The 70,971-nt window shown below is 41.1% G+C and overlaps 4 protein-coding genes across 4 annotated transcripts; 3 read left to right on the top strand and 1 right to left on the bottom strand.

The window, feature by feature from the left end:
• Positions 1-1,143: 1,143 nt before the first annotated feature.
• Positions 1,144-8,837, top strand: LOC139404557 (cytidine monophosphate-N-acetylneuraminic acid hydroxylase-like). The gene is made up of 9 exons (XM_071147257.1): positions 1,144-1,209; positions 1,310-1,391; positions 2,286-2,423; positions 2,712-2,847; positions 2,994-3,134; positions 3,571-3,745; positions 4,642-4,758; positions 8,348-8,463; positions 8,696-8,837. Exons 1-9 carry the CDS (start codon positions 1,144-1,146, stop codon positions 8,835-8,837), a joined length of 1,113 nt encoding a protein of 370 aa, XP_071003358.1.
• Positions 8,838-30,226: 21,389 nt separating this feature from the next.
• LOC139404556 (cytidine monophosphate-N-acetylneuraminic acid hydroxylase-like) lies at positions 30,227-46,864 on the top strand. Its single transcript, XM_071147256.1, has 14 exons — positions 30,227-30,432; positions 30,666-30,757; positions 33,333-33,442; positions 34,265-34,455; positions 35,440-35,520; positions 37,540-37,606; positions 37,707-37,788; positions 38,696-38,833; positions 39,122-39,257; positions 39,404-39,544; positions 40,040-40,214; positions 41,137-41,253; positions 46,350-46,465; positions 46,699-46,864. Exons 1-14 carry the CDS (start codon positions 30,227-30,229, stop codon positions 46,862-46,864), a joined length of 1,818 nt encoding a protein of 605 aa, XP_071003357.1.
• Positions 46,865-48,852: 1,988 nt separating this feature from the next.
• LOC139404554 (GLIPR1-like protein 1) lies at positions 48,853-57,250 on the top strand. Its single transcript, XM_071147254.1, has 6 exons — positions 48,853-49,067; positions 49,799-50,053; positions 50,476-50,594; positions 56,658-56,752; positions 56,946-56,972; positions 57,082-57,250. Exons 1-6 carry the CDS (start codon positions 48,876-48,878, stop codon positions 57,234-57,236), a joined length of 843 nt encoding a protein of 280 aa, XP_071003355.1. The 5' UTR covers positions 48,853-48,875; the 3' UTR covers positions 57,237-57,250.
• A 1,338-nt stretch (positions 57,251-58,588) lies between these two features.
• Positions 58,589-69,553, bottom strand: LOC139404551 (KRR1 small subunit processome component homolog). Its single transcript, XM_071147250.1, has 10 exons — positions 69,478-69,553; positions 69,001-69,176; positions 66,095-66,229; positions 65,812-65,937; positions 64,829-64,912; positions 63,645-63,701; positions 62,515-62,685; positions 60,163-60,240; positions 59,688-59,784; positions 58,589-58,792 (listed from the first exon to the last, which is right to left on the bottom strand). Exons 1-10 carry the CDS (start codon positions 69,551-69,553, stop codon positions 58,650-58,652), a joined length of 1,143 nt encoding a protein of 380 aa, XP_071003351.1. The 3' UTR covers positions 58,589-58,649.
• Between the last annotated feature and the right edge of the window lie 1,418 nt (positions 69,554-70,971).

Below are 70,971 nucleotides of genomic sequence, written 5' to 3'. Positions count from 1 at the left end.
ATGGGGGTGGCAGCATCATGTTGTGGGGGGGGTGAGAGGGTGCTTTGCTGCAGGAGGGACTGGTGCACTTTACAAAATAGATGGCAGCATGAGAAGGGAAATTATTTTGAAGCGGCATCTCAAGACATCAGTCAGGATGTTAAAGCTTGGTAGCAAATCGGTCTACCAAATGGACAATGACCCCAAGCATACTTCCAATGTTGTGGCAAAATGGCTTAAGGACAACAAAGTCAAGTTATTGGAGTGGCCATCACAAAGCCCTGACCTCAATCCTATAGAAAATGTGTGGGCAAAACTGAAAAAGTGTGTGCGAGCAAGGAGGCCTACAAACCTGACTCAGTTACACCAGCTCTGTCAGGAGGAATGGACCAAAATTCACCCAACTTATTGTGGGAAGCTTGTGGAAGGCTACCCGAAATGTTTGACCCTGTCACACCCTGACCATAGAGAGCCATCGGGGTTCTCTATGGTGTAATAGGTCACAGCATGACTAGGGGGGTTTTCTAGTTATTATAGTTCTATGTTGGTGTGTGAGTATGGTTCCCAATTGGAGGCAGCTGAATATCGTTGCCTCTAATTGGGGATCATACTTAGTGTGTCCCTTTTCCCACCTGCGTTGGGGGATATTGTTTTGTGTTTGAGTGCCATTGTGAGCTACACATTTCACGTTCGTTATATCTTTGTTTTTTTTTTGGAAGTTTCACTATTAATAAAATGTGGAACTCTACTCACGCTGCGCCTTGGTCCACTTATTTAGACCACGATCGTGACAGACCCAAGTTATTAAACAATTTGAAGGCAGTGCTACCAAATACACTCAATTAGTATGTAAACTTCTGACCCACTGGGAATGTGACGAAAGAAATAAAAGCTGAAATAAATCATTCTCTCTACTATTATTCTGACATTTCACATTATTAAAATAAAGTGGTGATCCTAACTGACCTAAAACAGGGAATTTTTACTGGGATTAAATGTCAGGAATTGTGGAAAAACTGAGTTTAAATGTATTTGGCTAAGGTGTATGTAAACTTCCAACTTCAACTGTACATGTTAATCATTAACATGGTTTTACAACCATAAAACAAATGAGTGTGTCACCTTTCTGGGTTTATGCTGTCCTCATTTGAATCATGTTACAGGATGCTGGAGAAAAGGCAGGTGCAGCTGACAAATATCAACGTCGTTCCCTTTGGCATTTGGCAAAACGTAAGCATAAACAGCTCACTTTGCATGAACAGTTTATACGATAAAGGAACCTCTGTCAAAAGGCTCTTCTTTAATGCCCTTCTCCTGTTGTCTCCGTCAGATTGATGAGCACCTCAGATTCATGATTCTGAAGGATGAAGTGCACCCTGAATTGGACACCTGTATCATTGTTGAATATAAAGGTAGTCATCATGTCCTTTGTAAGAGCACGTGGTGCTAGCTTCTCCAGAGCCCTGGGTTCAATTCCTGCAGTCACAGGAAGTCACTTCATAAAAGGGTCTGCTAAGTGGTATATACACCGAGTGTATGAAACATTAGGAACACCTTCCTAATATTGAATTGCACCCCCCTTTGCCATCAGAACAACCTCAATTGGACTCTATTGGCATGGACTCTACAAGGTATTGAAAGTGTTCCACAGGGATGCTGGCCCATGTTGACTCCAAAGCTTCCCACAGTTGTGTCAAGTTAGATGGATTTCTTTTGGGTGGTGAACCATTCTTGATACTGTTGAGCATGAAAAACCCAGCAGCGCTGCAGTTCTTGACACACTCAAACCGGTGTGCCTGGTACCTACTACCATACCCCCTTCAAAGGCACTGAAATATTTTGTCTTGCCCATTTACCCTCTGAATGACACGCATACACAACCCATGTCTCAAGGGTTAAACATCCTTCTTTAACCTGCCTCCTCCCCTTCATCTACACTGATTGGAGTGGATTTAAATAAGTGATCATACCCTTCAACTGGATTCACCTGGTCAGTCTATTTCACGGAAAGAGCATGTGTTCCTAATGTTTTGTCCAGTCAGTGTACAAGTGCAGGTCACACATTCTGACTTTCATCCCACTTTATCCACCAACAGATTATACATCCATATAAAGATGGGCTCCATCAGGATAATTAAGACTCATTATTTTATTGAACATGCACATCCTGTCTGATTCAGGTCCTTGTCAGTTCAGTAGTAAAAGTATATGTCAGCGCCACCTGGTAGAAATACGATGCACCTTAAAGCCTTATCTCAACCTTATCTCATTTGACGGGTGCATCTGATCCTGGTTCTCCCACCCAGGTCATATGATCCTCAACACGGTGGACTGCACCAGGCCAAACTACGGCCGACTGCCCCACAATGTAGACCTAATGATGAGCGACTTTGCTGGAGGGGCGTCTGGCTTCCCCATGACCTTCAGTGGAGGAAAATACACAGGTGAGGTGGACAGGTATACAGCATCCAAATGTATAGCCGGACAAATAACAGAGAAATGAATTGCTCCCTTGGGTTTTCCCGGCTATTGACTGCAGATGGAGTGAATCTCAATTGTATTTCCTCTCTCCTTATCTCCTCCTCAAAGCACATCGGAGCAGATATGAGGTTACTTCCCTCAGATGTTCTCCTCCAATGCATTTTGAGGAGGAGGCAAGGGGAGAGGAAGCGAGGAATCAAGGAAACACAACTGAGATTCACTCATTGTCTAGTGTCGATTTCACCCTGCAGAGAGCTGGAAAGCTGATTTCGTCAAGAATGAAAGGAAGAAGCTCATGAACTACAAGGCCCAGCTGGTAAAATCCTTGCAGCCCAAGATCTACTGCCCGTTTGCCGGTTACTTTGTCGAAGCACATCCCTCAGACAGGTATTACAAAACGTTTACTCTTTTGTGTACAAATTCCGTTCTAGGTTGAGGTTAGGTTTTGACCCCTCTTATTGCTTCAATTTCAGTCACTCAATATAACTTGCATCCCAATTTGACATTGACAACTGACATAAGTTAACTGACAGGTACATTAAGGAAACTAACACGAAAAACAAAGCGGAGGAGCTCAATGCCCTGATCAAGAAGAGCGCTCCAGGCATAACAACATGGACACCCAAGCCAGGCGCTGTGCTCGATCTGGCACTGGCTCTGATGAGCCCCAGCCGGTAGGATTGCTCATCAATCAGCAAATCGTGTGTGTGTCCATGTCTGTCATATCAGTCCATACTCCATAGAAATGCCAACAATCATCAATAATCACAAATCACATTTTGGTGTTCGATGTTTCCCTCTGTTGTCAATAACATTATTACCTCACTTCCCTACATCGTTAACCACTATTACATCCCTTCCCTACATTGTCTACCATTATTACATCACTTTCCTACATTGTCTACCATTATTACCTCACTTCCTTACATTGTCTGCCATTATTATCTCACTTCCCTACATTGTCAGCCATTATTATCTCACTTCCCTACATTGTCTGCCATTATGTTCTCTTTCTACATTCTGTTTTTCCTACATCATTGAATTCCTTTTTAATGTTGTAACCGAGGTAAAATGCACTTTAAATCATCTATGATTTGACTATAACCACAGGAAAGCCATCACCGACCCTCCATCCGGGACAAACATCTATAAGGACAGTTGGGACTTTGATTTGTACGTGGATGAACTGAACAGGGCCATCACCGCTGAGATATTTAAACATAAATGCTGGATCCAATTTTATTACATCTGGGCAGGGTTTAAAAACTACAATCTAGTTGTCCGGGTAAATATTGCAGTCCATATAAAAGTCCTCACAGCTCTTAGTGCTCTACTGCACATCTACAAGCTGACTCCTGGGGTGGATTCATTAGTCGCAGACTGTTGCAAAACGTTTTTTCAACAGAAACCGATTACTGTTTACTCTTGGAACCAAACGGAAGCCTGAATTTGTCCAATAGAAACTTGTTTTCATTGCAAAATGTTTTTCGTTTGGATTAAACTTTTTTTGCAACAGTCTGCAATTTAGGAATACACTCCTGGTAACTCCTGACTCGCATTCAGTAGGCAGTAAAACATGCAAGGACATTTTTAAATATTATTGGACAATCTCAATTTTAAAACGTTTCTAGGTTTTGTACCGACTGAACGCGACCCCTTCCATTCACTTCCTCTCTCTGCAGATTTCTGGAATGTTTAAAACATGTACGTACTCTCTCACGGACACAGACTAAGCCTATTCCTGAATAAAAAAATATATAAAAGCTCAATGGAGAATCTCTATCGAATTTTTGGGGGGGTTCCAGGACTAGGCTTAATTTATGTCCAGGAAACTGCCCTTGGAACAGCTGATTTTGGCTGCTTGGATTGCCAGATGGGCAGGCTTGACACTTTAGGAACTATGACCCTTGGTTCCATTGTGCCAGGCATGTTCAATCAATTTGAAAAATAAAAATACATTTTTAACCCAAATCTAGTGGGTTCCAATTCTATTTTCCATTCTTCTCATTCTTTTTCTACTTTTAAGATTCTGGTAATTCTTTAGATTCTGTGTATTGATTCTGGTTATTCTGGTTATTCATATTCTTATCTGATATTTATCATAACTGCAGGTCAGTGAATAACGCAAATTGTTTGAATTCCAACTAAACATAGCCTAACTGTTTGTAATATGTATTTAAGGTCATAGAGACAGATGAGGACTTCGTTCCGATAGACAATGGCTACAACTATCTGGTGGACTTCATGGATCTGTCCTTCCCTACTCAGAGGCCCACTAGAGAGCACCCTTATGAGGAGGTGAGCATGGCTACAACACCTGCTCACCTATATACTATTAAGTACACTGCACTCAACTTGAGAAGAACCAAAACAAACATTGTGGAGCAGGAACATAGCATGTTACAAATCTGTCATAACGGTGGCAGGTAGCCTAACAGTTAAGAGCACTGGGCCAGTTATCGAAAGGTTGCTGGTTCAAATCCCTGAGCTTACTATGTGAAACATATTTTGATGTTCCCTTGAGCAAGGCACTTACAGTGCATTCGGAAAGTATTCAGACCCCTTTACTTTTCCACATCTTGTTATATTACAGCCTTATTCTAAAATGGATTAAATAAAATAAATCCTCATCAGTCTACACAATACCCCATTTTGAAAAAGCAAAAAGAGGTTTTTAGAATTATTTTTGCAAATGTCAAGAAATTATAAAATACCTTTTTTACATAAATATTCAGACCATTTGCTATGAGACTCGAAATTAAGCTCAGGTGCATCATCCTGTTTCCATTCATCATCCTTGAGATGTTTGTCCAACTTGACTGGAGTCCACCGGTTGTAAATTCAATTGATTGGACATGATTTGGAAAGGCACAGAACTGTCTATATAATGTCCCACAGTTGACAGTGCATGTCAAACCAAAACCAAGCCATGAGGTCGAAGGAATTGCCCATAGAGTTCCGAGACAGGATTTTGTCGAGGCACAGATCTGGAGAAGGGTATCAAAAATGATCTGCACCATTGAAGTTCTCCTAGAACACAGTGGCCTCCCTCATTCTTAAATGGAAGACATTTGGATCCACCTAGACTCTTCCTAGAGCTGGCCGGTGGGCTAAACTGAGGATTTGGGGGAGAAGGGCCTTGGTCAGGGAGGTGACCAAGAACCCGATGGTCACTCTGACAGAACTCCAGAGTTCCTCTGTGGAGATGGTTGTCCTTCTGGAAGGTTCTCCCATCTCGGCAGCACTCCACAAATCAGGCCTTTATTGTAAAGTGGCCAGACAGAAGCCACTCCTCAGTAAAACGCACATGCCAAAAGGCACCTAAAGGACAAACAGGATTCTCTGGTCTGATGAAACCAAGATTGAACTCTTTGGCCTGAATGCCAAGCGTCACATCTGGAGAGAACCTGGCTTTGGGACAAGTCTCTGAATGTCCTTGAGTGGCCCAGCCAGAGCCCGGACTTGAACCCGATCTCTGGAGAGACCTGAAAACAGCTGTGCAGCTTCGCTCCCCATCCAACCTGACAGAGCTTGAGAGGATCTGCAGAAAAGAATGGGAGAAACTCCCCCCCCCCCCAAATACAGGTGTGCCAAGCTTGTCGTATCATGTCCAAGAAGAATCAAGGCTGTAATCGCTGCCAAAGGTGTTTCAATAAAGTAAAGGGTCTGAATACTTATGTAAATGTGATATATATATATTTCAAATGCATTACATTTACAAACATTTCTAAAGCTGTTTTTGCTTTGTCATTATGGGGTATTGTGTGTAGATGAGTTTAAAAAAAAATCTATATTAGAATAAGGCTGTAACGTAACAAAATGTGGAAAATGTCAATGGGTTTGAATACTTTCCAAATGCGCTGTAACCCTAATTGCTACTGTAAGTCGCTCTGGATAAGAGTGTCTGGTAAAATTGTCGCGGACGTCGTTGTGGAAATGACTGGACCAAGGTGCAGTGTGGTAAATGTCGCCAACAAAACAAACAAAGAAACGACCATGAAGCTTACTAGGGCTATAGTGCCACTAACAAAGATGACTACCTACAACATACAAAGGAAAAAAGGCTTTCTAAGTATGATTCCCAATCAGACAACAATAGACAGCTGTCCCTGATTGAGAACCATACCCGGCCAAAACAAAGAAATAAAAACAGAATGCCCACCCTGACCTAACCAAATAGAGAAATAAAACGTCTCTCTAAGGTCAGGGCGTGACAAATTGTAAATAAGAATAAACGTTTCCCTTTATTCATGTCATTCTCATGAGGTGAACGCTGTTCACAGATACAAAGAGATGGCAGGCTGCTATGCATAAATTCAGGGGTTTGAATGTGTTGTTGGCAGATGCAAATCTGATGCAAAGCTGTTTTCAGTTTAAGATAATTGTTTGCTGGATTAAATGCAGTGCTTGATAAGTACAGTGCCTTCAGTATTGGTTTGGGGATGCTTTGCTGGCTCGGGACCTGGACAACTTGCCTTAATAGAAGGAAGAATGAATTCTGCTCTTTATCAGAGAATTCTACAGTAGAAAGTCAGGACATCCGTCTGTGAGCTGAAGCTGAAGTGCAGCTGGGTCATACAGCAAGACAATGATACAAAACACACAATCAAGTCTACATGAAAATGGCTAAAAAGCAACAAATTTGAAGTTTTGACCTAATCCCAATTGAAATGTTGCAGCAGGACATGAAACGAGCAGTTCATGCTTGAAAACCCACACATGTTTCTGAGTTAACTTCTCTAGGATAGGGGGGCAGCATTTGGAATTTTGGATGAAAAGCATGCCCAAATTCAACTGCCTGCTACTCATCCCCAGAAGATAAGATATGCATATCATTAGATTTGGATAGAAAACTCTGAAGTTTCTAAAACTGTTTGAATCATGTCTGTGAGTATAACAGAACTTATGTAGCAGGCGAAACCCCGAGGACAAACCATTCAGATTTTCTTATTTTTTGAGGTCAATCTTCTCAATGAGGTTTCATTGCAACTTATTATGTGACTTGTTAAGCACAGTTTTACTCCTGAACTTATTTAGGCTTGCAATAACAAAGGGGTTGAATACTTATTGATTAATTCTTTTTAATTCATTTGTAAGCATTTCTAAAAACATAATTCCACTTTGACATTATGGGGTATTGTGTGTAGATCAGTGACACAAAAGCTAAATGTAATCCATTTGTAATTCAGGCTGTAACAACAAAATGTGGGAAAAGTCCAGGGGTGTGAATACTTTCTGAAGGCACTTTACACTGCACTCCATTTATGAGAAGGATCAATACAACAAAAAACTGCTTCTAGGGGTCAAACATTACGGGGCAGAAACATACCATGTTACAAATCTGTCTTCCGGAGAGGAAGAATAACATTTCCCTGGACTCATGTCTTTCTCATAAGAGGTGAATGCTGTATGAGGCACAGACACACAGAGATGGCAGGCTACTATGCATCATTTCAAATGTGTTGTAGGTGGCAGATGCAAAGCTGTTTTCAGTTGAAGATCATTGTTGCTGGCTCAGTTCTCACTCAAGTGTAAGGCAGGATTACCGAACAGGCACGCAGGGCAAAATGTGTAGAATAGCATGAGATGAGCTATAAAACGGCACATTTATCTTTGCCCCATGGCAAAATGTGTAGAATAGCAGGAAATTAGATTTAACATGGCAAAACAAACTATAAAACAGCACATTTTTGTCTTTGCTCCATGGAGAAAAGTGTAGAATTTCAGGAAGTTAGTTGGTGGTAAATGCGGCAGCCTTGCCCTGCTTAAATGCCAACATGCTTTTAAACAAACCGCCATTTATCTCCAAGTCGATCGTTTGTTTTCCATTTCATGTAACTTGATTGGACTGAGAGATAGACGGTGTACTACTTTCTCTTCTGTAAAGATCAAGAACAGGATCGGAGTCATGAGGCACGTGGTGAAGAATGGCCTTCTTTGGGACGACCTGTATATCGGCTTCCAGAACCGTCTGAGCAGAGAGCCAGACGTCTACCACCACCGGTAAGTCCTCGTCTCCTCACCTTCCCTCCTTTGCTTTCTTCCTCCCTTACCAGACATCTACCACCACCGATAAGCCCTCGTCTCCTCACCTTCCCTCCTTTGCTTCCTTCCTCCCTTACCAGACCCAGGCATCTACCACTACCAGTCTATTGCATTGCTGTATACTAGAGCAACGATTCTCAACTGGTGTGTCGGGACCCTAATATTGTACCTGTCTTGGTTATTTGTCCAGGTTCTGGAACCACTTCCAGACAGAGTTGCCAGTCACTGGGCCGGACTGGGACTTGTTCCTGCAGCAGGTGCCATCATACCAGAGGTCTGCTGAACCCCAGGGAATCCAAACAGAAAGTGGCTCTGCTTCTACATTGTCTTAGAAAAAGCAGGCTACACTGTCTCATGAGAACCAAGCTTTGCCTGTATATATTAATGAATAGTAATGAATAAGAGCTGCTCTCCCTGTCACTGTAGGCACCACCAACCTCGCTGTGCAACTGAAACAGGAAAAAAGGGACGTGGCTGACAAGATTTAATTTCTAAATTGGTTCAAATAATAGCTTCATTTAGGGTTCATTTTCTAATTCGTTTTTTCATGTAATGGTGAAATCAATTAACATAGCATCTATTGTTGCTTGGCAGGTCTGTATGTAGGGGACTAGTAACAAAAAGTAGGAAAATATATGCACTCACTACTATGTCGCTCTGGTAAGAGCATCTGCTAAATTACTAACATGTAGAATATGAATAAACTATCATTGATTATTATGTGTATTATTGATTATATGATTTTGGACGTGTGCTGACAATGCATTTGTTACTCGTCCAATATCTATTCATTGAACACAATTTTGTGTTTTTTTTTCCCATAAAAAAATAAAATAGGTTAGGGTTAAGGGTTTGGTTAATGTTAGGTGATTGGTTTTTGAGCTTTAACTATTAATCATTAGTTATAAGAGACATGAGGGATGCCATAATGAAGCTTTGGAAGGGCTGAGTGCAGGGGAAACGGTCACGTGGCAGTACTGATAAGGGGAGGAACCGTTTAAGGCCCATTTCACTAGCAATAATGATGTCATGTTTAGCGATAAAGAGGAGACTCCACCCAAAATGGGGCATGAATCATGATACGAATCGTGTTCGAAAATAAAAATGACAAGTTCCCTGGGGTCCTAGTCATTGGGTAAATATACAAATGTATTTTGTTCAGTCTGCATATAGAAGGAAAAATATATATTTAAAACCATTTTAAGGATCTGCCTAAAATGACATACCCAGATCTATCTGCCTGTAACTCAGGATATGCATATTCTTGGTACCATTTGAAAGGAAATACTTTGAAGTTTGTATAAATGTGAAAGGAATGTAGGAGAATATAACACAATAGATCTGGTAAAAGATAATACGAAGAAAAAAACAAGTGTTCTTTTGTACCATCTTTGAAATGCAAGAGAAAGGTCATGTGTTATTCCAGCCCAGCTGCAATTTCGAGCAGTGCATGTGCAAAGTTTTAGACTGATCCAATGAACCAGAAAACATAAGTGTTATACATAGGTTTAAAGGTTACCTTCTTGTTAATCCAACCACGGTGTCAGATGTCAAAAAAGCTTTACGGCGAAAGCATAATTATATCTGATTATACCTGCGCTCTCGGGATTGCGCATGAAAAAGCTCTGTGACACTTTAGGGTCCACTAGTTCAGACTGGTCTTACTCCCTCATTTTTCAGAATACAAGCCTGAAACCATTTCTAAAGACTGACATCTAGTGGAAGGCATAGGAACTGCAATTTGAGTCCTAAGTCAATGGATACTGTAATGACATTGAATAGAAAACTACAATAATAAAGAGAATCCTACATCCTGTATCCTCAGGTTTTCACCTGCCAAATCATTTCTGTTATACTCACAGACATTATTCCAACAGTTTTGGAAACTTTGGAGTGTTTTCTATCCAAATCTACTCTAATTATATGCATATCCTAGCTTCTGGGCCTGAGTAGCAGGCAGTTTACTTTGGGCACGCTTTTCATCCGGAGGTGAAAATAATGCCCCCTACCCTAGAGAAGTTAGCTCAACCCAACCCATCTGCATGTCTACAGTGGAATCTAGTCCCTCTATCTTTAGCTCTGCTTCCTCTGTCATGGTGTCTTTAAGCTCACCCATTACCCAGCTGGACAGACCTCACTTCACGTGAGAACTGTGAACCCAAGGAGAGACATGACGATCTTTATCGCTTCAGGTGCTGTAAGGAGTACTGTGTGTGGACCAGACCAACGCTGTTCCACACCCCGCCTGGTGTATCTTGATGTACACTCAATCTCCAGAATTCAGCCTGTGCCTTCGATTATCTCCCACTCCTCATGTACCGCTTCCACCTGGGAATATACACACTGAGCCGTTATCTCTCTTCACGCTCACTCCACACGCGCTTTCTCAGGACTGCTCTCGCACTCTTGCCGCCCCTGACCAGGTTAATGTCTCTGACTCAGATAGGAGTGTTAAAAGTCACTGTCGCATTGAACGCCTTTGTTGCTCTTTCTTCAGCTGGTTAGGGAGGGTTTTGAGGTTCACACACACTGTTTGTGGTCAAATTATTCACCCCGTGCATTAAGACACCATCTGACATCACCTTCCATGATAACTGTTACAGTTGAAACCACTTCCTAATTCAGTTCGTACTCCTGTATTTTACTGGCGACCTCAGAAGAGTTACCAGTTCAGGAAGTTTGCACCCTAACCCATCGGGAAATCTCACACTCCAGTAGACCCAATCTGATGAAATTTGTATCAAAACAAAGACAAAAATAAATCAGAAATACACATATCACAATCCATTTGGAGTAACTATCATCCCTTCTTAATTAACCATAGTTGGATTGGGTTAGCTGCTGAATTGGTTAATGCATTATATAAAAGGATAGATGTTGGGGTAATGTAATGCGAAACAACATTGTGGAGGCATTAATGCCTTAATGCACAGTGCTGAGTTACCTCGAGGATGTAGCATACGCACTTGCCTATCAGGTGACTTGCCTATCAGGTGACGTGCCTACCAGGTGACTTGCCTATCAGGTGACAATGGAGAAGATGGGTAACAAAGTGAAAATAATCTTAAAGCACGTGGTCAAAACACAATCGTTTTAATGCTACACGTGTAAAGTAAGCAGTTGCAGGCACTAAATTAATGCGTTCATGTGTTAAGTTAATGTCTTCACGAGCTAATGTTAACGCCTATACGCGTCAAATAAGTGTGTTTGCAGGCGGTCCAACGTGCTAAATAAACGGCTGCAAGCGGTCCTGCACACGTCAAATTAACGCCTACAGATGCTAAATATACACCTACACACGCTAACTTACCGCGTTCTTTAATATGCTAATTTTACTAGCCAACTTCACTAGCTCCTCCTTTCAACCAGATTTCACAGTTTGAAGGAACTTCCTTTTCCACTCCAAGCAGAGTATGAACCTTCACAAGATAATGGTTTTGTCTTTGAAAATGGTTGTTTCTTAATCATAAAGTTTATCAGCTAGTTTACAGTGGAATGATATGTTTCTCATCACTGGCTATAAAATTCAGCTAACATTAATCTAGCACCAGGATCAGCATAAACATAGTCAGATGCTGGCTAGCTAATCGAGCTAATGTCGGTGGCCTTGAATCCCGACCATATCATATAGTTAGCATCAAACTCTGCCCAGCCATACTGCTAGCCGCAGTGAAGGGCGCCATCTTGTGTTTTATTAAAAGCCCTGCTAAAAAAAACATGTAATTTATGACAGCCACGGAAACACATTGGACTATGTTAACGTCAAGGTAAATGACATACTAGCAAGATTATTGCTTGAATGCAGGGCCATACAGTTCAAGTCGGAAGTTCACATACACTTAGGTTGGAGTCATTATAACTTGTTTTTCAACCACTCCACAGATTTCTTGTTAACAAACTATAGTTTTGGCAAGTCTGTTAGGACATCTACTAATTTTTCCAACAATTGTTTTTTTGTTTCAAATATTTTTTATTAAACACACACAAGAATGGTGTATAGGTAGGTATACAAGACAGGTATACAATTCTTATCTAAACATAAAAGAGCATACAGGAACAACAAGACCCAGAGTTCTGGGTGCAGAACAAATAATACAAAACACGACATACAAAACAAGGACACGTAGAAAGAAAGAGGAAAGATGTCCCCCCTTATTCCCCCAAACCCCCCCCCCCCCCCCCCCCCCAACTGCTCGGGTGGCAGGGCCAGCACATGCTGCCCAGAGGTAGATTAAAATATTACAATTGAGAGTGCGTTAATAAGTACAAATTCACAGCGCCGACTCGTCCAAGTAGGAGAGGAAAGGCTGCCAGATTTGATCAAATGTTGATAGTTTATTGTTCAGAATATATCTAATTCTTTCTAAGTGTACAGTGTTTGCCAATTCACTGAGCCATAATTTGGTAGAGGGCGCTTCCCTCCTCTTCCAGAACAACAAGATTAGTTTTTTTGCCGAGATGAGACCGTACGAGATTAGTTGTTTTTGGGGGTTGGTTAATCCGTTTAGGGACTCAGATACTCCCAGGATTATCAGAAGCGGGTCTGGATCTATTAAAGTCTCCAAAACTTCAGAGAGGATCCCAAAAATTCCACTCCAATAACCATGCAAGCTAGAGCATAGGGCAAAGCAGTGGAGTAGTGTACCCTGCGTAGCCTGACATTTATCACATGTAGGGGATGTGTCAGGAAATATCCTATGCAGTTTAGTTTTGGAATAGTGTAATCTGTGTAAAACCTTGAATTGTATGAGACGATGTCTTGAATTAATGGAGCATGTGTGGATATACTCCAAGCTCTCTTCCCAGTCTGCCAACAAAGATGTCAGTCCCTAGTTCTTCCTCCCATTTTGCCTTGATGGCATCAGTGGAAGGTGTGCTAACAGATTGAAAAGCATCATATAGACGCGATATCAGTTTATCGGAGGTGGGGCATATTTTTATGCATCCGTCAAACATGGAAGGTTTGGCATTCCCAAATGTTGGGAGGTGTTTCCTAACGTAGTCTCTAATTTGTAGGTATCTGAAAAAATTACTTCTGGGAAGGTTATAAGTTTCCCTCAGCAACTCAAAGGAAGCAAAGGTCCCTTCTATGTATAAATCCCCTATGGTACTTATCCCCAACTCTCCCCATCGCTCAAAGGTGTTATCAAGGTTAGAAGGGGCAAAGGAGGGATTCCTGGCGACAGGGAGCATGAATGACATTGGTCTAAGCTCAAAGTGGATTTTAATTTGCTTCCAGATTCGGACTGTGCTATGTATAATAGGATTGTTACAATAAAGTGACATCTCCAGATTGACAGGCGACAAAATCACAGCGCCAATAGAGAAGGGGTGACACTCCTCACGCTCCATACTAAGCCAGCTGGATGCCGGAAGTACGTCATCCAGCAGAAACGTAACAATGCGGAGGTTAGCGGCCCAGTAATAAAATATTAAATTTGGGAGAGACAATCCTCCTTCCATCTTGGATTTACAGAGGTGTTTTTTATCTATCCTGTGTGTTTTATAATCCCAGATGAAAGGATTGATAATTGAGTCCAGTTGTTTATGAAAGGATTTAGGTATGAATACTGGGATGTTCTGATATAGGTAGAGCAGTTGTGGGAGGAAGACCATTTTAATGGCATTAATTCTTCCGAGGAGAGAAATTGGGAGATTTCTCCAAAATAGTATGTTTGCTTTGAGTTTTTGTATCAGAGAGGGGACATTCTCTTTAAATAGTAAGGAGTATTGTTTGGTAACTACAATTCCTAGGTAGGTAATTTTTTCTGAAGATAACTTAAATGGGAGATGTTCTAGCCAAGAGGCATTTTGCGACCATATGGGCATTAATTCACTCTTGTTCCAATTTATTCTGTATCCCGAGAAGGTACCAAACAAATTGATCACATCAAGAATAGCTGGGATACTAGCCTGGGGTTCTGTTACATAGAGGAGGATGTCATCTGCATATAGGGAGATCTTATTTAGAGTATCTTTAGTATTATAGCCGTGTATTGCTGCATGAGATCTAATCGTCTGAGCGAGCGGTTCGATAATTAGGGCGAAGAGCATAGGCGACAGCGCACAACCCTGCCTTGTCCCCCTGTTGAGGTTAAATCGGGGCGACAATGATTGGTTAGTGAGTATTCTGGCACATGGGTTCCTATATAAAAGCTGGATCCAATTTATGAACCTATCTCCAATATTAAATTTCTGTAGGACCTCGAATAGATAGGGCCACTCAACTTGGTCAAAGGCCTTTTCGGCGTCAAGAGATATGACGGCAAGGTCCACGTTGGGTAACCTCTGAGAATACATAATATTGAAGAGGCGCCTGAGATTGAAGAATGAGTTTCTGTTAGGGATAAAGCCGGTCTGATCCGAATGGACCAATTTGCCAATTAAAGTGCTAAGCCTGTTAGCCAGAGTTTTTGCTAAAATCTTTTGGTCTGTATTAAGGAGAGATATTGGTCTGTATGACCCTACCTCTTCTGGATCTTTACCCTTCTTATGTATAACTGTAATGAACGCTTCGTCCAAAGTAAAAGGGAGAGCTCCATCCTCATTGGCCTGAACCAACATTTTGTGCAGATAGGGAGAGAGCATGTTGCTGAATGTTTTATAGAATTCACCAGGGTATCCATCTGGGCCCGGGGTCTTGCCACTCTTTAGAGATTTAATTGTTTCTCGAATTTCATCAAGAGATATTTCCTTATTCAGGAAGTTAGAATCTTCCTGGTTCAGGGCAGGAAGATTACAGTCCTCCAAAAATGTTTGCATAATTAAGGGGTTAGGATCCGCTTTAGATGTATATAGAGTCTCATAAAACTGCCGGAATCTGTCATTGATGTCTTTGGGGGAAGAGAGTAATTCCCCAGATGCAGATTTAACCCTGTGAATCATTCGGTCACTCACATTTTTTCGAAGTTGTCTGGCGAGTAATTTGTGTGGTTTGTCACCAAACTCAAAATATTTTTGCTTGGCATAGAGAAAAGATTTAGCAATTTTAGCTGAGAGAATCTGATTATATTCAAATTTTAAAGAGGTAATTTTTTTATGTTTCTCCATAGATGGGTGGCTAGCATTCTCCCTATCCAGTAAGTGAATTTGTCCCTCCAGTTCTTCCAGTTTTCCTCTGTTTTGCCTACTCCTGGCAGCCTGAAAGGAGATGATACAGCCTCTCAGATAAGCCTTCAGTGTTTCCCACAATAATGCTGGGGAGGTCTCTGTGTTGTCGTTGGTATCAAAGAAAAATTTAATTTGGTCTTTAAGATATTCACAGAATGTTGGTTCTGTGAGGAGCTGAGGATTCAACCTCCAGACCCTCTCGTTTGGTACAATGTCACCCAATCTCAGGGAGAAGGTGAGTGGACTGTGGTCCGAGATTATAATATCATGATACCTCACATTACAGGTATAGGGGAGTAGTCTAGCATCCAACAAAAAGTAGTGAATTCGAGTGTAAACCTTGTGAACATGAGAGTAAAAGGAGTATTCCCTACCCGTAGGGTTAGCGATCCTCCATATATCAAATAAGTTTGAATTTTTTATGTAGGTATTCAAGAATTCGCTTGAATAGGAGGTAGGGGTTCGCCGGGTAGAGGATCTATCCAAATATTGGTCTAGCACACAGTTAAGGTCCCCTCCAATGACCAGGTTAGTATGGGAGATATCTGGAATCAGGGCAAGGACTCTTTTGAAAAAAGAGGGGTTGTCAATGTTTGGCCCATAGATATTTAGTAGAGTTACTGAGGTAGAGTGGATTTCTCCTATTGCGATCACATACCGACCCTCTTTATCCGCAATAGTGGTTTTATGTAGAAAGGGAATTCCTTTCCGTACCAGAATTGCTGTGCCTCTCGTTTTGGCAGAGAAGTTAGAGTGATACACTTGCCCCACCCACCTACACTTAAGTCTGCTATGAGAGTTATTCTTCAGATGGGTTTCTTGCAAAAATATAATATCAGACGAGAGTGCTTTCAAGTGGGCTAGGACCTTGCCCCTCTTAATTGGTTCGTTTAAACCCTTGACATTCCAGGAAGTGAATGTAAGCCCCGCCCTCCTCTTGTTTGTAGTTCCTATGGTGGCCTGCATACCATGTAACTTGATAAAAAGGTAAGAAAGCGCACCAAACCATCACGATCAGCATATGTAGCACCTACACCCGAGCAGTATCCAACCCACCCCTCCCCCCCTGCAAGCACCTTTACTTCCCACCCTGTTCCCCTAATTTCCCCAACACTTACCCCCACTATCAACCCACATTTAACAGCCATGTACAAACAGGAGAGAAAAAAAAGGATAAATAAAAATAATAAACACATTGTCTGGCCGATGCCAAAAAAGCACGGCGCGACCTCGAACAAGAGGTAAAACAAAAATAAAATCCCAACTATACGTTCATCTCTCACTATCCTAGAACTTCTACTAACATATGAACTGAGGAGGCTCCCGCGAGTTAAGTGTTCAGTTAACATCTACTAAACCTAAACAGAATAAGTTGCAACTTAAACATATTGCGCATTTAAGCGTCATCCTGGGTCAATCCCAGAGATAAGCAAGATATAGCCTCAAGATTATATTGCTAAGCACTGCCGGTCAAAAAATAAACCATCCGCAACCGACATAGTCAGCCGTACCTTTACATACTGTGGGTCAGGAGATCGGAACAAGGATTTGTTAAATTAAACGTTCCCCCCATAAAAAACATATTTAAATAAAAATATATACATTATATATATACACACATACATACACACACACATACACATACATATATATATATACATACATACATACATACATACATACATACATACATACATACATACATACATACATACATAAACACATACATATACACACATACATAAACACATACATAAACACATACATACATACATACACATATATACACATACATACACACATACATACACACACATACATACATACATACATACATATAGATACACATATATACATACACACATACAGACACACACACACACACACACACACACACACACATATACATACATATACATGTATGTATACATACCCACACAAAAAAATCATATATAAAAAATATATATTTAAAGAATATGTATATACATCCATATGCACATATACACATACAAACATTCATACCCCAGAATAACAATCTACACTGATTTAAAATATACACATACATAATATTAAAATGCTAAGAGAAAATAGTAATAAAGTACAAATAGTAATTATATGTACGCACACCTACACAGACATAAGCACTACAGAGGGCTGGTGGGACTCTAGTCGGGAGAGAGGCCCACGGCCAGACAAAGGCAGAACGGCACAAAACATCAACCTGCTAACCAGGTGTCTGCCCCCTCCCAACCATCACCCCCAGTCCCCTGCAAGCAATAAATAAATGGTATGGTAGTAAGAATAATGTAAGGATTGTAACATAAATAACGAAACAAAACAAAAGTGGGGGAATATAAGTATATCCGTCCGAAGGTGTCAGTGATCAAACCTGGAAGTAAAAAATATGCATCGCTGAGCACAGCCGGGATGAAAGTGAATGTAACGTTAATTGAGAGCTCTGACCGCCATCCATTGGTCTGCTCAGCGTCTTACATGTTCGCTAGCCCTTGTTGAGCCCGTTTAATATGTTTTCACCCAATATGGTATAGTAAGGATTCGAGTCCATGAGCAGACCCTAACACGCAATAACAAGGCACTCTAACCTGTACGGGGGATTGGTGTATATCCCCGGATAAACTTCTCTGCGTCCAAAACCGAGGAGAGCCAAATCTTCTCACCGGAAGGCGGGGTAATTCTTAGTCTTGCAGGGAAGAGTAAGGCTGGGCGAAGATGGAGTTTGTAGAGTTTGGTCATGACATCTCTGTAGTCGGCGCGATGCTTTGCCACATCGGGTGCATAATCCTCATAGACACGGAATGGATGCCCTTTATGTGACAGGTTGCCCCTCATTCGAGCTTCACGCAGGATAAGATCCTTGGTCTTGAAACTGTGACAACAGATGATTACTGGGCGAGGACGTTTGCCCGGTCCAGGCACTGGGACCAGGGAGCGATGTGCGCGGTCCAGCTGGGGATCCGAATCCAAAACATCCGATCCCATTGCATCCTTCAATAGCTTGGCGAAGAAGTCGGTGGGGCGAGAGCCCGCCTCTACCAGACCAACAACGCGAAGGTTATTACGTCTGGATCGGCCCTCCAGGTCCACGACTTTCACAGAAAGCCTCTGCACAGTATCCTGCAATGACGTGCATAGCTTCTCTAACTCGTCGATCCTACCAGCGTTGAATTCTGAAGCTTTCTCAAGGTCCACAATACTCTGGCCATGCGAAGCGACCGTTCGAATGATGCTCTCGATTTAGGTGTCCAGTTCAGCAATAGTGGCCTTAAGATCCTCAGCTATAGCAACACGTAGCTCCCCCAAAGCCCAGGTAAGTTCTGTAAGTGTCACGTTGTTGCATGTGCCTCTCGCCATGTCTGTCTCGTTGTTTAGTGGGGAGTAGGCCTCCGCTGTGGATTTATTGTCTTTTGGTCGCTTATTACTCGGCATTTTCATATAAAAAGTTACAATCTTGTATTAGAAAGAAACGTTTGTTGTAAAAAGTACCATAAAGTAGGTTAAATTAGATTATTTCGCAAAAAAGTTGCAGGAGCCTCTCACAGCCGTTCACTCCAACATGCTAGCTCCGCCCCTCCAACAATTGTTTACACACACATTATGTCACTTATAAATTCACTGTATCACAATTCCAGTGGGTCAGAAGATCACGTACACTAAGTTGACTGTGTCTTTAAACAGCTCGGAAAATTCCAGAAAATGATATCATGGCTTTAGAAGCTTCTGATAGGCTAATTGACATCATTTGAGTCAATTGGAGGTGTACCTGTGGATGTGTCTCAAGGCCTACCTTCAAACTCAGTGCCACTTTGCTTGACATTATGGGAAAATCAAAAGAAATCAGCCAGGACCTCAGAAAAGAAATTGTAGACCTCCACAAGTCTGGTTTATCATTAGGAGCAATTTCCAAATGCCTGAAGGTACCACATCCATCTGTACAAACAATACTACGCAAGTATAAACACCATGGGACCACGCAGCCATCATACTGCTCAGGAAGGAGACACGTTCTGTCTCCTAGAGATAAACATAGTTTGGTGTGAAAAGTGCAAATCAATCCCAAAACAACAGCAAAGGACCTTGTGAAGATTGAAGATGCTGGAGGAAACAGGTACAAAAGTATCTATATCCACAGTAAAACGAGTCCTATATCAACATAACCTGAATGGCCGCTCAGCAAGGAAGAAGCCACTGCTTCAAAACTGCCATAAAAAGCCAGACTATGGTTTGCAACTGCACATGGTGACAAAGATCGTACTTTTTGGAGAAACGTCCTCTGGTCTGATTAAACAAAAATAGAACTGTTTGGCCATAATGACCATTGTTATGTTTGGAGGGATAAGGGGGAGGCTTGCAAGCCGAAGAACACCATCCCAACCGTGAAGCACGGGGGTGACAGCATCATGTGGTGGGGGTGCTTTGCTGCAGGAGGGACTGGTGCACTTCACAAAATAGATGGCATCATGGGGAAGGGAAATTCTGTGGATATATTGACACAACATCTCAAGACATCAGTCAGGAAGTTAAAAACCTCTCTAGGCTAGGGGGCAGTATTTGGCGTCCGGATGAAAAGCGTGCCCAAAGTAAACTGCCTGCTACTCAGGCCCATTAGCTAGGATTTGGATAGAAAACACTCTGACGTTTCTAAAACAGTTTGAATGATGTCTGAGAGTATAACAGAACTTATTTGGCAGGCGAAGCCCCGAGGACAAACCATCCAGGAAATGTTTTGTTGTTGAGTTGACAGTGTTTTCAAATGGGGTTTCTATGTGGATCTAGATTTCTAAGGCACTTGCCTGCAGTTCCTATCGCTTCCACTGGATGTCAACAGTCTTTAGAAATTGGTTGATGTTTTTCCTTTGTGTAATGAAGAAGTAGGGTTGTTCAGAACGAGGGTCGAGTCTAATGTACTGTTGTGGTTGAGGCATGCGTCCTGAAAGCTCGCTCCACTTTGTTTTCGTCCGGTATTGAACACAGTTTATCCCGTCTTAAATTGTATTGATTATTTACGTTAAAAAAATACCTAAAGTTGTATTAGGAAAGTTGTTTAAAATATTTGGACAAAGATTACAGGTAATTTATTAGATATTTTGTAGTCATGTTGCGCAAGTTGGAACCTGTGTTTTTCTGGATCAAACGTGCCAAATAAATGGACATTTTGGGCATATAACGACAGAATCAAAAGGATCGTTTGTGATGATTAAGGGACATATTGGAGTGCCAACAGAAGAAGATCTTCAAAGGTAAGGCATGAATTATACCGTTATTTCTGAGTTTTGTGTCGCACCTGGTGGGATGAAATATGATTGTCTGTGTTTGTTTGATGGGGTGCTGTCCTCAGAAAATAGCATGGTTTGCTTTTGCCGGAAAAGCCTTTTTGAAATCTGACATGGTGGCTGGATTAACAAGAACTAAAGCTTTAATTTGGTGTATTGCAGTTGTAATTGTATGAAAGTTAAATATTTCTAATAATTTATTTTGAATTTGGCGCTCTGCCATGTCACCGGATGTTGTCAAATCAATCCCGTTAACAGGATTTGATCCATAAGAAGTCAACAGTTTCAGCAAACCCTTTCTTTCAGGACTTGACAGATAAAAACAATGTAGAGTTGAAGATGATATTTGGTATGGTCAGTGATATCCGGAATTCTTGGGATGTCCCTAACCTAAACCCTAAACATAACCCCTAACCTTAACCTTTCTGAAGCAGGCATTCAAAAGCGACCCACCTCGACAACATCCGGTGAAATTGCAGAGCGCAAAATTAAAATGACAGAAATAGAAATATTTAACATTCATGAAAATATATATATATATAAGTGTCTTATATCAAAATAAAACTTAACTTCTTGTTAATCCTGGCAACGTTTTTCAACCAGGCAGGTGTGCCATGAAAGTCAGAAATAGCGATATAATAAAAGCCTTACCTTTGAAGATCTACTTCTGTTGGCACTCCAAAAGGTCCCAGCTACATCACAAATGGTCCTATTGTTTGATAAAGTCCTTCTTTATAATCCCAAAAACTCAGTTTAGCTGGTGCGCTTCATTCAATAATCCATCGGTTTCCCTCCTTCAAAATGCATACAAAATGAATCCCAAACGCTACCAATAAACTTCTCCAAACAAGTCAAACAACGTTTATAATCAAACCTCATTAGGCTGAACTCCCATCATACCACAAAATCCTGTAGAATAACGTCTTCCTGTGTTTGCGGAAGTGTATCAAGTTAGGATAAAACTATAGGTTGTTTTAGGTAAAACGTAGTGTGTGTATGAGCGAAGTGTATCAGAGTAGGCTAAGACTGCAGTTCTATAAGGGATAACTAGTGTGTGTGTGTGTTACTGGTCAAGGGGAAGGATTGCGCAAGCCTCTCTGTGACAGTTAATTGAGTATAATTTGAGAAGGAGGGTGCGTCTAGCGCTCACTGGGAAGAGGGAATCAAATCAATAGGTGTTGATTAAAAGGAACTATGTAAAGATAAGAGATTGACAAAAAAAATACAGTTTTATATCTTTATGTTTGAAGCCTGAAATGTGGCAAAAGTTCGCAAAGTTCAAGGGGGCCGAAATACTTTCGCAAGGCACTGTATATGTGATCAACAGATGCATATCTGTATCCCCAGTCATGTGAAATCCATAGATTAGGGCCTAATGAATTCATTTGAAATGACTGATTTCCTAGTATGAACTGTTACTCAGTAAGATCTCTGAAATTGTTGCCTGCATGCATTTCTATTTTTGTTCAGTATACATGATATTATCTTCAATAGTCCTCTTCCTCGAAGACAGTGAAATGTAGCCCTAGATACCACCACCTACACTCATTAAAAACACACTGCCCCATTGCACTACTTTGATCCTATCTGTAGGGGCACCATGCAAACGGTCTGGGAGGACGGGACGCCACCCCTCAACACACCCTGGAACTCTTCTGAAGTCACATTTCGTACAGCCAAATACATCTCTGCAGCTGCCAGCACAACATCTATTTTCTGTGATTTACGTTTCAATTCTGTGGTACAGTTGATAACCATTGATATGAACACTAAGACAACCTTACTGAAGCATAAATAATTTGTCGGCCTATCCCTCTGTGCTGGCACAAATCTACTACTCACTGGAATCCTCTCAGGATCCCTCACTCTTGATCCATCCTCTTCTACTTTCTTCAATGCCTCAGCATACAATACCTTCTGCACTACTCTGACTCTAGCCACCTCAACCTGCCACTCTCGCACCGGACACCTCCGATCCCCAGCAGTTAACACTGCCCCCCTACAGTTAACACACAACTTTATCCACCGAAACTACACAATCCTCTATCCTATGCCATCCTGCACACGTCCCACATCTTGGAATCTCCTTCCTACACACTGCTACGACATGACCATAAACGTTGCAAGATTAACAGCTCTTATTGTGTGACTTTCTGGACTGTGTCGTTTAATGCGGAATCTTCAGTTACTGTAGTTGAGTTAGTGAATGTTACTGCCACCTATTGACCTGGAGTGCAACCACACACATACATGCACACACAAAGCTAGTATCCACTTCTTTGTTAACCATAGTCCTAGATCGCACATTCTTTAATTATGATATCTTACAACATTTTAACAGGATGATTTAATCATTTTGAATTTTGCCCAAATACAAGTCCAGTCAGGATGTTCCCCTGCACTACTTGGCCAACTCACAATAACAGTAAATACAAGAGATTCTGAAAGCTGCTACTTGGAAGGATTAAACTACAGAAAGGAACTTGAATGTAACCTGACTCTTTATCATCGAACCCACGGGCCCTTCGGAGAAGGTGATAGATAATCAGGGCTACAGACTGGTGACAGACATCTCTGGAATAGGTTGCTTGCATACATCTTTTTGATATCATTTATTCTCTTTCAACTATAACCATGCTGAAATGTGCAGACTGACTCAACTTAGATTGCTTCTACACAGATTTTTGCTACCATTCATATTTTATACACCATAACGCTTGTTGTATCCCCATTCATTTCAAAGATGGAATGCAGGCTTCAACATTCTTACCAGAAATCGTTGCCACAGTACTTACAGGTTGTTGAAACTAAAACATTTTGAGAGCTTAAAACACATTCTATGGCTTATAATGTTATAGTACTCACTCTAGCTTACAATAAATACTACTCCACTATAACCCGTTATAACTCCACACCTACAAACCACCCCAAAACAACTCAATTTAACTAACCCATAGCCAATGACAACCCTATTAATGCCACTACTACTTTTAATTCACAACCTTCAATACTTCACTGTGTCAGGCACTGCTTCATGACACCAACCAGTCATGTGGAAAACATAAAATAGCTTGAGGCAAGTCACAAAACCTATCCCATGAGCACACACACAACCCTAGGTCAAAACACCTGTTCCATGAGCATATCACACACACACACAGCTAGTACTAATGCATAACTAACACCCCTATTGACCTTTTTGTCTTCATCTATTTCCTTATACTTTGTGTCACAGTAATTATAAACAGGTTATTTAATTATTGAACAAAATGTTTCTCTTAAAATACTTGGTGTTAAAAGATGCTCTTGTTTCTGTTCATTTAAAAAAAAACAAAGAACATGTTTGTTCACTTTCTGGATTTCTAAATAATTTGTTACACAAACAATGATGTCACTTTTGTATAGTAATAAATTCAGATTCAGAAAACCTTAATGTCCCCAGAGAGGCAATTTATTTTGCAGCAGTCATAAAAATCTATCACATTTAAAACATTTTTTTTTAAATAGCAAAGGATATTTACAAGCAATTAGGCAGGGTAAGTGCAGTTTCATAGCGCAAGTGCAATTTGTCCAATATTTTATTAAGTTGCAGAATTGCATTTAGAATAAAATAGTACTTGGCCTTGTTTTTTTTAACTTTAGGTAGCCTGTACCTGTGTCCAGAGGGAAGGAGCTGGTATTCGGAGTGGACTGGATGGGAAGAGTCATCCGCTATTTTATTGGCCTTCTGGAGGGCTCTGCCCAGGTAGAGAGATGACAGATTATCACGATCGTCGTGAGAAGCGGACCAAAGCGCAGCGTGGTGTGAATGCATCATTTTAATGGATGACGAAAACACACCGTAAACAATAAATGACCACCGACCGTGACGCTATAATACGAACTGTGCTGACACAAGCAACTAACATAGACAATCACCCACAATGACAAAACAGGCTACCTAAATATGGTTCCCAATCAGAGACAACGACTAACACCTGCCTCTGATTGAGAACCATATCAGGCCAAACACAGAAACAGACAAACTAGACATACAACATAGAATGCCCACTCAGATCACACCCTGACCAAACAAAACCTATAACATACAAACTATGGTCAGGGCGTGACACAGATGTTGCTGTTGCTGCCCCATGATTTTCCCACAAGTCCTGACTATCTTTCAGAACCTATTTTTCTGTGCAACATTGATATTCCCAAACCAGCAGGTCAAGTAGTAGGACAGAATGCTCTCAATGAATGCTTTATAAAAGAGAACCATGATGGTTAGATCAACATTAGAAAATTACAATTTCCATAGGAAATACAGTCTCTGTTGGCCTTTCTTCAAAATAACGTCAGTACACTGATCCCAGGACAGCTTGTTGTCAGTGACTAGCCCAAGGTATTTGTACTCCTCCACTATTTCAATGGGCTCACATTTGTCAGCGAGGGTGTGTGAATAGTCGTGTTCCTTCAAAAGTCAATCACCAAGTCCTTTGTTTTTTTATGTATTTAATTTTAGATGGGATGACTCACACCAAACATTAAAATCATTCAGAGCCGGTTCGTGCTCTGTCTTATCCCTTTCAAGTAGACCGGCCAAAGTGTCGTCAGCATATTTGATCAGGTGGCGCCCTGGGAACCGGCTCCGTCAGCTGTCTGTGTACAGTATGAATAGTACTGGTGAAAGAACACTGCCCTGGGGGGTTCCAACTGAAGTAGTGCACACCTCAGAGAGTGTGTTGCCAACTCCTACCTGCTGAGACCTATCATTTAGGAATTTGGTCTGAATAGACCAAATCTGAATAGCATAGCATCAAATCTGATGTCTCCTCTCAGTCTGTCTGCGAGAAACCAATGGATTGATTGTGTTAAATGCTGAGGAGAAATCTGTGAACATGATACGCACATGGGTTTCACTGCCCTCCAAATGCACGTACACCAGATGAAAGAGCTAGAGGTTGGCATCCTCTGTTCCTCTCTCTGACCAGCATGCAAATTGGAGGGTGTCAAGAAGGTGTCTGGTGGTGTTGATGATGTATGCCTTAATCTTTTCAAGAGATTTAATCAAGAGAGAGGTAAGAGGTCTGGAGTCATTACTAAGGTCTGTAGTCATTTGATGCAGATGGATGAGAGGTTTTTGAGATAGGTCTAACAATAGATTATGTTAGCAGGCCTGGGCTCTTTCATGTTCCAGTGCTTTTGAACACTGGTATGACTTCCTCATTGATGACAAGGGCGCTCTCGGTTGCCATGACATCCTCCTTCACACAGGCAGGGGGAGCGGGGCCGCCCCCCGCTTCAAAGCGGGTGAAGAACTTGTTGAGTTCATTGGCTGTAGAGAGTCACACCCTCTCATCCGGGTGGGATCGATATGTTGCCTCCCTTTGAAGGGGGCATTTGCCATATTCTTAATGCCCATCCTAGCAGTCTCCCTGTGACATTATCTGTTGCACCTTATCCTTGTACTGGAGAGACTCCCTGTGACATTATCTGTTGCACCTTGTCCTTGTACTGGAGAGTCTCCCTGTGACATTATCTGTTGCACCTTGTCCTTGTACTGGAGAGTCTCCCTGTGACATTATCTGTTGCACCTTGTCCTTGTACTGGAGAGTCTCCCTGTGACATTATCTGTTGCACCTTGTCCTTGTACTGGAGAGTCTCCCTTGTCCTTGTACTGGAGAGTCTCCCTGTTGCACCTTGTCCTTGTACAGGCATCTCACCTTTTTAATCTCTTTCTTCGTCTCTCTCTGTACCTCTTTTCTTGCGGTGGATTTCCTGAGGCAAACACTTATTTCTTGTTAAGCAACAACAATTAGTTCACTGCTCAATGCAAATGCACAAAGAAAGACTCATCTGGGTCTAAACTTCAAATTCCAAAGTATCAAGTCAACATAACAGTCTGTACAAGGTAATGCTCTTTATTTATGCTTCTCTCTTAATATTTACTATGTTGTGACTATTAAGAAATGTACATTGTTTAAAGGTGACAGACAAAAGTTGTTTAACAGATAAATACATTATAATATTGAATTTCATTTATTTCGCTACAAACATATACAGTGTTATATATATATCTTCCTGAAGAAAACACAAAGTGTCACATTCTGACCTTTATTCCTTTGTTTTGTCTTTATTTTAGTATGGTCAGGGCGTAAGTTGGGGTGGGCAGTCTATGTTCGTTTTTCTATATTTTCTATTTCTGTGTTTGGCCTGATATGGTTCTCAATCAGAGGCAGCTGTCTATCGTTGTTCCTGATTGAGAACCATATTTAGGTAGCCTGTGTTCTATTGTGTTTTGTGGGTGGTTATTTTCTGTGTATTCCACACGGAACTGTTTCGGTTTGTTATTGCGTTGTATTATTTTTGTATTTGCTTGTTCAGTTGTTGATTATCTGAGTAAGTTCTGCACCCCACCTAAGGGCACAGCTGATTTTATACATGTGATCACTCCCTAGTGGTATGATCAAGTGAGTCAATGTATGTATGCATCAATAAGCTGAGGTTACCTTATAAGGCAACCTAGTACAGTAGCTTCTGAATTTCTTAGAATTGTCCTCTGTCACACAAGATCAAAATGTCAAAACCAGACAGTGGTTACTTTTTATCTAGTTTCGGTGACTCAGACCAACCTGCAAACCCACTCACAACAGCCAGGGCTTAACCACAAAGACTAATATAGATCGCTTGTGCAACGTATTGTGGCAGAGTTTTTAGACCCATATCAACAGTATATTATTATAAGGCCTGCAGCAAAACATATGACTCTTAAGGTCCCCTTAATAATGGGGAGGGTCTTTGGGACACAACGTCCTCATTGATGACAAGCGCGCTCTCGGTTGACATGACATCCTCCTTCACACAGGCAGGGGGAGCGGGGCCGCCCCCTGCTTCAAAGCGGGTGAAGAACTTGTTTAGTTAATTGGCTGTAGAGAGGCACACCCTCATCTGGGCAGGGATAAAAATACGTTGCCTCACTTTGAAGGGGGCATTTGCCATATTCTTAAAGCTCATCCAGGCAGAGTCTCCCTGTGACATTATCTGTTGCACCTTATCCTTGTACTGGAGTCTACTGGAGTCTCCCTGTAACATTATCTGTTGCACCTTATCCTTGTACAGGCATCTCACCTTTTTTATCCATTTTTTTCACCTCTGTACCTTTTTTTCTCTCGAGTGGATTTCCTGGGGCAAACACTTGCTTCTTCTTGTTAATAAGCACCAACAATTAGTTCACTGCTCAATGCAAATGCACAAAGAAAGACTCATCTGGGTCTAAACTTCAAATTCCAAAGTATCAAGTCAACATAACAGTCTGTACAAGGTAATGCTCTTTATTTATGCTTCTCTCTTAATATTTACTATGTTGTGACTATTAAGAAATGTACATTGTTTAAAGGTGACAGACAAAAGTTGTTTAACAGATAAATACATTATAATATTGAATTTCATTTATTTCGCTACAAACATATACAGTGTTATATATATATATACAGTACATTGTATTCCCAGAGGAGAGCACTTAATAGCATTAAAACATTTAGCTAATTTATATATTTTGCTCATGGTAATTGACATAAATTAAGCTCTGTGAACTCTGTGAAACTGTTAATTGAATTTTAAGTTCACAAGTTAACTTTGGATGAATTTCAGTCATATGAGCTGAAATTTTTAAAAAAACAATGAATTGAGGGTGATTGCTCTTACAACCAAAAAAACAGTCTTCTAATCAGACCATGTTCAAATTTGGGGTATTTCAATCACTTTCAAAGACATTTCGAAGAAAGTATTTACTTGAAAATACAAATAGTTGAATATTGGAATGTATTTGGAAATACACTTGGAAACACATTTTTCTGCATTTGAAAATATTGAAATGTAAAAATATTGAAATACTCTATGCATTTGAACCCACTTTCTGTTTGTTCCTTGGGTATTTGGCAGAATGTGTTGGGATACAATATTTGAAAATAGTTCAGAGCCTACTATTTGTAGGAAATGTTAAGAGGTAGCGGATTTTGACCACATAATACTCATATTCACACAAGATCAGAATTTCAAATATAAATACTCATGTATTTGTACCCAGGTCTGCTCCTGGTAATTCCATACATTTCAATGTAATATTTAGTTCCCGAAGTGTCACAGTACTCTATGAGGAACTGACATTTGTTTGAATTTAGATATTAATCATTTGAACTAACCATGAACATGTAAATATAATGGTATAATGTTTAATTCTTTGAATCTGTGCTATTGTCTAAAATGTAGGTTCAGGTCTCTCGCTCTTTCTCTCTCTCTCTATCATATTTTAAACAACTTGTAGAAAATACACTTTATGACACTGTCATAAAGAATTATGACCATCCTGTGTCACTTTACTTGGACTAAGAAAATACACTTTGACACTCAAGAAGCATTATGACCATCATAATCACATAAGCCAGATAGGCCAATCACATACATGCCCTTATACCAGTCATCTGTCAAAAAGAGGGTGTCTTGTCCTGCTTCTGCTCTTGCATTCATCCCAGTCATCAGAAACAGAGCATTGGGGTAAGTTCATGTCTGACATCATTTTGTGCGCAATTACAATGATAATTTAATATGCTAAATAAAAAATGTAAAATACTGTTGATACTATGGTGTAATGGAATCTTTTGCCTTGTGTGGTCAGTTTTGTGGGTTTTGAAACTCGTATGTGTCATAACCACCCATAAAATATCATAATATATGTCACAACAGGTCTAAACATATGTAACAATATTATGAGCATATTATGACAGGTTATGACACGTTGTCAGCTGCTATGACATGGTTATGACCGTGTCATAATGTGTTATGACACTAAGTGTGAAGTAAAGTGTTATATCCATATATTTCCCCTTTCTGTAATACACGATTTCCAGTGTTTTGTTTGTGATACTCGAGTTGATGGTCACTAGCCTCGACGCGGTATGTTATGGATTAAACTCACATCTGTTGATAGTGTTTGATGCCAGACTGGAGATACAAGGACCGAGGACACACTGATTATTATTGTATTGTCTGAACACTGTGATTCTGTAGCAATGTCACTTACTTGTTTGGACTTCCCACTTGCCTCTGGGACTGATGTTTACAGAACAGTTGTCTGCTGATTAGGATATAAGGCCAGTTAGACATTTTCTCTGGTTCTGTGCTTGAAGTATCTCCCTGTTGCAACTTGTAATAAACTGAATAGATTGTTTTATTGCCTTTATTGATGACTTCTGTTCGGTTCCCCTGTAAATTCTTCTTACGAGTACCATCCACTTATACTCCTCTACTTTTCTCATCAGCACTTCAATTCCACCACTCAAATGACAGCCCAGTCTTCAAAGACAGTGCTGTCCCTGGACTCTGAGGCGGTGTTCTCACTCAAAGATGGCATCAACTTTAAGAAGAGCCCAGATGATGGCAAGTGCTACATCATATACAAAGAAAATGGAGAGCTGAAGGCCTGCAAGAACCAATGCAAACACCAAGGAGGCCTGTTCATCAAAGACATAGAGGACTTAGATGGAAGGTAAGTAGACTTAAAAGGGAAGTTCAGGACTCTACAACTAAAGATAGTTGGAGTTAGTAGCGGCTGTTTAGAGAATACCGAACCTTGGATTACAGTTTCTCCTGGCCCATAGACTACTTTCAGGCTGAGGAACCATTTAATATCAAGTGGTAAAATCCTGAACTTCTTCTTTAATACCGAGGCTTAGATAAAACACATCTATTCCATGGGACTGAAAGGTTTTTCTGATGCAGGACGGTCCGATGTACAAAACACTACTGGAAGCTGAACGTCTCAACTATGCAGTATGTGAACCCTCCTGACAGCTTCACACAGGATGAGCTGGGTAAGTTGAGCTGCCATTTTCTCAACCTGAAAGGTTATTGAATGGCATTTTAAGTCTATTTGCCATTTTGGGTCATATGAAACGGTATGTCTAATCTTTTGTGTTCTCTGACAACTTGTGTATATTTGTACACATTGTGTGATCCTGATCATTAAATCAAATGTTATGTCACATGCTTCGTAAACAACAGATGTAGACTAACAGTGAAATGCTTACTTACGGGCCTTCCCAACAATGCTGAGAGAAAAAAATAATAACACAAGGAATAAATCCACAGAGTAACGATAACTTGGCTATAGAACGTTACACGAGGTACCAGTATCGAGTAGATGTGCAGGGGTATGATGTAATTGAGGTAGATATGTTCACATAGGTGAGATAAAGTGACCAGGTAACAGGATAGATAATAAACTGTAACAGCAGCGTATGTGATGAGTCAAAAGACTTAGTCCAAAAGGGTCAATGCAGATAGTTAGCCAATAGCTACCTGGACTAACTGTTTAGCAGTCTTATGACTAGGAGGTAGACGCTGTTCAGCGTCCCGTGGGTTGAGTGCCCAGCTCCAGCTGTCCATTCCTTTGGCCATCTAACAATGACATGAGGAACACAATGTAAATAATAAGTCAGATGTTTAATATGTCTATGTACAGTTCAAGTGTGAGGTTTACATATACTTAGGTTGGAGTCATTAGAACTTGTTTTTCAACCATCCACAAATTTCGTGTTAACAAACTATAGTTTTGGCAAGTCAATTAGGACATCTACCTTGTGCATGACATATGTAATCTTTCCAACAATTGTTTACAGACAGATTATTTCACTTATAATTCACTGTATCACAATTCCAGTGGGTCAGAAGTTTACATACACTAAGTTGACTGTGCCTTTAAACAGCTTGGAAAATTCCAGAAAATGATGTCATGGCTTTACTGATAGGCTAATTGACATCATTTGAGTCAATTGGAGTTGCACCTGTGGATGTATTTCAAGGCCTACCTTCAAACTCAGTGCCTTGTTGCTTGACATCATGGGAAAATCAAAAGAAATCAGCCAAGAACTCAAACATTTTTTATAGACCTCCACAAGTCTGGTTCATCCTTGGGAGCAATTTCCTAACGCCTGAAGGTACCACGTTCATCTGTACAAATAATAGTACGCAAGTATAAACACCATGGGACCATGCAGCCGTCATACTGCTCAGGAAAATTATCTATATCGACAGTAAAACGAGTCCTATATCAACATAACCTGAAAGGCTGCTCGCCAAGGAAGAAGCCACTGCTCCAAAACTGCCATAAAAAAGCCAGACTACGGTTTGCAACTGCACATGGGGACAAAATATTGTACTTTTTGGAGACATGTCCTCTTGTCTGATGAAACAAAAATAGAACTGTTTGGCCATAATGACCATCGTTATGTTTGGAGGAAAAAGGGGGAGGCTTGCAAGCCAAAGAACAGCATCCCAACCGTGAAGCACGGGTGGCAGCATCAAGTTGTGTGGGTGTGTTGCTGCAGGAGGGACTGGTGCACTTCACAAATAGATGGCATCATGAGGGAGGACAATTATGTGGACATATTGAAGCTACATCTCAAGACATCAGTCAGGAAGTTAAAGCTTGGTCGCAAATGGGTCTTGCAAATGGACAATGACCCCAAGCATACTTCCAAAGTTGTGGCAAACTGGCTTAAGGACAACAAAGTCAAGGTATTTGAGTGGCCATCACAAAGCCCTGACCTCAATCCTATAGAAAATGTGTGGGCAGAACTGAAAAAGCGTGTGCGAGCAAGGAGGCCTACAAACCTGCCTCAGTTACACCAACTGTGTCAGGAGAAATGGGCCAAAATTCACCCAACGTATTGTGGGAAGCTTGTGGAAGGCTATCCCGTCACGTTTGACCCAAGTTAAACCATTTAAAGGCAATGCTACAAAATACTAATTGAGTGTATGTCACGATCGTCGTTGTAATCATACTCAGACCAAAGCATAGCGTGAAATCGGTTCGACATCTTTTAATTATCAGAGAACCGAACAAAAAAACAAAGAATAAAAGACACGTGAAGCTCAAGCAGTGCTCACAGGTAACTACACAAACAAGATCCCACAAAACACAGTGGGGAAATGGCTGCCTAAATATGATCCCCAATCAGAGACAACGATAAACAGCTGCCTCTGATTGGGAACCATACCAGGCCAACATAGAGAAAAACTACCTAGATTACCCACACCCCGACCTAACCAACATAGAGAATAAAAAGGCTCTCTATGGTCAGGGTGTGACAGTGTATGTAAACTTCTGACCCACTGGGAATGTGACGAAAGAAATAAAAGCCAAAATAAATAATTCTCTCTACTATTATTCTGACATTTCACATTCTTAAAATAAAGTGGTGATCCTAACTGACCTAAAACAGAATATTTACTAGGATTAAATGGAATTGTGAAAAACTGAGTTTAAATGTATTTGGCTAAAGTGTATGTAAACTTCCGACTTCAACTTAAGATAATCAAATAAAAGTAATTCATTAGATTATTAATCGGAAGAGTTTTGACTTTGGCTTGATTTTGCTAACACAGACGTCGTGATGACAGACGAGGGTGGTCTTCAGCTCGTGGAGGTGATCGTCTGGGACCCCTGGTTGGCAGACCCCCAGGATCCACAGGAACTGCAGGAGGGAGAGGTGACTGTGAGTACAGCTCGTCACACACACCCACGGCTGGACAGATCTGAGGCCTTTCCCAGTGGGCAAAACTGGTTGCAATTACATTATGACATCTTACATGACGTCATGGTCAGGATGTATACTGGTTGTATAAAGACGTTTTGTTAAGGTCAGAAAAACATGTCTTGATCTGGTTGTGATCTTGGTCTCGTCATGAAAAAGATGTCTTCACCAGGCTGGTTGAAACTAATGTGGAACACATTACCATGTTGTTTAGTCACAAATTTGTGACAAGAACACAAACACTAGCTATGATCCAAGGCTAGTAGTAATTACCCGGAGTGAATCAAATATGAGCCTTAAAATGATAACCGAGAGTTGTGTGTCTACACAATCTTCTACTCATCTTTGATCTTATCACCACTTTTATAATGTGAAATCTGAGGGTGTACTCTCACCTGAAAGGCTGCAGTGCCAAACTTAAGCCTGGGACACATAAGGGAGATGGGCAAAGGTTGAAAGATATCACCAACCGCCATCCAAGATTCTAGATTACGTATCGGGATAGATCTCCGATCATAGCCGTGCCCAACAACAGTGCAGGACACATTGCTGGGACAGTTGGTCACAGATGACTTTTTGACCATCTCCCCTGTGTTCATTTAAATTCCAGAGACACAGAAATGACAGTCCCAACACCGACACCTCTGAGATTTTCCCCATATGGCCGACAGGCTATTTATATCAATGTGATTGATGGTCAACAGCGCCGCACGCAAATCTAAAAAGATAGCACGTCGGGCGACAAGATTCTCCACTCCAAACTCAACCTTCATGTTCCTCCAGGTGACCTACCTTACCCATGCATGCATGGAGCTCCAGCTAGGGGGGAAGAAGATGATATTCGACCCCTGGCTGACGGGTCCGGCATTCGCCAGGGGCTGGTGGCTGCTCCATGAGCCCCCTGCTGACTCCATGGAAAGGCTGTGCATGGCCGACCTCATCTACATCAGCCACATGCACTCCGACCACCTCAGGTATTCAGAGATGGTACCTATATGGAATGTGGTACAGGTATGTAGAGATGGTACCTGTATGGTACAGGTATGTAGAGATGGTACCTGTATGGAGTATGGTACAGGTATGTAGAGATGGTATCTGTATGGAGTATGGTAAAGGCATGTAGAGATGGTACCTGTATGGAGTATGGTACAGGTATGTAGAGATGGTATCTGTATGGAGTATGGTAAAGGCATGTAGAGATGGTATCTGTATGGAGTATGGTACAGGCATGTAGAGATGGTACCTGTATGGTACAGGCATGTAGAGATGGTACCTGTATGGAGTATGGTACAGGTATGTAGAGATGGTACCTGTATGGAGTATGGTACAGGTATGTAGAGATGGTACCTGTATGGAGTATGGTACAGGTATGTAGAGATGGTATCTGTATGGAGTATGGTACAGGCATGTAGAGATGGTACCTGTATGGAGTATAGCAGAATGAAATGGATTGATATGGGAGGATGGGCTCAGTGAAACTGGAAGGGAATGGACTGAACGTATCAAACACATACTATTCCAAACATTACAATGAGCCCGTCCTCCGCAATCTCCACCCACCAGCCACGACTGATTTCAATGTATTTATAATTTTGGCCCCACTTTAACGAAGTATAAAGGCATTTTATAGCATGCATTAAGTTTCTGAAGCACTACGCAAATGCTTCACAGATAATCTATAAGTGTGTGTCATATTCTATAAATGGTGTATAAAGGGTGGTGTATAAATGGTGTATAAACTATGTATGTTTATACACCATTTATAGAGTATGAGATAAATGCTTCACATATCATCTATGTAAGCTATATTGAGCCTTTATAAGTTGTACTTAGTTTAAAGTGGGACCCTAATTTCAATTACGGAAGTAAGCAGAAATGTTGATTCCAATTTTCCTTATAAGGATGAGCACACAGAAGGCAGGACGTTTTAAGATGATTCCTGAAAAATTTATTTTCAGCTACCCAACCTTAAAATCCCTCTCTGCGACAAGACCCGATGTTCCTATTTATGTTGGCGACACATCAAGGCCAGTGTTCTGGTAAGGGTTATCTATATACAGTTGAACTCGGAAGTTTACATACACTTAGGTTGGAGTCATTAAAACTTGTTTTTCAACCACCCCACAAATATCTTGTTAACAAACTATAGTTTTGGCACATCGGTTAGGACATCTACTTTGTGCATGACAGAAGTAATTTTTCCAAAAATTGTTTACACACAGATTATTTCACTTATAAATCACTGTATCACAAAATAAGTGGGTCAGAAGTTTACATACACTAAGATGATTGTGCCTTTAACCAGCTTGGAAAATTCCATAAAATGATGTCTTGGCTTTAGAAGCTTCTGATAGGCTAATTGACATCATTTGAGTCAATTGGAGGTGTACCTGTGGATGTGTTTCAAGGCCTACCTTCAAATTCAGTGCCTGTTTGCTTGACATCATGGGAAAATCAAAAGAAATCAGCCAAGACCTCAGAAAAAAAATTGTAGACCTCAAGTCAGGTTCATACCTGGGAGCAATTTCCAAACGCCTGAAGGTACCATGTTCATCTGTACAAACAATATTACGCAATTATAAACACCATGGGACCACGCAGTCGTCATACCGCTCAGGAAGGAGAAGCGTTTTGTCTCAATCCCAGAACAAAAGCAAAGGACCTTGTGAAGATGCTGGAGGAAACAGGTACAAAAGTATCTATATCCACAGTTAAACGAGTCCTATATCAACATAAGTTGAAAGGCCTCTCAGCAAGTAAGAAGCCACTGCTCCAAAACCGCCATAAAAAAGCCAGACTACGGTTTGTAACTGCACATTGGGCCAAAAATAGTACTTTTTGGCCATAATGACCATCGTTATTTTTGGAGGAAAAAGGGGGAGGCTTGCAAGCTGAAGAGCACCATCCCAACCGTGATGAATGGGGGTGGCAGCATCGTGTTGTGGTGGGGGGGGGGGGCGTGCTTTGCTGCAGGAGGGACTGGTGCACTTTACAAAATAGATGGCATCATGAGATGGGAAATTATTTTGAAGCAGCATCTCAAGACATCAGTCAGGATGTTAAAGCTTGGTCGCAAATGGGTCTTCCAAATGGACAATGACCCCAAGCATACTTCCAATGTTGTGGCAAAATGGCTTAAGGACAAGTTATTGGAGTGGCCATCACAAAGCCCTGACCTCAATCCTATAGGAAATGTGTGGGCAGAACTGAAAAAGCGTGTGCGAGCAAGGAGGCCTACAAACCTGACTCAGTTACACCAGCTCTGTCAGGAGGAATGGGCCAAAATTCACCCAACTTATTGTGGGAAGCTTGTGGAAGGCTACCTGAAATGTTTGACCCTGTCACACCCTGACCATAGAGAGCCATCAGGATTCTCTATGGTGTAATAGGTCACAGCATGACTAGGGGGGTTTTCTAGTTATTATAGTTCTATGTTGGTGTGTGAGTATGGTTCCCAATTGGAGGCAGCTGAATATCATTGCCTCTAATTGGGGATCATACTTAGTGTGTCCCTTTTCCCACCTGCGTTGGGGGATATTGTTTTGTTCTGTTTGAGTGCCATTGTGAGCTACACATTTCACGTTCGTTATATCTTTTTTTTTGGGGGGGGGGGAAGTTTCACTATTAATAAAATGTGGAACTCTACTCACGCTGCGCCTTGGTCCACTTATTTAGACAACGATCGTGACAGACCCAAGTTATTAAACAATTTGAAGGCAGTGCTACCAAATACACTCAATTAGTATGTAAACTACTGACCCACTGGGAATGTGACGAAAGAAATAAAAGCTGAAATAAATCATTCTCTCTACTATTATTCTGACATTTCACATTATTAAAATAAAGTGGTGATCCTAACTGACCTAAAACAGGGAATTTTTACTGGGATTAAATGTCAGGAATTGTGGAAAAACTGAGTTTAAATGTATTTGGCTAAGGTGTATGTAAACTTCCGACTTCAACTGTACATGTCAATCATTAACATGGTTTTACAACCATAAAACAAATGAGTGTCACCTTTATGGGTTTATGCTGTCCTCATTTGAATCATGTTACAGGATGCTGGAGAAAAGGCAGGTGCAGCTGACAAATATCAACGTCGTTCCCTTTGGCATTTGGCAAAACGTAAGCATAAACAGCTCACTTTGCATGAACAGTTTATACGATAAAGGAACCTCTGTCAAAAGGCTCTTCTTTAATGCCCTTCTCCTGTTGTCTCCGTCAGATTGATGAGCACCTCAGATTCATGATTCTGAAGGATGAAGTGCACCCTGAATTGGACACCTGTATCATTGTTGAATATAAAGGTAGTCATCATGTCCTTTGTAAGAGCACGTAGTGCTAGCTTCTCCAGAGCCCTGGGTTCAATTCCTGCAGTCACAGGAAGTCACTTTTCATAAAAGGGTCTGCTAAGTGGTATATACACCGAGTGTACGAAACATTAGGAACACCTTCCTAATATTGAATTGCACCCCCCTTTGCCATCAGAACAACCTCAATTGGACTCTATTGGCATGGACTCTACAAGGTATTGAAAGTGTTCCACAGGGATGCTGGCCCATGTTGACTCCAAAGCTTCCCACAGTTGTGTCAAGTTAGATGGATTTCTTTTGGGTGGTGAACCATTCTTGATACACACGGGAAACTGTTGAGCATGAAAAACCCAGCAGCGCTGCAGTTCTTGACACACTCAAACCGGTGTACCTGGTACCTACTACCATACCACCTTCAAAGGCACTTAAATATTTTGTCTTGCCCATTCACCCTCTGAATGACACGCATACACAACCCATGTCTCAAGGGTTAAACATCCTTCTTTAACCTGTCTCCTCCCCTTCATCTACACTGATTGGAGTGGATTTAAATAAGTGATCATACCCTTCACCTGGATTCACCTGGTTAGTCTATTTCACGGAAAGAGCATGTGTTCCTAATGTTTTGTCCAGTCAGTGTACAAGTGCAGGTCACACATTCTGACTTTCATCCCACTTTATCCACCAACAGATTATACATCCATATAAAGATGGGCTCCATCAGGATAATTAAGACTCATTATTTTATTGAACATGCACATCCTGTCTGATTCAGGTCCTTGTCAGTTCAGTAGTAGAAGTATATGTCAGCGCCACCTGGTAGGCATACGATGCACCTTAAAGCCTTATCTCAACCTTATCTCATTTGACGGGTGCATCTGATCCTGGTTCTCCCACCCAGGTCATATGATCCTCAACACGGTGGACTGCACCAGGCCAAACTACGGCCGACTGCCCCACAATGTAGACCTGATGATGAGCGACTTTGCTGGAGGGGCGTCTGGCTTCCCCATGACCTTCAGTGGAGGAAAATACACAGGTGAGGTGGACAGGTATACAGCATCCAAATGTATAGCCGGACAAATAACAGAGAAATGAATTGCTCCCTTGGGTTTTCCTGGCTATTGACTGCAGATGGAGTGAATCTCAATTGTATTTCCTCTCTCCTTATCTCCTCCTCAAAGCACATCGGAACAGATATGAGGTTACTTCCCTCGGATGTTCTCCTCCAATGCATTTTGAGGAGGAGGCAAGGGGAGAGGAAGCGAGGAATCAAGGAAACACAACTGAGATTCACTCATCGACTAGTGTCGATTTCACCCTGCAGAGAGCTGGAAAGCTGATTTCATCAAGAATGAAAGGAAGAAGCTCATGAACTACAAGGCCCAGCTGGTAAAATCCTTGCAGCCCAAGATCTACTGCCCGTTTGCCGGTTACTTTGTCGAAGCACATCCCTCAGACAGGTATTACAAAACGTTTAATATTTTGTGTACAAATTCCGTTCTAGGTTGAGGTTAGGTTTTGACCCCTCTTATTGCTTCAATTGCAGTCACTCAATATAACTTGCATCCCAATTTGACATTGACAACTGACATAAGTTAACTGACAGGTACATTAAGGAAACTAACACGAAAAACAAAGCGGAGGAGCTCAATGCCCTGATCAAGAAGAGCGCTCCAGGCATAACAACATGGACACCCAAGCCAGGCGCTGTGCTCGATCTGGCACTGGCTCTGATGAGCCCCAGCCGGTAGGATTGCTCATCAATCAGCAAATCGTGTGTGTGTCCATGTCTGTCATATCAGTCCATACTCCATAGAAATGCCAACAATCATCAATAATCACAAATCACATTTTAGTGTTTGATGTTTCCCTCTGTTGTCAATACCATTATTACCTCACTTCCCTACATTGTTAACCTCTATTACATCACTTCCCTACATTGTCTACCATTATTACATCACTTTCCTACATTATCTACGATTATTGCATCACTTCCTTACATTGTCAACCATTTTTACCTCACTTCCCTACATTGTCTGCCATTATCTCACTTCCCTACATTGTCTGCCATTATTATCTCACTTCCCTACATTGTCTGCCATTATTATCTCACTTCCCTACATTGTCTGCCATTATGTTCTCTTTCTACATTCTGTTTTTCCTACATCATTGAATTCCTTTTTAATGTTGTAACCCAGGTAAAATGCACTGTAAATCATGTATGATTTGACTATAACCACAGGAAAGCCATCACCGACCCTCCATCCGGGACAAACATCTATAAGGACAGTTGGGACTTTGATTTGTACGTGGATGAACTGAACAGGGCCATCACCGCTGAGATATTTAAACATAAAAGCTGGATCCAATTTTATTACATCTGGGCAGGGTTTAAAAACTACAATCTAGTTGTCCGGGTAAATATTGCAGTCCATATAAAAGTCCTCACAGCTCTTAGTGCTCTACTGCACATCTACAAGCTGACTCCTGGGGTGGATTCATTAGTCGCAGACTGTTGCAAAACGTTTTTTCAACAGAAACCGATTACTGTTTACTCTTGGAACCAAACGGAAGCCTGAATTTGTCCAATAGAAACTTGTTGGACATGGCAAAATGTTTTTTGTTTGGATTAAACGGACTAAACTTTTTTGCAACAGTCTGCAATTTAGGAATACACTCCTGGTTACTCCTGACTCGCATTCAGTAGGCAGTAAAACATGCAAGGAAAATTTTAAATATTATTGGACAATCTCAATTTTAAAACGTTTCTAGGTTTTGTACCGACTGAACGCGACCCCTTCCATTCACTTCCTCTCTCTGCAGATTTCTGGAACGTTTAAAACATGTACGGACGCTCTCACGGACACAGACTAAGCCTATTCCTGAATTTAAAAAAAATAAAAGCTCAATGGAGAATCTCTATCGAATTTTTGGGGGGTTCCAGGACTAGGCTTAATGTCCAGGAAACTGCCCTTGGAACAGCTGATTTTGGCTGCTTGGATTGCCAGATGGGCAGGCTTGACACTCTAGGGACTATGACCCTTGGTTCCATTGTGCCAGGCATGTTCAATCAATTTGAAAAATAAAAAAATATTTTTTACCCAAATCTAGTGGGTTCGAGGGTTGAAATTAGAACAAATCTTTTCCAATTCTTCTCATTCTTTTGCTACTTTCTTTTAAGATTCTGGTAATTCTTTAGATTCTGTTTATTGATTCTGGTTATTCTGGTTATTCATATTCTAGTTATCTGGTATTTATCATAACTGCAGGTCAGTGAATAACGCAAATTGTTTGAATTCCAACTAAACATAGCCTAACTGTTTGTAATATGTATTTAAGGTCATAGAGACAGATGAGGACTTCATTCCGATAGCCAATGGCTACAACTATCTGGTGGACTTCATGGATCTGTCCTTCCCTACTCAGAGGCCCACTAGAGAGCACCCTTATGAGGAGGTGAGCATGGCTACAACACCTGCTCACCTATATACTATTAAGTACACTGCACTCAACTTGAGAAGGATCAAAACAAACATTGTGGAGCAGGAACATAGCATGTTACAAATCTGTCATAAGGGTGGCAGGTAGCCTAACAGTTAAGAGCACTGGGCCAGTTACCGAAAGGTTGCTGGTTCAAATCCCTGAGCTTACTATGTGAAAAATATTTTGATGTTCCCTTGAGCAAGGCACTTACAGTGCATTCGGAAAGTATTCAGACCCCTTTACTTTTCCACATTTTGTTATATTACAGCCTTATTCTAAAATGGATTAAATAAAATAAATCCTCATCAGTCTACACAATATCCTATATTGACAAAGCAAAAATAGGTTTTTAGATTTATTTTTGCAAATGTCAAGAAATTATAAAATACCTTTTTTACATAAATATTCAGACCATTTGCTATGAGACTCGAAATTAAGCTCAGGTGCATCATCCTGTTTCCATTCATCATCCTTGAGATGTTTCTCCAAATTGACTGGAGTCCACCGGTTGTAAATTCAATTGATTGGACATGATTTGGAAAGGCACAGACCTGTCTATATAAGGTCCCACTGTTGACAGTACATGTCAAACCAAGCCATGAGGTTGAAGGAATTGTCCATAGAGCTCCGAGACAGGATTATGTCGAGGCACAGATCTGGAGATGGGTACCAAAAATGATCTGCACCATTGAAGTTCTCCTAGAACACAGTGGCCTCCCTCATTCTTAATTGGAAGACATTTGGAACCACCAAGACTCTACCTAGAGCTGGCCGCCTGGCTAAACTGAGGATTCAGGGGAGAAGGGCCTTGGTCAGGGAGGTGACCTAGAACCCGATGGTCACTCTGACAGAACTCCAGAGTTCCTCTGTGGAGATGGGAGAACCTTCCAGAAGGACAACCATCTCGGCAGCACTCCACAAATCAGGCCTTTATTGTAACGTGGCCAGACGGAAGCCACTCCTCAGTAAAAATGCACATGCCAAAAGGCACCTAAAGGACTCTCAGACCATGACAAACAGGATTCTCTGGTCTGATGAAACCAAGATTGAACTCTTTGGCCTGAATGCCAAGCGTCACGTCTGGAGGAAACCTGGCTTTGGGACAAGTCTCTGAATGTCCTTGAGTGGCCCAGCCAAAACCCAATCTAACATCTCTGAAGAGACCTGAAAACAGCTGTGCAGCTACGCTCCCCATCCAACCTGACAGAGCTTGAGAGGATCTACAGAAAAGAATGGGAGAAACTCCCCAAATACAGGTGTACCAAGCTTGTCGTATCATGTCCAAGAAGAATCAAGGCTGTAATCGCTGCCAAAGGTGTTTCAATAAAGTAAAGGGTCTGAATACTTATGTAAATGTGATATATATATATTTTTAAATGCAATACATTTACAAACATTTCTAAAAAGCTGTTTTTGCTTTGTCATTATGGGGTATTGTGTATAGATGAGAGTTTAAAAAAAAATCAATATTAGAATAAGGCTGTAACGTAACAAAATGTGGAAAATGTCAAGGGGTCTGAATACTTTCCGAATGCGCTGTAACCCTAATTGCTACTGTAAGTCGCTCTGGATAAGAGTGTCTGGTAAAATTGTAAATAAGAATAAACTTTTCCCTTTATTCATGTCATTCTCATGAGGTGAACGCTGTTCACAGATACAAAGAGATAGCAGGCTGCTATGCATAACTTCAGGGGTTTGAATGTGTTGTTGTTGGCAGATGCAAATCTGATGTAAACCTGTTTTCAGTTGAAGATAATTGTTTGCTGGATTAAATGCAGTGCTTGATAAGTACAGTGCCTTCAGTATTGGTTTGGGGATGCTTTGCTGGCTCGGGACCTGGACAACTTGCCTTAATAGAAGGATCGCTACACTCGCATTAACATCTGCTAACCATGTGTATGTGACAAATAAAATTTGATTTGATTTGAATAGAAGGATCCATGAATTCTGCTCTTTATCAGAGAATTCTACAGTAGAAAGTCAGGACATCCGTCTGTGAGCTGAAGCTGAAGTGCAGCTGGGTCATACAGCAAGACAATGATACAAAACACACAATCAAGTCTACATGAAAATGGCTAAAAAGCAACAAATTTGAAGTTTTGGAATGGCCTAGTCAAAGTCCAGACCTAATCACAATTGAAATGTTGCAGCAAGACTTGAAACGAGCAGTTCATGCTTGAAAACCTACAAATGTTTCTGAGTTAAAGCAGTTCTACATGCAAGAGTAGGCCAAAATTCCTCAACAGCAATGTGAGAGACTGATCAACAACTAAGGGAAGAATTTGGTTGCAGTCATTGCAGCTAAAGGTGGCACAACCAGTTATTGAGTGTAAGAGGGCAATTACTTTTTCGCACAGGGGAACCGCACAGGTGTCGCATTACTTTGTTAATTAAATTTAAAAAATAAAAAAAAATCTAAACTTAGGTTCCCTTTATCTAATATTAGGTTTGGTTGAAGATCTGATAACATTCAGAATCAAAAATATGCAAAAATTGAGAATCAGAAACGAGGCAAATACTTCTTCACGGCACATCGGTAACAGGCTGACCACACCGCTGGCGTCACGGGCGTGAGCGTTGCAAAATAAATTTAGGAATCTATATTCAATTATTGCACTCGCACTGCTCGCACGTGCCAACGAGCGTCTGCGTTGCCAAGGGCTAAAATAGAAGTCATTTCTATTTCTGATGCAGATTGCGCTGCAAGTCCTGCCTCTCCCTTCTCTTCATTGGTTTATAGAAGCAGGTACACACGTGCCATCTCCTCATTGGTTATACCTACGTGGGTGACTAAAGACGAACAAGGTCAGTGGCGGTAATGCACCTAATTTATGAAAGTTGCCAATCGTAATATAAAGTCAAGAGAAGAAAAAGCCTGGAAGGATGAGAGAAGACTAGAAACAATTCGGTTGACCGTTTTATGTGTGGATTAATTGGTGGAGTAGAGGACCTTGTGCATTTCAGGAAAAATAACATCAATGTTTATATCCCAGGACAAATTAGCTAGGAACAGCAAGCTAGCTAAATATGACAAATTAGCTAGCAAGTGCAAGCTAGCTAGCTAAATTGCCATAAATGTTTAACGCTTTTTGACCTGTCCCCAAATTAATATAATTGGTTCAGAGTTTGTTTTGATATTTTAACCTGCGTGTCGTGATCGCATCTGGTGTGGGGTGACAAAATACATTTATGCACGATGGCGCACGCGTGCAGCCGGTTTGGGTTTCTAGTTAGTCTCAGAGCTTTGCACACCTGGATTGTACAATATTTGCCCATAATTTTATAATTCGTCAAGCTCTGCCAAATTGGTTGTTTATCATTGCTAGACAGCCATGCTATAGATTTTCAAGCTGATTGAAGTTAAAACTTTAACCAGGCCAATCAGGAACATTCAATGTCGTCTTGGTAAGCAACTCCAGTGTATATTTGGCCTCTTGTTTTAGGTTGTCCTGCTGAAAGGAGAATTTGTCTCCCGGTGTCTATTGGACTGAACCAGGTTTTCTAGAATTTAGCCAGTGCTTAGCTATATTCCATTTATTTTTATCCTCCCTAGTCCTTGACGAAGACAAGCATACCCATAACATGATGCAGCCACTACCATGCTTGAAAATATGAAGAGTGGTACTTAGTGATGTTGCGTTTTCTCCAAATATTACACTTTGCATTCAGGACAAAAAGTTACTTTCTTTGCCACATTTCTTGCAGTATTACTTTAGTACCTTGTTAAAAAAAAATATTCTACAGGCTTCCTCCTTTTCCCTCTGTCATTTAGGTTAGTATTATGGAGTAACTACAATGTTGTTTATCCATCTTCAGTTTTCTCCCATAACAGCCATTAAACTCTAACTGTTTTAAAATCATAATTAGCCTCATGGTGAAATCCCTGAGCGGTTTCCTTCCTCTCCAGCAACTGATTTAAGAAGGGCGCTTCTATCTTTGTAATGACTGTGTGTATTAATACAGCATCCAAAGTGTAATTAATAACTTCATTATGCTCAAAGAGATATTCCATGTCTTCTACTCCCTCCCCCACCACCCCATCTACCAATAGGTGCCAGCCCCCTGGTCTTTGTGGTTGACTCTGTGCTTGAAATTCACTGCTTGACTGAGGCAACTTACAGCTAATTATATGTGTGGGGTACAGAGATGGGGTCGTCATTTAAAATAACAATGTTAAATAATATTATTGCACACAGTGAGTCAATGCAACTTGTGACTTGTTAAGCACAGTTTTATTCCTGAACTTATTTAGGCTTGCAATAACAAAGGGGTTGAATACTTATTGATTAATTATTTTTAATTCATTTGTAAGCATTTCTAAAAACATAATTCCACTTTGACATTATGGGATATTGTGTGTAGATCAGTGACACAAAAGCTAAATGTAATCCATTTGTAATTCAGGCTGTAACAACAACATGTGGAAAAGGTCAAGGGGTGTGAATACTTTCTGAAGGCACTGTACACTGCACTCCATTTATGAGAAGGATCAATACAACATACAACTGGGGCAGAAACATACCATGATACAAATCTGTCATAAGAATAACATTTCCCTGGACTCATGTCATTCTCATAAGAGGTGAACGTACGAGGCACAGACACACCGAGATGGCAGGCTACTGCAAAACTTTAGGGTTTTGAATGTGTTGTGGTTGGCAGATGAAAATCTGATGCCAAGCTGTTTTCAGTTGAAGATAATTGTTACTGGATAATAAGTGTAAGTTCCGGATTACTGAACGGGCACACATGGCAAAATGTGTAGAATAGCAATACATTCGATTTAACATGGAAAAATGTTCTGTCATATGTGTAGAATAGCATAAATTGAACTATAAAACAGCACATTTTTCTCTCTGCCCCATGGCAAAATGTGTTGAAATGCAAGAAGTTAGCTGTTTAGCTGGTGGTAGGGGCCCCGGGGCCCCAGATGCTGTAGTCCTGCCCTGCTTAAATGCCAACATGCTTTGTAAGGAACCGCCATTTATCTGCAAGTGGATCATTCGTTTGTTTTCCATTTCATGTAACTTGATTGGACTGAGAGGTGTACTACTTTCTCTTCTGTAAAGATCAAGAACAGGATCGGAGTCATGAGGCACGTGGTGAAGAATGGCCTTCTTTGGGACGACCTGTATATCGGCTTCCAGAACCGTCTGAGCAGAGAGCCAGACGTCTACCACCACCGGTAAGTCCTCGTCTCCTCACCTTCCCTCCTTTGCTTTCTTCCTCCCTTACCAGACATCTACCACCACCGATAAGCCCTCGTTTACTCACCTTCCCTCCCTTCCTTCCTAATTTACCAGACCCAGGCATCTACCACTACCAGTCTATTGTATTGCATTGCTGTACACTAGAGCAACGATTCTCAACTGGTGTGTCGGGACCCTAATATTGTACCTGTCTTGGTTATTTGTCCAGGTTCTGGAACCACTTCCAGACAGAGTTGCCAGTCACTGGGCCGGACTGGGACTTGTTCCTGCAGCAGGTGCCATCATACCAGAGGTCTGCTGAACCCCAGGGAATCCAAACAGAAAGTGTCTCTGCTTCTACATTCTTAGAAAAAGCAGACTGTACTGTCTCATGAGAACCAAGCTTTGTGCCTGTATCTATTAATGAATAGTAATGAATAAGAAGAGCTGCTCTCCCTGTCACTGTAGGCACCACCAACCTCCCTGTGCTACTGAAACAGGGAAAAAGGGATGTGGCTGACAAGATTTAATTTCTAAATTGGTTCAAATAATAGCTTCATTTAGGGTTCATTTTCTAATTCGTTTTTTTCATGTAATGGTGAAATCAATTAACATAGCATCTATTGTTGCTTGGCAGGTCTGTATGTAGGGGACTAGTAACAAAAAGTAGGAAAATATATGCACTCACTACTATCGCTCTGGTAAGAGCATCTGCTAAATGACTAACATGTAGAATATGAATAAACTTTATCATTGATTATTATGTGTATTATTGATTATGTGATTTTGGACGTGTGCTGACAATGCATTTGTTACTCGTCCAATATCTATTCATTGAACACAACTTAGTTTTTATTTTTTCATAACAAAAATAAAATAGGTTAGGGTTAAGTTAATGTTAGGGTTAATGTTAGGGTTAAGGTTAGGGTTAAGGGTTTGGTTAATGTTAGGGTTAAGGGTTTGGTTAATGTTAGGGTTAATGTTAGAGTTAATGTTAGGGTTAATGTTAGGGTTAATGGTTTGGTTAATGTTAGGGTTAATGTTAGAGTTAATGTTAGGGTTAAGGTTAGGGTTAAGGGTTTGGTTAATGTTAGGGTTAATGTTAGGGTTAATGTTAGGGTTAAGGTTAGGGTTAAGGGTTTGGTTAATGTTAGGGTTAATGTTAGAGTTAATGTTAGGGTTAATGTTAGGGTTAATGTTAGGGTTAAGGGTTTGGTTAAGGTAAAGCCAGTTTTAGATTTTGGCTAGTAAGGCTGTGAATAGGATGCTGGTCAGAGAAATCAGCTTAGTCATTTGTGAATGTACAGATATAAATCTATTGTATTAAGCTGCTGTACACTGTGGCTCAACTAGAATTTGTCAACTTAAAATGTTATGAACTGTTGTGTGATTTCAATGTACCTGACAACCAATGAAGTTCCTCTGGGAGAAATCTAGTTATTCTAAGTTATGAGTAGGGCCCGATACATGGAATATATAGCTTCTCAGAAGTAACTCAATCCTCTAGAAATGATTTTAAAAAACAAAAATACTTTATCTGTTGCATTGATTGACAGACATGTAAGATACTGTGACAAAGCTACCCAGAGTTACTGTCTGCCTGAAGAGTGATGAGAAGTTCACAGAACTGACTCAATAGAAGTTCAGAAAACCACAGCCTTGTTGAAGTCACGCACACACACACTCCAGTAGATTCAAACAGAACTGCTGAATTCTCTCGTTCACACACATGAATAAGGGAAGTTAAGCTAAGCACAATACCACACTTTTTCCTAGCCTTACAGGATCCTAGAGAGACAGTAACTCTCTCTAGCTATCGCTCTAGATAAGTCTCTCCCTGTATCTTCCTCGCTGTCTCTCACTTTTCAACAATGACATGAAATGACCCTAATCTCCTTTATGAGTTGGATGCCATCATCACCAAGGCTTTCCCACTGTCCACAGACGTCAATTCAACGTCTAGTTTTGATTTACATTTGTTTGAGTTGTCAACTGTCAATTCAACGCGAAATCAACAAATGTCACCATTTCATTGGATTTAGGTTAAAAGTTGGGTGGGAAAAAAGATGAAATGTGCTTATGTTGACTTCTTGCAAATCCTATCAGTTTTTCAGGTTGATTCAACGACATCACATGGATTTCTTTCCGGTTTAAATGACGTGGAAACAACGTTTATTCAAACATTTTCTGCCTAGTAGGTTACCTCCATCTTTTGCCAGTTTATTACACTACTACATGGACTCACTAGTACACAGAATTTCACATCGACTTCCTTCCTCCTCACCATCCAGCAGTAAAATATGCAGACGTCTCAGTTCCTGTTTGAAACAAGCTGCTTTACCGAGAAAGGAGATGTGATGTGAGACGTTTGTGACCTGTCTTGGTTCAATCCTCTGTACCTGAAGCATGGGGCAGCTACTGCTGCAAGGATTGCTGTGGGCTGTGATTTTCCTGGGCTCATCTGTCCCTAATATCGAGTCCTCAGAGTACAACCCATTTCCTGGCATCACCGATAAGAAGTTCATCGACGACTGCGTGAGGATACACAACGCCAACCGATCCTCTGTGAATCCACCGGCCAGAAATATGCTCTACATGGTAAGCAGTGAGACAAAGAGACGGGGTGGCAGGGTAGCCTACTGGTTAGAGCGTTGGACTAGTAACCGGAACTGACAAGGTACAAATCTGTCGCTCTGCCCCTGAACAGGCAGTTAACCCACTGTTCCAAGGCCGTCATTGAAAATAAGAATTTGTTCTTAACTGACTTGCCTAGTTAAATAAAGGTTTAAAAAATGAGAGCATGCAACACTGTATTCCCAAGTCAAAACTCAGTAATACCATAATATAGCTAATACTGCTTCCATGTAAATGATTCAGAATTGGATTTGCTTTTGCAGTTGGAAAAGTGACAATTACGAATATGCAATACGTGAATAGTGCTTAAACGCTTCCTAAAGCAACAACAATGCATATAAACATTGCCTTGTGAGTAAGCTATAGTTGAATAAGACAGGGCTCTACACTGTCCTTTTTTACAAGAACGTGTAACGCCTAAGTTGAAAACTGTAGGCACACAAAGAAATGTAGGAGCACAATGAAACATTTGAGGTAAAGTAATAAAGCTAGAATCCTACATTTTCCAGGTCGAAGACAAAATATGTAGCCGCATAGGCAAGTAAAATGGTCGCACTGTAGAGCCCTGTAAAACAATGTTAGAATGAAAGGAGGACAAGCCAATCAGATCCATAGAGGCGAGTAATCTGTTTCATATCACAGATACTGTCATTTTTTTAGACACTCACTAATTTGGTTGCTTTTTTTCCTTCAAGACGTGGGATGAGGGCTTGGCCATCACTGCAAGGGCCTGGGCAAGACACTGTGATTTCCAGCACAACATCTACCTGAAAGAGGTCAGACGGGTCCACCCTGTCTTCTCCTCCGTGGGAGAGAACATCTGGGCAGGATACCCGCCCTCCACGTTCTCCGTCATGCGGGCCATGGATATATGGGTCAAAGAAGTGAACGATTACTCATACCAAAGCAATGCGTGTAGACCAGGGAAAATGTGTGGCCACTACACACAGGTACGTGTCCTCTACTGAATAAAACAGCATCACTGCATCACTGCTAAAAACCATCAAAACGACAAAATGCAGTTTTAGCGTTGGGCCAATAACCAAAAGATTGCTAGTTCAAATCCCCGAGCCAACTAGGTGAAACATTTACTGATCTGTCCTTGAGCACGGCACTTAACCCTAATTGCACCAGGGGCACCGTCAATAACAGCTGATCCCTGGCCTTGACCACACTCTCCGAAGCTGTCTCAGGGAGCATGGGATATGCAAAAAACACCTGTTTCACACCACACAGGTTGCACACTTGTACATGTGTGAAACAGAACAAATATAAGCACCCACTATTTGACCTATTGTAAAAACATTGCTATAAAAGGGGAAACTCAATATTTCATCATCTTTGCCGACTGTATGCTTGCTTGCATTCCCAGGTTGTTTGGGCGACGAGCTACAAGGTTGGTTGCGCCGTCCAAATATGCCCAAATGGCGTCGACAGGACTTCGTTTTCTGATAAAGAGGGAGCCATATTTGTTTGTAACTATGCCGAAGCGTAAGTCAGACTGAATCACATATTACATTCACAAAGTCAGACTGAATACACATAGTACATTCACAAAGCATAAGGCAGACTGAATACACATATTACATTCACAAAGGCAGACTGAATACACATATTACATTCACAAAGGCAGACTGAATACACATATTACATTCACAAAGGCAGACTGAATACACATATTACATTCACAAAGCATAAGGCAGACTGAATACACATATTACATTCACAAAGGCAGACTGAATACACATATTACATTCACAAAGCGTAAGGCAGACTGAATACACATATTACATTCACAAAGGCAGACTGAATACACATAGTACATTCACAAAGCATAAGGCAGACTGAATACACACATTACATTCACAAAGCATAAGGCAGACTGAATACACATATTACATTCACAAAGCGTAAGGCAGACTGAATACACATATTACATTCACAAAGGCAGACTGAATACACATATTACATTCACAAAGCGTAAGGCAGACTGAATACACATATTACATTCACAAAGGCAGACTGAATACACATAGTACATTCACAAAGGCAGACTGAATACACATATTACATTCACAAAGCGTAAGGCAGACTGAATACACATATTACATTCACAAAGGCAGACTGAATACACATAGTACATTCACAAAGGCAGACTGAATACACATATTAGATTTACAAAGCATAAGGCAGACTGAATACACATATTACATTCACAAAGCGTAAGGCAGACTGAATACACATATTACATTCACAAAGCGTAAGGCAGACTGAATACACATATTACATTCACAAAGCATAAGGCAGACTGAATACACATATTACATTCACAAAGGCAGACTGAATACACATATTACATTCACAAAGGCAGACTGAATACACATATTACATTCACAAAGGCAGACTGAATACACATATTACATTCACAAAGGCAGACTGAATACACATATTACATTCACAAAGCGTAAGGCAGACTGAATACACATATTACATTCACAAAGCATAAGGCAGACTGAATACACATATTACATTCACAAAGCGTAAGGCAGACTGAATACACATATTACATTCACAAAGCGTAAGGCAGACTGAATACACATATTACATTCACAAAGGCAGACTGAATACACATATTACATTCACAAAGCGTAAGGCAGACTGAATACACATATTACATTCACAAAGCGTAAGGCAGACTGAATACACATATTACATTCACAAAGCATAAGGCAGACTGAATACACATATTACATTCACAAAGCATAAGGCAGACTGAATACACATATTACATTCACAAAGGCAGACTGAATACACATATTACATTCACAAAGCATAAGGCAGACTGAATACACATATTACATTCACAAAGTCAGACTGAATACACATATTACATTCACAAAGGCAGACTGAATACACATAGTACATTCACAAAGCATAAGGCAGACTGAATACACATATTACATTCACAAAGCATAAGGCAGACTGAATACACATATTACATTCACAAAGTCAGACTGAATACACATATTACATTCACAGAGCATAAGGCAGACTGAATACACATATTACATTCACAAAGCATAAGGCAGACTGAATACACATATTACATTCACAAAGGCAGACTGAATACACATAGTACATTCACAAAGGCAGACTGAATACACATATTACATTCACAAAGCGTAAGGCAGACTGAATACACATATTACATTCACAAAGCGTAAGGCAGACTGAATACACATATTACATTCACAAAGCGTAAGGCAGACTGAATACACATATTACATTCACAAAGGCAGACTGAATACACATATTACATTCACAAAGCGTAAGGCAGACTGAATACACATATTACATTCACAAAGGCAGACTGAATACACATATTACATTCACAAAGGCAGACTGAATACACATTACATTCACAAAGGCAGACTGAATACACATATTACATTCACAAAGCATAAGGCAGACTGAATACACATATTACATTCACAAAGTCAGACTGAATACACATATTACATTCACAAAGGCAGACTGAATACACATATTACATTCACAAAGGCAGACTGAATACACATATTACATTCACAAAGCGTAAGGCAGACTGAATACACATATTACATTCACAAAGCGTAAGGCAGACTGAATACACATATTACATTCACAAAGCGTAAGGCAGACTGAATACACATATTACATTCACAAAGCGTAAGGCAGACTGAATACACATATTACATTCACAAAGGCAGACTGAATACACATATTACATTCACAAAGGCAGACTGAATACACATATTACATTCACAAAGGCAGACTGAATACACATATTACATTCACAAAGCGTAAGGCAGACTGAATACACATATTACATTCACAAAGCATAAGGCAGACTGAATACACATATTACATTCACAAAGCGTAAGGCAGACTGAATACACATATTACATTCACAAAGGCAGACTGAATACACATATTACATTCACAAAGGCAGACTGAATACACATATTACATTCACAAAGGCAGACTGAATACACATATTACATTCACAAAGCATAAGGCAGACTGAATACACATATTACATTCACAAAGTCAGACTGAATACACATATTACATTCACAGAGCATAAGGCAGACTGAATACACATATTACATTCACAAAGCGTAAGGCAGACTGAATACACATATTACATTCACAAAGGCAGACTGAATACACATAGTACATTCACAAAGCGTAAGGCAGACTGAATACACATATTACATTCACAAAGCATAAGGCAGACTGAATACACATATTACATTCACAAAGCGTAAGGCAGACTGAATACACATATTACATTCACAAAGTCAGACTGAATACACATATTACATTCACAAAGCATAAGGCAGACTGAATACACATATTACATTCACAAAGCGTAAGGCAGACTGAATACACATATTACATTCACAAAGTCAGACTGAATCACATATTACATTCACAAAGCGTAAGACAGACTGAATACACATATTACATTCACAAAGCGTAAGACAGACTGAATACACATATTACATTCACAAAGCGTAAGGCAGACTGAATACACATATTACATTCACAAAGCGTAAGGCAGACTGAATACACATATTACATTCACAAAGGCAGACTGAATACACATAGTACATTCACAAAGGCAGACTGAATACACATATTACATTCACAAAGGCAGACTGAATACACATATTACATTCACAAAGGCAGACTGAATACACATATTACATTCACAAAGCGTAAGGCAGACTGAATACACATATTACATTCACAAAGCATAAGGCAGACTGAATACACATATTACATTCACAAAGCATAAGGCAGACTGAATACACATATTACATTCACAAAGGCAGACTGAATACACATATTACATTCACAAAGCGTAAGGCAGACTGAATACACATATTACATTCACAAAGGCAGACTGAATACACATATTACATTCACAAAGCATAAGGCAGACTGAATACACATATTACATTCACAAAGCGTAAGGCAGACTGAATCACATATTACATTCACAAAGCATAAGGCAGACTGAATACACATATTACATTCACAAAGGCAGACTGAATACACATAGTACATTCACAAAGCGTAAGGCAGACTGAATACACATATTACATTCACAAAGTCAGACTGAATCACATATTACATTCACAAAGCGTAAGGCAGACTGAATACACATATTACATTCACAAAGGCAGACTGAATACACATATTACATTCACAAAGCGTAAGGCAGACTGAATACACATATTACATTCACAAAGCATAAGGCAGACTGAATACACATATTACATTCACAAAGTCAGACTGAATACACATATTACATTCACAAAGGCAGACTGAATACACATATTACATTCACAAAGGCAGACTGAATACACATATTACATTCACAAAGCGTAAGGCAGACTGAATACACATATACCAAATGAAATCAAATTGTATTGGTCACATACACATATTTAAAGATGTTATTGCAGGTGTAAAGAAATGCGTGTGTTCCTAGCTCCAACAGTGCAGTAATATCTAACAATTCATGTACACTGAAAGGAAAATTCCACCCCAAAACTATTTTGGTATTTGTTTCATTAGTCCATTGTGTATATAGTCCCAAAAAGTGTTACATGTCAGCAATTTCAAGATAGTCAGAAGTTTACATACACCTTAGCCAAATACATTTAAATCTAGTTTTTCACAATTCCTGACTTTTAATCCTAGTAAAAATACCCTGTCTTAGGTCAGTTAGGATCACCACTTTATTTTAAGAATTTGAAATGTCAGAATAATAGTAGAGATAATTATTTATTTCAGCTTTTATTTATTTCATCACATTCCCAGTGGGTCAGAAGTTGACATACACTCAATTAGTATTTGGTAGCATTGCCTTTAAATTGATTAACTTGGGTCAAACGTTTCGGATAGCCTCCCACAAGCTTCCCACAATAAGTTCGGTGAATTTTGGCCCATTCCTCCTGACAGAGCTGGTGTAACTGAGGCAGGTTTGTAGGCCTCCTTGCTCGCACACGCTTTTTCAGTTCTGCCCACACATTTCCTCTGGGAATGAGGTCAGGGCTTTGTGATGGCCACTCCCAATACCTTGACATTGTTGTCCTTAAGCCATTTTGCCACAACTTTGGAAGTATGCTTGGGGTCATTGTCCATTTGGAAGACCCATTTGCGACCAAGCTTTAACTTCCTGTCTGATGTCGCTTCAATATATTCACATAATTTTCTTACCTCATGATGCCATGTATTTTGTGAAGTGCACCAGTCCCTCCTGCAGCAAAGCACCACCAAAACATGCTGCTGCCACCCCCGTGCTTCACGGTTGGGATGGTGTTTTTCGGCTTGCAAGCCTCCCCCCTTTTCCTCCAAACACAACGATGGTCATTATGGCCAAACAGCTCTATTTTTGTTCCATCAGACCAGAGGACATTTCTCCAAAAAGTACGAGTTTTGTCCCCATGTGCAGTTGCAAACCATAGTCTGGCATTTTCATGGCGGTTTTGGAGCAGTGGCTTCTTCCCTGCTGAGCGGCCATTGAGGTTATGTCGACATAGGACTCGTTTTACTGTGGATATAGATACTTTTGTACCTATTCACTCCAGCATCTTCACAAGGTCCTTTGCTTTTGTTCTGAGATTGATTTGCACTTTTCGCACCAAAGTATGCTCGTCTCTAGGAGACAGAACGCATCCCCTTCCTGAACGGTATGGCGGCTGTGTGGTCCCATGGTGTTTATACTTGCGTACTATTGTTTGTACAGATGAACGTGGTACCTTCAGGCATTTGGAAATTTCTCCCAAGGATTAACCAAACTTGTGGAGGTCTACAATTTTTTTCTGAGGTCTTGGCTGATTTCTTTTGATTTTCCCATGATGTCAAGCAAACAGGCACTGAGTTTGAAGGTAGGCCTTGAAACACATCCACAGGTACACCTACAATTGACTCAAATTATGTCAATTAGCCTATCAGAAGCTTTTAAAGCCATGACATAATTTTATGTAATTTTCCAAGCTGTTTAAAGGCACAGTCAACTTATTGTATGTAAACGTCTGACCCACTGGAATTGTGATACAGTGAATTATAAGTGAAATAATCTGTCTGTAAACAATTTTTGGAAAAATCACTTGTGTCATGCACAAAGTAGATGTCCTAGCCGACTTGCCAAAACTATAGTTTGTTAACAAGAAATTTGTGGAGTTGTTGAAAAACAAGTTAATGACTCCAACCTAAGTGTATTTAAACATTTGACATCAACTGTATATAACTTTTAAAATACAGAAATGCAGCCGGTATGATGCATTTTGCATCATAAGATTCTGCGTTGTGCATCATATGATGCAAAATGAATAATTTCTGGAACACCTGGGGATTTTTTGAAAGGTTATTGGACTTATGCAACCTTGCACACATTGTACTTTCCCTTCGGCAAAATGTTTTTATCTAAGATGCTCTGATTTTAGAAATATGGAAACATTTGAGATAAATTAAAAGGATGTGCATTGCTTTCTCCAGGGGAAACGTGGTTGAGATGTTACCATACCAGAACGGGTTGGAAGAATGCAGCTCTTGTGAGGGTGCAAACAATCAATGCAAGGCCAAGCTCTGCCGTGAGTCTGTCAGCTACCATTTCCCACACCCAATAAAATAACAAGATGCAGGACAACCCTGTGGTCTGAATCTTCAACATATTCCTCCACAACACCCCCAATACTCTTTCCCTTGTACATGCTACACCTTCAACACCCAATACCATGTTCTATTCGTGACATAATAAAGCTGCCTTGTCTTCTCTCTTTACAGACGATCCAAAACGAGATGAACAGAAAAGTATGTTTTGAATACACAATCCTTCATTTAAATGAACTTCCTAAACCACAATGGCAGAATGTGTTCTTTGTGACCAACATTAGCCTTTACTTTTCTCACCTGTGTACAGGTTACAGATGGACCCCCGACTGGGACCCCACCCTGGCCACCTGTGGCCCCTGCTGCATGGCCATATTGGCCATCCGACCCCTGGCCCTTCTCCTCACCTTTGTAGCCGCATTTGGAGTACACAGACTGTACCCAAGCATATTTTTTTACGAATAGCTGAGAGGTTTAGATTAATTGACCTGCACTGTTCTCATTGTTGTCATGGCTTTCTCAATGTGGTCCTGTCTTTTTAAAATTCCTGCAGAGCCTCAAACCAAACTCCCATTGTGGTACAATAAAGTGAACTACAACTAAAATGTATATGCTGCTTTTGCTGCTTCCATTAATGTGTTAAAGGGAAAGTTTACCCCAAAACGTAACCAAAAGTTGATTTACTGACCTCAAGGAGTTATGCAGCAGTCTTTAATACAAACTCTAAAGTAAACAATGCCTAAAATAAGAGCAGGAAAAATAGTTCTCAAATAGCTCACATAAATTTCACAATCTGTGTTTCTGTTAAATTACATTTTTGAAAATAACTGTTTCTCCCCCCAAAATCATGTTTGCTTAACAATGAGCAATTGTTGGCAAAAGCACAAACAAGTCTGGGACCAGGCTCACCAACCACTGACAGCAGAACTCATAACGCAAGAGCTTATGAAGGTTGAAGAGCGGTGTCTAAAATCATCTCATTTGGCCTAACAGGAATATCAATTCTACAAATACAGAATAAGAGATTATCATATACTTGTTTTATTGAGTCTTTAGAAGTAGCAACACCAAATTACAAAGAATGCAGCCCAACACACAGTTCTCCTAAACATCACAATGCTATGTCACTGTTCAGCAGTCCTCTAGGCCCATTTCTGCAACACTTGACGTCTGTAGCAGCACACGACAACAATGTTCATTTAATCATGAACTAAAACTTTCAGTGCCTTTTCTCAAAGCCTGCAGGTATATAGCTTAATACCTTGTTAATCATTTATAATAAGGACTATAAAAAAAAGCTTTAAAAGCTTTTAATAGTATGCATGTTTTTTTTAATGAGTATATTAACAGACTAAGTCAGCATCATTATGAAACATTACTAGCCTTCCAATGCATTATACTTGCAGTCTTCATAAAGTAGAGTGCTTACTGTAAATATTAACATGGACAGGTGTTGGTGGAAAGCAGTACAAGTTGTTCTGAGGATTAGGACAAGAGGAGGAATCTGTGGCGTCGGGGATAAACCAGGTGAACCACATTCTGTGCACGTCTTACAAACAGTTGCTAAACAATATTGAAGAACGGGCCTCGGTCACAGGCTAACTAGGTAACACTGAGGCATTGGGTGTCACATATAGGGAGACACCTTTACTGTATACTGTCTCCTCTGAGGACAGAGGCATTCCATATTAATTTCATCAAAACTATGAGGAAGATTCATCTCTGTGAGGAATTGGGGATATTCTATTAATATCCCAAATACATTTTTAGACAAACCCATGTCCTGACAAACCTGACGTCCTTCACGCCAGTGATCTGCATACCTCGTTTTGAATGCAGCAATAGTGAACATTGTCCATTGTCCAAGCTTTTCCAAGGTTAGCCCTTGTTCTTTTTCTTCTTGTCATAGGCGGGTTTGGTCTGTGGGACAGGGTTAACAGAGGGGGCTCCTAGCTTCTTGGTCTTGGCTTTCCTTACCTTAGCCTTGATGGCCTCAATGTTGATTTTGGCTTCTGAGGGAGCTAGGAAAAAACATGGTAAAATAAAAATAACATTAAACATTAAACAGCTAGGTGTGGCTGTGTGGGAGTATGTGGTCAGGCAATGCTTCATTTAACCAGTCAGTTAATGATATCTAGAAGAATCATTTCAAAGTGCATCAAATCATTTTATTATAATAGAATGTTTCTGAACACCTCTATATTCATATGGAGTATAATATTTGTGTACACTCATTACTATTCACGATTCATTCAGGGTTATCCGTCATCACTCATTACTATTCACGATTCATTCAGGGTTATCCGTCATCACTCATTACTATTCACGATTCATTCAGGGTTATCCGTCATCACTCATTACTATTCACGATTCATTCAGGGTTATCCGTCATCACTCATTACTATTCACGATTCATTCAGGGTTATCCGTCATCACTCATTACTATTCACGATTCATTCAGGGTTATCCGTCATCACTCATTACTATTCACGATTCATTCAGGGTTATCCGTCATCACTCATTACTATTCACGATTCATTCAGGGTTATCCGTCATCACTCATTACTATTCACGATTCATTCAGGGTTATCCGTCATCACTCATTACTATTCACGATTCATTCAGGGTTATCCGTCATCACGGTAGCGTCCACATTATCCATATCATGAAAGCAACAACCAAAGTCTAGGAGGAAGGGTAGGCCAGCTGATAAAGATGAGTCTTAAGGCCGGCTTTAAAAAGCCCCAACTATGTGGGGAAGAGAGTTTCAAAAGATCTGTAAGTGGGAGGAAAGGGCCTGGTTGCCTAACTGGTGTGGGACATGAAGCAGTCTGGCATGGCTTGAAGGAAGTGGGTGCAAAGGTCAGGTGGAGAGAAGGTAGTTAAGAACATAATTATTCAAATGATTCACTGTACCTTTGTTGGTCTTCTTCATAACAGGTTTCTCCTTAGGAGGAATAAAGGCCCTGTTTCGCTCCTCTTGCCTCTTAGACAACACCTCGGCTTGTTTCACCTTGGAAACACAGACACAATCAGGCATAGGACAAATGGATTTGGCACAGTAAATCCTGTTGTGTGTCTTTTGAAGGTCATTAGTTTCTCATGCAATGCTATACAAACAGTAACTGGTGCATAGCTATCAAGTCCAGTGATGGTTGCGTCTTTTGAAGGTCATTCGTTTCTCATGCAATGCTATACAAACAGTAACTGGTGCATAGCTATCAAGTCCAGTGATGGTTGCGTCTTTTGAAGGTCATTCGTTTCTCATGCAATGCTATACAAACAGTAACTGGTGCATAGCTATCAAGTCCCGTGATGGTTGCGACACCTAAGGACAAAGCTGTGTCAAGTAACAGCTACGTGATAACAGCCAAGTGATATCCATGGTTACCTTTATCTCTTCCATCTTCTTCCTCTTCTTAACACTCTCTCGAAGGAAGAACTCTCCCGTTGCCAGTTCCTTGTCAATCTAGACAACCAGGAAACACAACAAAACAGTGAATCCAGGAACATGGGTATGAACAAGCTTAGTGATAGGTTTAGTGATGGATGGGTTATATCAAGTAGTTATAGACCAAGTCATCTGTTGATGTTAGGCTCTATGGCTGTTGTATGTTATAGTACAAGGATGATTAAAAAAGATTGGGAACTTCTAAGCAATTTGCGGGCCGGAAAAGGGGCAGTTTAAAATATATTCATAAGACGCTCAAGAGTGGTCTGGAGTAATCATTTCCAGGCTTGGAGTAATCATTTCCAGGTCTGGAGTAATCATTTCCAGGCTTGGAGTAATCATTTCCAGGCTTGGAGTAATCATTTCCAGGCTTGGAGTAATCATTTCCAGGTCTGGAGTAATCATTTCCAGGCTTGGAGTAATCATTTCCAGGTCTGGAGTAATCATTTCCAGGCTTGGAGTAATCATTTCCAGGTCTGGAGTAATCATTTCCAGGCTTGGAGTAATCATTTCCAGGCTTGGAGTAATCATTTCCAGGCTTGGAGTAATCATTTCCAGGCTTGGAGTAATCATTTCCAGGCTTGGAGTAATAATTTCCAGGCCACTCTTGAACTTCTAAAACTAAATAGAAATTACGCAGAAATAATGGACTCTTTTTTTTTTAAGTGCCCTTTTCCAGCTCGCAAATTGCTTTTTGACTTACAAATCAGTTTTAAAAAATCTGTGCCCTCCGCTGAATTTTGAAATCCCAATGTGGGCCTGGAGCCAAAGTTATTACACACCCCTGTTACAGTATGTGGAAGAGGACTTGTCAATGTCCTGTGTTATCTTGAAACTGAACTTTAAAAATATATATTTTTTATTGTACTGTGCTTGCACTTTGTATGCTACGTTTGACGTGCCATCTACATGAAGATTAGTATACTGGGCTGACATGTATGACACAGGAACCGATACAAATAAATATATCATGCCTGTGTGGGGGTTCTGACCCACTAACCTGGCTCTCAGGCTGCTGCGGGGGGAGGCGGTTCTGACCCACTAACCTGGCTCTCAGGCTGCTGCGGGGGGAGGCGGTTCTGACCCACTAACCTGGCTCTCAGGCTGCTGCAGGGGGGAGGCGGTTCTGACCCACTAACCTGGCTCTCAGGCTGCTGCGGGGGGAGGCGGTTCTGACCCACTAACCTGTCTCTCAGGCTGCTGCGGGGGAGGCGGTTCTGACCTACTAACCTGGCTCTCAGGCTGCTGCGGGGGGGAGGCGGTTCTGACCCACTAACCTGGCTCTCAGGCTGCTGCAGGGGGGAGGCGGTTCTGACCCACTAATCTGGCTCTCAGGCTGCTGCGGGGGGAGGCGGTTCTGACCCACTAACCTGTCTCTCAGGCTGCTGCGGGGGGAGGCGGTTCTGACCCACTAACCTGGCTCTCAGGCTGCTGCGGGGGGAGGCGGTTCTGACCTACTAACCTGGCTCTCAGGCTGCTGCGGGGGGAGGCGGTTCTGACCCACTAACCTGGCTCTCAGGCTGCTGCGGGGGGAGGCGGTTCTGACCCACTAACCTGTCTCTCAGGCTGCTGCGGGGGAGGCGGTTCTGACCTACTAACCTGGCTCTCAGGCTGCTGCGGGGGGGAGGCGGTTCTGACCCACTAACCTGGCTCTCAGGCTGCTGCAGGGGGGAGGCGGTTCTGACCCACTAATCTGGCTCTCAGGCTGCTGCGGGGGGAGGCGGTTCTGACCCACTAACCTGTCTCTCAGGCTGCTGCGGGGGGAGGCGGTTCTGACCCACTAACCTGGCTCTCAGGCTGCTGCGGGGGGAGGCGGTTCTGACCTACTAACCTGGCTCTCAGGCTGCTGCGGGGGGAGGCGGTTCTGACCCACTAACCTGGCTCTCAGGCTGCTGCGGGGGGAGGCGGTTCTGACCCACTAACCTGTCTCTCAGGCTGCTGCGGGGGAGGCGGTTCTGACCTACTAACCTGGCTCTCAGGCTGCTGCGGGGGGGAGGCGGTTCTGACCCACTAACCTGGCTCTCAGGCTGCTGCAGGGGGGAGGCGGTTCTGACCCACTAATCTGGCTCTCAGGCTGCTGCGGGGGGAGGCGGTTCTGACCCACTAACCTGTCTCTCAGGCTGCTGCGGGGGGAGGCGGTTCTGACCCACTATCCTGGCTCTCAGGCTGCTGCGGGGGGAGGCGGTTCTGACCTACTAACCTGGCTCTCAGGCTGCTGCGGGGGGAGGCGGTTCTGACCCACTAACCTGGCTCTCAGGCTGCTGCGGGGGGAGGCGGTTCTGACCCACTAACCTGGCTCTCAGGCTGCTGCGGGGGGAAAGGCGTGTACTCCTTCTTTGTCGTCTTTTTCTTAGGCTCCTTGCGCTTGGTCAGGTTCTTGTGTCGGAAGTTGGGTAGGAATCGCTCCCAGCTCTGCAGCCGCAGCTCGGGGTCCTTGGACAGCTCGCGCTTGATCATGAGCGTCTGCGGCCGACCCCAATCGAACGGTCGCAAGAGGAAAGAGGGAGAAAGGTGTTGGAAGAATTAACTTGGATTATTGAAACGGAGGGCGGTTGAAGTCAGACGACATGCTGGTAACTACATGGCAAAGCTCCAGAAATGGAACTGGCTTGAACTACTGCATCATTTCTGGAGCTTTGCCATGTAGTTACTATATATATATATATATATCCCTTGTTCTTTTTCTTCTTGTCATACACACCCATTGATTCGTGAAGAGTATAATTCGGCAGAACCCAAAATATAAGATTGTTTGTAAACAATATCATTGTAAACAAACACGGTGTAGCTTCAACAAACATCTTTAAACTATAATTTTGACATCTTGGATCAGTCCTTGCATCCATAGCCGTCTATGAATTTGAGTGGTTACATTTCTCAAAGGCCCATCCCTCATGGGATTTAAAGGATTGCTCCTTTAAATCCCTTGAGCCACAGCATTAAAGAAGCAACACCTCACATTTTTGATTTATTTGACTGCTTAGAAACGCCTAAAATAGCTTAAGTATGGCTTCCTCCCTGACCATATAAAAAAAAACAGTTTTGTTTTGCTAAGATTTTGGTTATTGTTGACAACCTCGTGTACGAGAGCCAATCGGAATAAAGGAATTTGTAAACTGTCCAAACACGATAAAAAACTTGAAAATAAGTTATGACAGATAGAATAAGTCGGTCTGGAGCATGTTGTTCTCAGCTGTCAAGGAACTTCAAACTTCCCCTTTTGGGATCATGGTAAGTTCAAGTCATCTATTCTAAAGGACTCCAGTTTGTTTTGGACTTCCTCTGTGGCGTCAACAAAAACCCCACATCCTCTTACATAGAACAGTGTCGGTTGCTTTAAGTTTACCACGAACCATGACAAAGTGCCACATAGACCACCTTTCTCCTCCTCATTGGATGTGGAGGAGAAAGGTATCACTTACCTTGATGTTGTAGATGGGGTGGATGTTCTTCATGGTATCCAACACCACTTTCCGTACCTACATACGAAAAAATAATATTTTAGCAGATAATAATTGAGTCACTCAAAGCACAAAAAACAATTATTGCTCACTCCAGGGAAGTTTAATATACTCCCCCCCCCCCCCCCCCAATTTCGTGATATTAAATTGGTAGTTAGTCTTGTCCCGTCGCTGCAACTCCCCTATGGACTCGGGAGAGGCGAAGGTCGAGAGCCATGCATCCTACAAAACACGACCCTGCCAAGCCACACTGCTTCTTGACACACTGCTTGTTAATCCCGGAAGCCAGCCGCACCAACGTGTCAGAAGAAACACAGTACAGCTGGCGACCGGGGTCAGCTTGCAGCGCCTGGCCCGCCACAAGGAGTCGCTAGAGCGCGACGGGAAAAGGAAACCCTCCCCTAACCCGGACGACGCTGGGCCACATTCTCATTTACAGCAACAACCAGCGGAATAGTAACAGGGGAGAGACATTAGTCAATTGGAGGCTGGGGATGATTAGGTGGCCATGATAGTATGAGTGCCAGATTGGGAATTTAGCCAGGACACCGGGGTTCACCCTTACTCTTATGATAACTGCCATGGGATCTTTAGTGTCCACAGAGAGTCAGGACACCCGTTTTATGTCCCAATCCAAAAGACTGCACCCTACACAGGGCAATGTCCCCAATCACTGCCCTGGGGCATTGGGATAAAAAAAATGTAAACCAGAGAAAAGAGTGCCTCCTACTGGCCTTCCAACACCACTTCCAGCAGAATCTGGTCTCCCATCCAGGGACCGACCAGGAACAACCCTGCTTAGCTTCCGAGGCTATAGTGATAGTATGCATCTGAAAGGGATTTATTACCATCAATTGAAACATTTGTACGGCCTAATCTCCCTATGGAGAGGTGGGCCTAAGCCAATTCAATAAATTATTTGTTGCCATAGCAGAAATGGGCACCTGATGAATTCAACAGGCTTATTTCAGTGGTTCCAGTGTGTGGTTAAGAGAGAGAGCAGCATAGTGCTCAGTAGGGAAAAAGCATTTAGAAACGTAATGAAATGGAGAGGTACTACCTAAAAACACATATTTGCCTTACAAAATGTTTTGCTATGGTATACCCTACTGAACATGGTCCTGATTGAGGAAATCAGCGCTTACCTCTTTGAGGCCGTTGAAGGGTCCCAGGGCTGACACAGTGTTCCCCTGCACCATGACGTAGCAATTGGTGAGCAGCTCCAATGCCTGAGGGGGAAACAGGTTAGATAAATGCCTGTAAGAGGGAGGTTGAATGTGTTCCACGGAGAGCAATCTCCATCCGCCGAGAGTACCGCTACTACGACCGCCGACAGTACCGCTACTACTGAACACCTGCACTGCCTCTCCGCACCTTAGCACAGACATACTTGCTGATACCAGACTTTTTTACTACTGCACAATTGAAACACTTGCCCTCCAATCCCCCCTTTCTCTGATACATGTGTAAATATTTGACTATAAATTGGGCCTTCCTGTATTATACTTACGCTAAATAGTTTATTCTATTCTACTGAGCCATTTACATTGTTTGTATTCTGATCTTTTATTATTGTTGTTGTTGTTGTTGTTGTTATTGTTGTTGCACTGTCGTGAAGGAACCTGCAAGTAAGCATTTCATTGGATGCTGTATACCATGTGTATCCTGTGCTGTTTACCATGTGTATCCTGTGCTGTTTACCATGTGTATCCTGTACAGAAGACCAACAAAACTTTAAACTTCTTACTGCACAGTGCTTCTTACTGCACAGAATAATTTCCCTCTCCATATCCCCTACAAGAGTAAATATACTTACTTTGAATAAGTGCTTTTACTTTTATATTTATTTTGCACATTCTCTCCAGCTATATACTGTCCTCATTTTTTCTTCTACTTATTTGAATTCAATATTTTTGTTGTAGCACTGTTGAGAGGAGAGCTTGCAAGTAAATGTATACACCCTGTGCATATGACAAATAAACTTTGATTTGATGAGCTGACTGATTCTGAAACGTTGGGAGGTGTTAATAACACTATGCTGCCACCTAGTGACGCTAACATCTAAACACAAAACTACTATGTATCACATTGAACGCTCTCCCTGGCTGCATGGTTGAACAAGACGCACCTTGAGTGTAGATCCTTTAGGTCCGATGAGTCTCTGCCTCCTCTTCACAAACCGTTCTCTGGTTCTGACCAGCGTGCCAATTTTGATGATGTCACACGCCATGTCATCCTCCAAAATACGCACGGCCTAAAGGTGGAAGACAGAAGAAAACATCAACCAAATGAAGATGCTTGTACTGGTTTCTTTCTTTGGGGTAAGTATAGAGTTTTGACTATTCTTCCACATTATCAGGATCATTGTTGGAAGTTCAACTATGAATTGATGAACAAGAGAGCATGCCTACCTGCTCAAAAGGCACACTTCTGGCCAACAGCTTGATGAGGTCCCGTGCCCTCACAACGGCATATGGGTCAAAGGTCTTTTTGGTGGTGCAAACAGTGATGCTGCCCTCGATCAAATCCAGGGTGGCCTTGATGTGCTGTTGATGAGGAAGAAAAGAACATCAATGTTTTGGACAATTTAAAGGCTGTGTGCCTAAATCTAGGAGAGGATCATTCATCCTCACATGGCTACATATCTGCATGTTCACAGACACCTATACACGGGCTGATAAGAATGGATCAACTCTTGTCAACATGTAACATTACTCTTAAAGCTGGAACCCTTAATGGTGAAACTACCTTGTCACATTGTGATCTTACAACACATTGTGATCTTACTGCAAACAAAAATGTCCCCCTGAGACATCATTGCACAGTCCAGGGGAGGCTGCTGATGGGAGGACAGCTCATAATGGCTGGAACAGAGTGAATGGAATCACACATGGAAACCATGTGTTTGATACTACTCCAACCCAACCATTACCACAAGCCCATTCTCCCCAATGAAGGTGCCACCAACCTCCTGTGTTGCACATGCTATAGAACAGCAGAATACGTACTGCCATTTCTTACCACCGCTCGACACACCTCTCCTCTGTTTCATCCACAAAACAAAAACAATAACATAGGCGCTGGTCCAGACAGTGACACCACAGACAGATTAATGAGCCAGATATTTCACCGGATGTGTAAATGTGAAGCATCCAGTTGGCGTTGCTACAAGGGCTGGGCGGTATACCATATTTCATGATATACTGTATTGATGCAGGGACCGGTTTGGGTTTTTACTTTACCGAATGTTTGGTTTGTTAAATGTGATACACCATGTGTAATGTCAATTTTTATAATTCACTTCGCTACTTGAGTCATCTCGCTCCACTTTCTCTCCGTGCCATTTTCCACACAGACCTTGTCACTCAAGGAGCACATTTGATGTTCCTCAACCACGAGACACTTACCTTCAGTCTGCATGGTCAATGTATCAATGTTGATGAAAACAATGCTTTTCACTTTGCTTCTTAATAATAATCCACTAGCGTTCTATAATGACACTATTATTTTGTGTTTCTTACATCAGCAAACAGCTAGTCTGTCTTTTCTTAGCAAGTTGCCCTAAATCTTGAGACAGTAATTGTTAGCCACTAATGCTAATAGCTAGCTAATAAAGACACAGTATGAGCAAACGTAGCTACCTAACACAGCCTGATAATACCAGTGATGGTGTAGACCTAAATCAGCATGTTGTTTGTGCAACAGTATATTCTAAATCAAAGAGGAATATGCAAAGCAAGAATATGTTAGCTACATCAAGTAGCTAAGAGAACACATGAAATGTAGCCAAAGCTTTGGGGTCCCCTAGGAAACACTTACTAACAATTTAGTTCCTACCCGATCACAATAACTCCTCCCGGGCATTTTAATTCGTTGTCATCTCAAACACTGTATTCAAAGTGCCCACTATTATAATCTAACTATAGAATTAGAATAGTCATTATATTTCCATGATTCCAACAGTTTTGCTCTAATTCGCAAGTCACATCGCAATTGCAACATTTGGTTAAAAATACATCCTAGATTATTTGCCCATATCGTGCAGCCCTATGTGGCAGTGTGGAAATTATCAATTGAGCAGTGGTGTAAAGTACTTAAGTAAAACATACTTTCAAGTACTACTTAAGTAGTTTTTTGGTATCTGTCCTTTACTATTTTTTTTATTTTTTGACAACATTTACTTTACTACATTCCTAAACAAAATACTGTACTTTTTACTCCATACATTATCCCTGACACCTAAAAGTACTCGTTACATTTTGAATGCTTAGCAGGACAGAAAAATGGTCCAATTCACGCACTTTAAGAGAACATCCCTGGTCATCCACTGCCTCGGATCTTGAGGACTCACTAAACACAAATGCTTTGTTTGTAAATTATGTCTGAGTGTTGTAGCCCCTGGCTATCCATACATTTTTTTTAAAACAAGAAAATGGTGCCACCTGGTTTTGATAATTAAGTTAATTATATCAATTACATTTCCTTTTGATACTTAAGTATATTTAAAACCAAATACTTTTAGACTTTTACTCAAGTAGTATTTTACTGGGTGACACTTTCACTCGAGTCACTTTCTATTTACGCATCTATACTTTTACTCAAGTATGACAATTGGGTACTTTTTCCACCACTGCAATCGAGTGCAGGAAATGCAGAAATGATAAGTGCTGAAATTTGTTTTGGTTGAAGTTGAATTGAACAGTATAAAACAATCAGAATGGAGACCCATTGAAACCACTTATAATGTATGTGTTGCCACCCTAGGATCACTCACTACTCAAAGCAAATGTAGAACCTTTATTATTCAAAAACTAAAAAGACTGTCACACCATACATTTTTTTTTTAAATACCGTGATATAATATTTTGGCCGTATTGCTACTCACAACCAAATATGGTGATCAGAGGAAGCCCACAGCCCGGCAGTGTGAGATGATGGAGCGAGATGGATTTTGTCCGACATTCTGCTAATTTTCTACTATTCCTACATCATTTTTTAAACGTTTTAATTATATATTGCCATTGACTCTGGAATAGACCCTATAACTGCCCCGTGGGTTTAGTTCAACTGCCCATCAGAGTCCAAATACATTTTATATTCCAATAAACAATGGAGACACTATAGCCTCGAGACATTGTTAAAGCTATAACTTCGATCTCATGGATGGTTAAATCCTTGCATTCATAGCTCTGAATATGAATTTGAGTGGCTACATTTCTCCAGCAACTTCCCTCAGCTTTTAACCAAACCCGTATCAGAATGGACGCTTTGTTATTATTTCAACTGCATATTTCCCTTTTAAATTGGCTTAACTTACTGAATCGCCTAATGCTTTTTGCACCAGTGGCCAGCATTCTTTCAGGTATGCCTCTCTATACTTCGGAAAGAGAGTGGCGAAACTGCTCTCCTCCAGTAGACCTTTGGGGTTGTCATCTTTTGTGAATGCTGGCTCCTTCCATCCATCGGGAACAGCGAAGAGTTGAGATTCATCCACTGAAAATACAAGATTAAAGCTAGGATTATAACACACCTAACGTTATAGCTAGCTTCATAACTAGGTAGGTAAATTGCATGCACGTTTTCCCATAGAACAAACGTTATTTCACTGAGAACAAATTGGTAGCAGTCTTCAAGCAGTGCTCATACTAGCAAAATAAATAATCATGAGGCCGGGCGCGAGCTACACAAATCAAGGGAAATCAGGCTTCTGCTCAGATACATGTATCCAGAAACGTGGACTATTATTAAGAAATAATACATTTGTTTCTGATACTAGACAATGTCGTTGTAATACCTTGGTTTGTATTCTTTTTCGACTTCTTCTCCGACCGCGTTTCATTCACGCTTCCCTCGTTAGTGGAGGACGCCATTTTTGTGATGCCGGAAATATAGACCGGAACTGCGTAGTTTGGAACTAAGATGAGGGTTGCATTCAAAATTGCTGCGTTGCATTACGTGCTAAGAGCGTTCTTGAAACTATATCCCAATGTGTAAGAGTCTTTGCAAAATTGTGCCACAACAACCCTTTCGATCCTTACAATATTTGCTATTATTTATCTATCCTTCATATTGATTTGTCGTTCCTATCACTACATTATTGGAGCGGTAGGTAGCCTAGAGCCTAGATACGATCAATGATTTGGACAACATTGATTCTTGGTTTTGTCGGGTTTAGCTGTACAGTGCGTCTCTACAATGTGTGTGATGATCGGTGTTCTATTGACTTGAATATGATTTGTGTGTGGTTGGTTTGAGTTTTGGTAGCCGTTTTTTAGTTTTCGGCCAGTAACCGAAAGGTTGCTAGATCGAATCCCCGAGCTGACAAGGTAAACATCTGTCGTTCTGCCCCTGTACAAGACAGTTAACCCACTGTTCCTAGGCCGTCGTTGTAAATAATAACTTGTTCTTAGCTGACTTGCCTAGTTAAATTAAAACAATTTATAATAACACCCCTGTATTTCATTTGCAGGTGTTAACTTCGCTTCGTTGGCTAATTAGTTACTGATTAGCCATAATTACAGATTTTCGACCAACCTGGCGATACCTTCTTCGTTCTCATTTCGGAAGTCACTGGTGTCTTCAGAACTCCTATAGCTAGTTGCATTGAAATAGCTATAGAAAATGCTCCATTATTAAATACAGTTTTGCAACAATTTATACGCCGCCATTTTTTAAGTGTTAAGATTTTGGCTATTAATTGTAACTAGCGTTAGCACATTGCCTGGAAGTCTATGGGAATAGCTAGCATGTTAGCTGCTACCATAGATGTCAATGCATTGTGCTTATGCCTAGAAGTATATGGGAATAGCTAGAATGCTAGCTTCTCCCATAGACGTCAAGTCAATGTGCTAATGCTAGTTAGCAACTTCCTTCAAAGTGCATATTTATTGGAGTTGCGGGCAGTGCGCCTCTCAAACACTTCGGTATAATTAAATTGGCTTGAACAATATAAATGCAACAATTTCAAAGATTTTACTGAGTTAGTTCATTTAAGGAAATCAGTCAACTGAAATAAATTAGGCCAGTTATCTATGGATTTCACATGACTGGGTAGTGGTGCAGCTATGGGTGGGCCTTGGAGGGCATAGGCCCAGCCAATCATCATGAGTTTTTCCACACACAGGCCTTATTAGACAGAAATACTTCCAAGCCTGGTAAGGTCTACAGTTGTATTCAGTGAATGTGACAAACAGTTTGATTTGATGTCTGAGTGTTGCAGTGTGCCTCTGGCTATCGGTAAAAAAAAAAAAAAATGCCATTTGGTTAAGGAATTTTAATTATTTATACT

Source organism: Oncorhynchus clarkii, unplaced genomic scaffold, assembly GCF_045791955.1.
Source record: "Oncorhynchus clarkii lewisi isolate Uvic-CL-2024 unplaced genomic scaffold, UVic_Ocla_1.0 unplaced_contig_1658_pilon_pilon, whole genome shotgun sequence".
NCBI classification, from domain to species: domain Eukaryota; kingdom Metazoa; phylum Chordata; class Actinopteri; order Salmoniformes; family Salmonidae; genus Oncorhynchus; species Oncorhynchus clarkii.
This window is presented reverse-complemented; position numbering and strand designations above follow the sequence as displayed.

What these genes read in the sequence shown, in the direction of transcription:
- LOC139404557 (XM_071147257.1), top strand. Translation starts at nt 1,144, where the DNA reads ATGCTGGAGAAAAGGCAGGTGCAGCTGACAAATATCAACGTCGTTCCC. An exon ending in CCTTTGGCATTTGGCAAAAC is followed by an intron (nt 1,210 to 1,309) that starts GTAAGCATAAAC and finishes TGTCTCCGTCAG; the next exon opens with ATTGATGAGCACCTCAGATT. An exon ending in GAAGCACATCCCTCAGACAG is followed by an intron (nt 2,848 to 2,993) that starts GTATTACAAAAC and finishes GTTAACTGACAG; the next exon opens with GTACATTAAGGAAACTAACA.
- LOC139404556 (XM_071147256.1), top strand. Translation starts at nt 30,227, where the DNA reads ATGACAGCCCAGTCTTCAAAGACAGTGCTGTCCCTGGACTCTGAGGCG. An exon ending in CTTCACACAGGATGAGCTGG is followed by an intron (nt 30,758 to 33,332) that starts GTAAGTTGAGCT and finishes TTGCTAACACAG; the next exon opens with ACGTCGTGATGACAGACGAG. An exon ending in ATGCACTCCGACCACCTCAG is followed by an intron (nt 34,456 to 35,439) that starts GTATTCAGAGAT and finishes ATTTATTTTCAG; the next exon opens with CTACCCAACCTTAAAATCCC.
- LOC139404554 (XM_071147254.1), top strand. Translation starts at nt 48,876, where the DNA reads ATGGGGCAGCTACTGCTGCAAGGATTGCTGTGGGCTGTGATTTTCCTG. An exon ending in CCAGAAATATGCTCTACATG is followed by an intron (nt 49,068 to 49,798) that starts GTAAGCAGTGAG and finishes TTTTCCTTCAAG; the next exon opens with ACGTGGGATGAGGGCTTGGC. An exon ending in GTTTGTAACTATGCCGAAGC is followed by an intron (nt 50,595 to 56,657) that starts GTAAGTCAGACT and finishes TGCTTTCTCCAG; the next exon opens with GGGAAACGTGGTTGAGATGT.
- LOC139404551 (XM_071147250.1), bottom strand. Translation starts at nt 69,553, where the DNA reads ATGGCGTCCTCCACTAACGAGGGAAGCGTGAATGAAACGCGGTCGGAG. An exon ending in GAAAAAGAATACAAACCAAG is followed by an intron (nt 69,177 to 69,477) that starts GTATTACAACGA and finishes TTGTATTTTCAG; the next exon opens with TGGATGAATCTCAACTCTTC. An exon ending in CCTTCAACGGCCTCAAAGAG is followed by an intron (nt 63,702 to 64,828) that starts GTAAGCGCTGAT and finishes TTTCGTATGTAG; the next exon opens with GTACGGAAAGTGGTGTTGGA.